This window comes from Papaver somniferum, chromosome 4 (assembly GCF_003573695.1).
Source record: "Papaver somniferum cultivar HN1 chromosome 4, ASM357369v1, whole genome shotgun sequence".
Lineage (NCBI taxonomy): Eukaryota > Viridiplantae > Streptophyta > Magnoliopsida > Ranunculales > Papaveraceae > Papaver > Papaver somniferum.
In genome coordinates, this window is record NC_039361.1 from 64575552 (window position 1) to 64638393 (window position 62842).

At 38.0% G+C, this 62842-nt stretch overlaps 5 protein-coding genes across 8 annotated transcripts; 4 read left to right on the plus strand and 1 right to left on the minus strand.

The window, feature by feature from the left end:
- The first annotated feature begins 4635 nt into the window (after nt 1-4635).
- Nucleotides 4636-6349, plus strand: LOC113275731. Its single transcript, XM_026525282.1, has 5 exons — nt 4636-4799; nt 4903-4967; nt 5061-5223; nt 5808-5872; nt 6099-6349. Exons 1-5 carry the CDS (start codon nt 4706-4708, stop codon nt 6297-6299), a joined length of 588 nt encoding a protein of 195 aa, XP_026381067.1. The 5' UTR covers nt 4636-4705; the 3' UTR covers nt 6300-6349.
- A 7-nt stretch (nt 6350-6356) lies between these two features.
- LOC113272627 lies at nt 6357-9009 on the plus strand. The gene is made up of 3 exons (XM_026522439.1): nt 6357-8350; nt 8436-8509; nt 8647-9009. Exons 1-3 carry the CDS (start codon nt 8251-8253, stop codon nt 9007-9009), a joined length of 537 nt encoding a protein of 178 aa, XP_026378224.1. The 5' UTR covers nt 6357-8250.
- Nucleotides 9010-38189: 29180 nt separating this feature from the next.
- On the minus strand, nt 38190-40100 carry LOC113275732 (UDP-glycosyltransferase 89B2-like). The gene has a single exon (XM_026525283.1). It carries the CDS (start codon nt 39875-39877, stop codon nt 38423-38425), a length of 1455 nt encoding a protein of 484 aa, XP_026381068.1. The 5' UTR covers nt 39878-40100; the 3' UTR covers nt 38190-38422.
- A 3506-nt stretch (nt 40101-43606) lies between these two features.
- Nucleotides 43607-47664, plus strand: LOC113275733. 3 transcript variants are annotated; one of them, XR_003323745.1, is made up of 9 exons: nt 43607-43833; nt 43912-43952; nt 44089-44127; nt 44997-45294; nt 45381-45961; nt 46091-46165; nt 46245-46466; nt 46635-46830; nt 47373-47664. XR_003323745.1 is itself a non-coding variant. In XM_026525284.1 (8 exons), the coding sequence occupies exons 4-8, from the start codon at nt 45003-45005 to the stop codon at nt 46746-46748; spliced, it is 1284 nt and encodes a 427-aa protein (XP_026381069.1). In that variant the 5' UTR covers nt 43607-43833; nt 43912-43952; nt 44089-44127; nt 44997-45002; the 3' UTR covers nt 46749-47254. The 3 variants fall into 3 exon arrangements, 2 of the variants coding, with proteins under 2 accessions (XP_026381069.1, XP_026381070.1); XM_026525284.1 differs by lacking the exon at nt 47373-47664 and having other exon boundaries at nt 46635-47254; XM_026525285.1 differs by lacking the exon at nt 47373-47664 and having other exon boundaries at nt 43608-43833; nt 45381-45871; nt 46635-47254.
- Nucleotides 47665-55376: 7712 nt separating this feature from the next.
- Nucleotides 55377-60066, plus strand: LOC113275734. Of its 2 annotated transcripts, none has more exons than XM_026525286.1 (5): nt 55377-55523; nt 55623-55662; nt 55924-57602; nt 57716-59633; nt 59858-60066. In XM_026525286.1, the coding sequence occupies exon 3, from the start codon at nt 55924-55926 to the stop codon at nt 56869-56871; it is 948 nt and encodes a 315-aa protein (XP_026381071.1). In that variant the 5' UTR covers nt 55377-55523; nt 55623-55662; the 3' UTR covers nt 56872-57602; nt 57716-59633; nt 59858-60066. The 2 variants fall into 2 exon arrangements, with proteins under 2 accessions (XP_026381071.1, XP_026381072.1); XM_026525287.1 differs by having other exon boundaries at nt 57716-59497.
- Nucleotides 60067-62842: the final 2776 nt, after the last annotated feature.

The following is a 62842-nucleotide window of genomic DNA, read 5'->3' on the forward strand; positions in this document are numbered from 1 at the left end:
AACCTCTCTGGCCTCCCAACTTATAAGATAACTTTGGGATTGCACGTGTGCCGGAAGTCAGGATCAATGGTACGAGTAGAAAGAAGATGTGTGTCGGCACGAGGGAAGATTAAAGATATGAGTAGGAAAAAATTCACACAGTAAAAGTAATGCATGATTGAAAAGACAACTCTAAAGGGAATTTTATGAAAATATCTGATAGATTTTGGAACCGGTTGGTAAGTAATGGCTCTTACATGGTTCCGGGCAGCAATAGTCCTTAGCAGTCTTAGTTTAGCTGGTAAAGCGAGTCGTTTGGTCATTGTGTATTCCAAGAGACAGTATTTCAAACAATTCAAGACATCCTGAGTTCCTCTTAAAATAAGAACCTGGTTTCCAATCTTAGATGCATCTCTGATCTTAAAGCTAAAAGGTCTATGCAGCAGAACCTTATTTCTTTCTTCTTTCAACAGATCACAGCTACATTTTTTTGGGAGAGGAACACCATCAATCTGCCCAAACAAGTGGGGGAAAACAGAAGAAATAGTGAAAGAAAAAAGTTAGAGATTTACCAAATATACATATCTAGCTAGTTGGTAAAAAGAGGGAGACAAATGTATCTTGCCAAGGATATAAAGTGTAGGAATGATCAAAAAAACAAGTTTGACTGATGCATGACTAGGTCAAAACCAAAAAGTAAACCCCGACAAAAGGCATTCTACATGTTTATTATGATCATGATTAAATCAGATCAAAGTTCTTGGAAATCTTCATTTATATACTTGTGAAAATGAGTTCGTATTTTCATTACCATTCCATTAGTAGGAGAAACAACTTTAAAACGTTTTTCTTTTTGTTTGTTTATGGTTATGCTTGTGGGAGGCATGTGATGATGCTCTTAAAAGGCAACCCGAAACTTTGATTATAGTTTCTTTTGAAATTTGAAGTGTTAGAAGATCACCAAACTTCCATACACACACCAACATAACGTTCTCTTTGATCAATGAATTAAACAAAGAGCAAGATTTCAGTTTAGTACACACTAATACTACATACTTTATGTAGTATATTCAAAGTTGTAAGGAACTCATCCAGAAACTTAGAATCCCCAAACTAAAAGTACCTAAAAAACTAAAGCTTCAACTGGCCGTACAACATGTGAGTACAAACACCAATAAGCTTATACTTAGTTTGCACCAAAAACCAATAAGAAGAACATGACAATTTTTGGTCCAGTCCAACAGAAGTGTGCATGTATGTTCTTCTGTAGTACCTTAAATTTGCAACCCTAGCTAGTTAGTAGGTTAGAAATATGGTCCACATTTAGTCAAACCTAGCCCACCCCGACAAATTTTAGCTATTATTCTTAGTGATGACAGGCAATCTTAAAAGTTAAAGCAGGTCTCAACTTCCATGTTGTCTGCAATCACAATATCAATTGGTTGCTTGATCTTCCCTGTCTTTTGTAAAAGCTTTGCAAACTTCGAAACGGCTTTTGTATTTTCTGCTTTAAAATTTCCCATTCACAACGACTGATCTGAACACATATAGCATGCACAACGCGCACGGCCTATCTTTTAAGCTTGGTTAATGTTAGATGTTTCTCTAATAGAGACTGTAGATAATATGAATCTCATCAGCATTCTAATTTTTACATATAACCAAAAGTAATATACCCTGCACCTCAGATTTAACTTAAGAGACTACTTGCCAAGGATGTTAAGAGGACAAAACCACTCGATAGAAATGCCAAAACCACTTTTAAGCTAATGTCACTTAAATATCAAATTTTAATTACCTAATTAGTTAAAGCTTATCAAGAGGACAAAAAGAATATTAATTTTTTCAAAACCAGATAGTCAGAGTAACTGTATTTAACTATCTTTTGATGTAAAATGTCAGAAATCTCACTCTAGATTCGAGGAAATCAAAGATCATCAATTGACCTTTTTCTTTTTTCCTTTGACAGAAGTTAGTGGTCAAGGAGGTAACTTTAACAGCACATTTCACTCCCCAAGCAGGAAAATAGTCCATGCCTTCGGTACGCTGTAGTTGAAAATGCATGGTAAAACAAGGTATGAATGCACCTTGCCTACATGTATACACACCCACCGAATGCGTTCCCCAACATGGTGGAATCATATATGTAGCCCAATGTCCGATTACCCAATGCATACAACAAGACAATCACTCACAATGGATCGAAAGGTTAAAGATGAATTACTAATTTTTTTGTGGTGTAAGTTAATGATCTTAACCTTTTCACCATTAAGAGGTTAACCGACTTAGTTATGGTTAAGTGTTCACACGCTGTTCTCAAGAGACACCCACTAGAACGAAGTTGGAGGACTCCCCCTCGTGTTCATAAATGAAAACCCTTATTAAACTCAGACTTCTATGAATGAATAAGCCTCCTCTTCTGTTTGTTGTCAATGATGGTGATGACGGAGTTAGTGATTCTATGCAGCAATAATCACTTTCCCATGTTCTTCAAGCTCTTAATTTTATCCTTAAAATGTTTCTTAACTATGTTTAGATATCAAAGCATAACTCAAATTTTATATTGCTTAGCACGCCAAAATCAAAGCCACTATATAGCTCAACTCTCAATGAGGTTCAGGTCTGTCTAGAGTAGTTCCCGTGAGTACTAACAAGACTTATCATCAAATGACGCCTACCAGTCTAAATCTCGACCCCATCCTCATCAGTGCTATGGCAGTAAAACTGCCTGCTACTCCCTCTGTACCACATATATAGGCGGGGGACACAATTCTCTCGGATTAAGAAAAGAATATTGGATTCATAATTTTTCATGTTTTTTCATGTTTTATCCCTTATCCTATTAATAACACAATTATCAATGCACCATAAATAAAGGTATATGTAGGAATATTTATCTAGGAAACATTAGTCCGCCTATCTAAAGGGACAAACAAAAAGCAAAATTCCGCCTATATAATAGGTACGGAGGGAGTATTTCATAAGGTATACACTGCACTAGGAATATGGGCCGACTCACTGATGCCATTTGAAATCAAAGGCGTTGCAGCAAATTTTGTAAGGGAGCATGTGGTGTGTTCCATTGTGATTTCCGACATATATGTAAGGCAAAAGGGACTAATTTTTAGCCCCTTGAAACCTAACCAGTTCGTCTGGCCTCAACATAGAGTGGAAACTGCAGTCAAGTTCCAGTTTAGCTATAAAATCAAATCATTTCTCCTGACTAGCATGGATCTGCATTACGAAAAATTCTCCCGGAAAAGAAGGGTGCCTGGGCACCAAAAGCTGATTGAATATGCATGTAACCACTGCTATGACAAAATGATATCTAATCATCTAATTGGAGCAATGATTATAGAGAGTAACTCAATTCCAGAATAACAAAATAGGACTCATCATTATCAAAGCCCCCCAATCATGATCATGAGTCAGAACAGCAGCATAAGGTAATGGTTCATCATAAGGGAGCCGTTAGCTTCAACAACTGAAAACTGTTCTCTCTTATTTTTATTTTCCTCTGACTCTGAGATATATGCCTCTGAGTCTGAGTTCTAAGTTAACTTCCATTCTTAAGATGCATCTTTCTTAAAAAAGATTAAATTTTTCTTTAGATTCCATTAGCAAAAATGTATCTCTTAACCAAGGGAATCCAAAGGATGATACAAGTTAAAACTTGTTTAATATTTTTCTTTGTTAAGAATATGTGACTCGGACCGTTTTTTTCATACTGCAGTGACACGAGGCTTGACTGTGTTTTCGCCAGATATTTTAACTACATTTCTGTATCACACGGATATACATTAAAAGGTTTAATTAGCTCAATGAAGCTCTTAACTAAAGTATGCCCAAACCAGATACGGTGTATTCTTTTTATTACTTTTTTCTAACTTGTACATTTGAAATTTGAACTGATTCCTAATCAGGGAGACATTGCAATTAACAAACAACTTTCTTTACTTCTACCAAACTACCAATTTTTAAGTGACAACTAGTTAAGTTATAAGATTGAACAGCTATTAACCTAAATTAACATTAAAGAGTGTGCTAATAGCAAGTTGAGATGAATCTCTTTTATAATTTCATACCCTCTGCTAATTCTCTCCCTCCCTCTCTCTCTCTAAAGATCAAATTAAAATACGAACAACAGAATCTTAGTTATGTTTTTCCTTAGACTACATGCTTATAACATGAATATGGGGACTAGAGTAACCCAACAAGGCAACTATATATTATACAACTCAAACCCAAGTTGTATGGGTGATGACAAATGGTATGAACAACACCCCTAATATGTACTTCTCCTAGTTGAATGCATGGCAACAGACAAATATAAAACATTCATATCTTCCATTCGAGGCTATCATACGCCTCTCTCGCAATTGCGTGCACACACAAAGTCCTAACATGCACACTTTCAACCTCCAAAAAAAACCACATTCAACTTCACAAGCTTTATGCACTGTTTTTTTTTTCTTTTCTTTTGATTTGTGTTTCCTAAGTCCTACTTACATACCCAAGAATTAAAATGTTAAACAATTTGAATATAATATATGTTGGAACCCTAGGTTTGACTTGGGTTTGGAATCCAAACTGCTACTCCTCTCTATAAATCCCTCACTGAGTTTTTCATTTCTCTTCTCTTTTGTTGTTCAACAACAAGCTACTATTACTAAATAAGAACAAAGCCTGAAAGAAAAGAAAGAAACCAAAGAAAAGAAGTAACAAGATGATGCTAAATTTAAGGTTGAATAGTAGTTTTATACTTGGGATTCTCTTCATTTTGCTTGCGATCAGAGGGTCTATTGCTCATACCCAACAAGGTATATATAAATTGATCCCACCTATTTTTATCTCTATTTCTATTTTTTCTTTTTCTTTGAAGTAGTACTAATCCATTGTTTTGTTTTGTTTTGTTTTGTGAAGCTCTTGAGAAAAAGCAGATGGGAATTGAAAACGGATTTTCGACTAATGGAAGGAATGTGGACCAGGTTGGGTTACTAAACATATCAAAAGAGTCTTATAAGGCTTCTTAGTTTGTAAACTATAGAAAATTGTTGTCCTAAACAGAATCACTTGAGCAGGAATTTTTCGACGTTCCAACTGCTGCTGTGACATCTAAAAGCAGTAAAAAGCTTGGAGGAAGAAAAATGTTGCTGGATGCTGATAACGAGAAAGAGATGAAGACGAAACACGAAAATGCGCAGCTAAAGGACGGAGAAGTAAAGTCTGCTGCAAAGATTTCAGGTGCAAAACATTCTTCTATTGGAAAATGTGATGATGAACAAAAAGGGAATAAAGAGGATGAAATGATGAATGTATTAGAATGTAATAAATTGATGACTACTGATGATAGAAGTCTAACGCCAGTGAAAGTTAATGTGGCTGGAATTATATCCCTCAGTGCTGATTATCATGTCCCTAAACCTCATCCACCTAAGAATAACTGATCAGAATGTTGTGTAGCAGTTTAGTTCTAGATATAGCTCTTTATTCTTCTTTCTCTTTTTTTCTTTTTTTTTTTCCTCTATATAGATTTCCTAGTCCAAAGAAGTGCGAAATATCATACATGTATGTATGCAATATATTGAATTCTGATATATTTAAAGAAAAATCCATACTTATAAAGGCTCAAAGTTCTTATGGTTTCCAAGTTGGCTGCACTTGTTGCTTTTCTTTTTCTTCTGTTGTTATCTAGAATTTCTAAAGTTTAGCGACATTTAACAAAAATGAATATTGTGTAGTACAACTTATATCAAGTTATGGTTGAGAGTAATAGCTGCAGGACAGAATGGATCTTATAGCTTATGGTGTTTGGTTTGGCCTTGCAGGAATAAATGGCAAAAATGCTCCTGCCAGATTACTAGGAAATCCTCAAGAGGGTATAGCTGATCAGGTCTGTCGATATGTCTCCCTCTTTTTCTCTCATAAAAGAGCACAAATTTATACTAACGTAACGTTTACTGTTTTGTTACATGATTATACCAGTGTAAGTACTGGACCAATAAATGTTTTACAATGCAAGTTTGCGTACAAGTTATAGAACTATGAAATTTCACTTCTAATGCACAGACATTGATTTTGCTAAAATCTGATCATGCCTTTCTGTGTTGACACCCCAGAATAATAGAAGCAAATTGAAGCCAGAGAAACTAACCTCTACAAGCTGGATGAAAAAGCTTATCAAGGCTGATGCAGATGAGGAACTCGCAACTTTGATGCAGAAGGATTATCCAGTGAATCCTGGAAGGGACAGGCCTCGTCGAAAACCTCCGATCAACAATGGACATAACCCCCTGCGTACAGATCACACCAGACCATAGTTGTGTTTTAGCTTATGTTTAGTTAGCTTTATTATAAACTCACAAGTTTTGCTGCATTAGAGAGTACACAAACAGAAAGTAGCCTGTTAGATGACTAGATGTAATGTCATAGTAGGAACTATTGTTTTTTAGCAAATTCAGAGAAAGACGAGCATGATTCTTGATCAAAGCTGCTAATTTCTAGACTAAAAAAGAAGTAGAAAAACTGCTAATAACTATTATTATTATGGCAGAGCACTTTTATTACCTTTACTCAATGAAAGACTATTTTGGATTGACTACAGGTGATTATCGGATTTTTGTGGCTGATCTATTATTGCTCTCTTATAAGTTCACCAGAATTCAGGTTGTGACTCATCGAGTACTTGCGGTAACAAAAAGACCTACATGTGTATGTGAACTTTTACTATGCTGAATTAGATTGATATATCAATTCATATTCACTGGACTACATGTTTGTTGGTATCATGCAATTCATGCAAAACGGTGTTGTTCAAATGCAATTAAGTTCCACTGAAATGTAGCTGTGTTTGCTAAAAATCTGTCCGTGACATGGAACAGATATGCTTCCTTGCCCATCCTAAGAAATGCCTTCCACTCTTCTGGCTGAAAGGCTGAAACTGTACATGTTTGTGCTGGAATATGTTTCCGCGCAATCAAAAACTGATCCGCTACTCAAAACCAAAAAAAAAAAAAAATGAAAGGAAGGAAGGAAGAGAAAATGATGAGAGTCAAATGAGTAAGAAATAAGGATACTACTGAAGCATGCCATACCAAAAAACAAATGCCGTCAAATATTGAACAACAAAATTTTCATCTGCTGATGAAACCAACAAAGAGGCTAATTTATGATTCATCCATTTTCAGAAACAACTCCTCAATTATTAACATCCGGGAGCGTACAGTATCTGAAGAATTCCAATTAAAGCAGGGTCTCATCGCCAATGAGTCTCTGAAATGAGACGAAGTTGACACCATTGGACAAGGTTAAATAGGTGAATCAAGAATATCAAAGAAAGAATAAAGTCAGCCCAGCTTCCCCAAAGCCTAGTTTGGTCTATATTTACTTCTTGTTTTTCAACTTTAAGAAAATCTGATAAACAAAAAAATGCAGTTTTAATTTTGGAAACAAAGATGGCAGTGGCATTCCTATCTTGCTATAGCGAAAACAAACCGATTACTTCTTTTTCTTAAGCATTACCTGTATACCAAAATTTTCATGAAGACCAAATTAAATCAATAAATAAGATTAGACAGCTGTTAACCTCCATCAACTATAGGAAAGAGTGTTCTAAAATCCAAATTCAAGTAGGGTAAAATCTCTTTCATGTCCATCGGCTGTCGCTGATCTCTCTAGTTGACTACACAATATCTATCACATTTGCATATCATGATTATATTATATTACAAAAAGAAACAAAATGTTTACTACATATACATGGGGACTAGAGTAACCCAACAATATAATGTAAACCAAAACCCCTAGGATTTGTTAGTGACTACAAAAGATAAAACAGTAACCCCTGATTCAATTTGGTCCTTCTTCGAAGTTGCATGCATGGCAGCAGACAAGCGCAAAACACCCGCCATATATCTTCTATTGTTCGAGGCCATATCTCTCTCTACATGCACTACTTTTAACCTCCAAACAAAAAAACCGCATTCACCTTTTCATGCTTTTCTTAATACTACTGTTTCTTTCTTTCTTCTTCTTTTTTCTTATGATTTGTATTTCCCAAATCCTACTTACATACCCAAGAAACATAAATGTTAAAAAATATCTGAATATAACAGATGTTGGGTTTGGGATTTGAACTTTGAAATACTATTCTCTATAAAACCCTTACTGTACAGAACACAATTTTCTTCTCTTTTGTTGTTCATCAACAAGTTAGATTTCGTTAGTACTAATCTAACAAAACCAAAGAAAACAAAGAAATTAAAAAGATCGATGGTGCTGCTTATTATAAGGTTCAAGAGTAGTTTTGTGCTTGGAATTCTCTTCATTCTGGTCGCATTTAGAGATTCTATTAATGCGCATACCCAACAAGGTATAAACTGATCTAACCTTTCTCTAATTCTATTCCGTTTTGTAACTATTTGAAGAAGTACCAATGTTGCTTCTCTCTTTTGAAGCTCTCGAGAAAAAGCCGGCGGGAACAGAGAATGGGTTTTGGATGAATAGAAGGAATGTTGTGTCAGTTGATCAGGTTAGATTGTTGTGTACACATATCGTAAAATATAAAACTCTCCATCATCGTACTTGCATCATTCTTCTAGTATAGAAATCATCATTTGCATTATTATCCTAAAGAAACTCTTCAGCTGAACCAATAAAGTTAAGCAGGAATTTTTCGATGGTGTTCCAACAGTGGCTGATATGACATCGGAAAACAACAAAAAGCTCGGAGGAAGAAAAATGTTGGTGACCGCTGATAACGATAGAAAGACCGCGATAAAACACGAAAATGCAGGACAATTTATTGGAGAGGCTACTACTAAGATTTCAGGTGCTGAACATTCTTCTGTTGGAAACACTGATAAGTCTCAAAAAGGGAATAATGAAGGGGTTGAGCTGAATGTAGAATCTAACAAATTCATGAGTAACACTGATAGAAGTAGTCTGCCAGTGAACGTTAGTCTAGGTGATTCTATAGCTGTGAGTGCTGATTATCTTGACCCAAGACCTCACCCACCTAAAAATAACTGATCAGAAGATGAAGAAATGTTGCGAGAGCAGTTTTTTTTAGACAAAGTTCTTTTTATTTTGGTTTTCTTTTACATTTTCCGTTTCTTCTCTTTCAGTGAAAAAAGAAGTGTCAAATATCACAAATGTATGTATGCAATAATTTATCTTTTGCTGCATTTAAATGAAAATTCATACTCAATGTTCATCATTTATATTTACTGTAAACTGTGTGATTCAAGTAATTTGATCTTAAAGAGTCATCTTCTAAACAGAAGCAAGCACTACTAAATCATCTCCAAAATATGCCTAGATGGAAGTGTAAGAAAGTGTAATAAAATAGTGTTTGTATGCACACGCCGATCCAATGCGAACTTAAATAACTGTGCAGAGTGCAGAGGATGGAAACTACACAAATTGCTTTTCCAAAGAGAATTTTTTTTGTATTTTTATAATTGTAAGTTTGTTACCGATTACAAGTTATCAACAAGACCACTAACCTCCAGACAAAACACAGATCGAAAGAATCACTCTCTCCCATAATCGATATCCCTTTCTCCGATAGATTTTGACATTATTATATGTCACAAAATAAATATATGTTTAGAAAAATATAAGAAAAATACGGAGGCAAAGGAACTGACCTTAGCTGCTGATGCACCAGTTCATGATCAATTCATTGTGATAATAATGACCATACTGAGTGGAAAATCCCCAAGTTAAAATTCCCATTTCAGTAGATCTTACATAAACCTAGTCTTCTTGTAAAGATCTCTGATTTTGGTTTATTCGGAACAGTGGTGAAACTGAAACACTACTCAGAGATCTATTGAAGATCAGGTTTATGCAAGTCATTTTAAACGAACACTAGATCACCATTTAAGCAAAATCACTTGAATTTGTTTTGGCAAGATAACAAAGACCGCCTTACAGGATAGACCGGCTGAGGTGAAAAACATTGTGTGTAAATAGGTTTCCTTGAAAAAATTTGAAAGATTTTTTGGTTTGAAAGCCTCCCTAGTTTTGAGGCCCACGGGGTTTATTTGAGGCATATATATTTTTTCACCCACCTAGGGAGAGGTGCAATTCCTTCGCCAAACCAAAAAAATCTGTTGAGTTACGTGGATGGGCAAAGTGCATTTTACAATGTGGAAAAGTAGTAGGTAGCTGACCACCAATCGCGTGGGTGAACTCAACCCGCTGGCAGTGTAACCAAAACTTGGCGGACGAAGATAACCCGCTGGCGGGTGACCATAAATTGCCAATGACTAGTTTTTCAAAAATAAAAATGGTCATATTTTTACCACTATAAATTGCCACCACTATCAAACAACCGACTCACACCAAAATTCAATTCTCTTGAATTTCTCTTTTAAATCTATTTCAAATGTGTAGTTTTATTGTTAAGTGAAATGTTTGAAAATGCGATAACGCTTTTTTCGATGCAAAACTTGAAGCTGATGTTTCTAAGGTATGCTAAAGCTTTAAAAAGATTGAAAATTGTAAAAGGAAAATGCAAGTTTTAGAAGTGGCTCCAAGAAAATGTTTTGCTAAAAGGCAGAGAAAAGCTCCATTTTTGAAAATTCACAACAAAAAATTCAAAAACAAAGGGGAAACAGTTCAGGAGCGCGTTGAATGGAAGATACGTCAAATGAAGATAAACAAGAGGCCAAGCTTGTACTTGATTTCTATTGAAGTTGTTTGAATACTTTACTATTGTAGTTTATACCTTGTAAAAGAAATAGCAGTAATATTAACCAATGAAAATATTTAGATCTTAAAATAGATTTCCGTTACATATTAGGCGATATTTATTACATTTAAACTTGCATATAGACAACGATAACATCAAACTACATAAAATCCAGCGACATTATCTCTATAGAGTCCATAGCATTCAAAATGCTTAAAGTCTCTTCCGTTTTCTTCAGTAAACTTGGTCTAAGCGGTGGTTTTCTGAAAAAAAATATAAACAACAAGTTAGTTAAGATATTATGATGCAGTTGATCAGTGAGGACAAAGGTATTAAGACAATCACCAGTTATTCGTTGGATAATCCAGAATTACTATGGTGAACCATCCAAAAAACTTCTGTATAATGTTTGACATCATTAGTGATGAATGAAAATCTTAGTTCTAGGCTCTTGTTGTTTCTTATATATTCGTTCTGCAACGCTACAAACCTTTGCAATACTCTTTCCCAGAAATAATCACTGCTCATTGGTCTCGTTATACGATGTATCCAACATCGAACAAGATATGTGTGATCGATTTTAAGTGGATTCAAGTTTGTGGTGTGTAGGTACATAAGAAGGCAATTGAAGATTTGAAGACCATAAGATATTTATTATTGGTTTTCATATCTCGTGATTTGTGCAGACATCTTGATCGGCTGGGATCTGTCTTAGATGTGATTTATCTTTGATAGATTTGGTCATATAGTCGTTTAGATCGGCAATTATCGTTTGGTGGTATTCTTCAATATCTGAATTTGATAGTTGTGAATCCGAATCTAAGTTACTAATTTGGATTGATCTTACATGATAAAAGAGTTTACTTGCTTACACGGAAGAGCCTTTGCCAAATCTCAACGAATCTTTTCTAAAAGATTATTGGAATAGTTACCAAACATCTTTGTTCATTTACTGTTTGGAAGACGATCAAAAGAAGTTAGAGTGCTTAAGACTTTACATCGATAAAGCAACTCAAGATAGTGATTTTCTGTCTTGGGATTTACATGCGTGACCAGATGGTCGTATACGCAGGGATATTAAGGGAACTAAGTAACTAGGGGTAGATTACTTGGTCTCAACTATACGAGGTTGGCTTTTTTCTTTGTATAGCGGATTAATTCTGAGAGTATTCAAAACTGGACTAGGTTCTGCATTTGCGCTTTCCTTGTTAACAAAATCGTGTTGTGTAATTTACTTTTACTTTCCAAAACTATAATTGTTTTATTATAATTAAAACTAAATACACTAGTACGTTAAATCCTAATCATTTGATATTGATCCTCTAGTAAATCGGTTTTGGACCGTAACTACTATCAAGTGAATACCTTGTTGTTGTATTATCTCAAATTTGTCCATAGACGATCGCACTTGGTATCAGAGCAGGAAAACACGAAAATACCTAACAATCTGTGTTTTGTGTGATCCATTTTATAAGAAATGAACCCGAGTTCACATGAATCGATTTCAGTTAACGTATCACAAGATTTTGATGTACGTTATTCACAGTATACTCTACAGAAAGCCAATTTATTTTCAAACCCTGATAAACAGCTCAACAACGTTAGTTTATTTGTTGAACACAACTCAGAGAATATACACCATGATGAGTTAATAAGAATACAAACACATGTGATGCACAATTCAGATTCAAATGACAGTGACGAGATTAAATTTTTCATAAAGCTTGATAATAAATATAATCTAAAAGATAAGGTGTATTATACATTTGTCAAGAAGTTTATCAAAGATACCTTGATAAAACCCAGCTCATGAAAAAATTGTGCCTCAAGAAAATCTTGAAATTCATGAACCTTCTGACAGTATAATAATCACATATATCTCAACAAGTCATTTTTAAGATGAGCATACTCGTATGTCTCTTCTTGAGTCTGAATCTGAGAATTCTGACAATTATCATAATGTCGGAAATGTTTTTTTAGTCAAGACGTCTACGTGTAAGACAAAGGTGTGTGATCCTAGTATCCAGGATCTCTTGACTAATGGACGACATCTTGGTTCAAATAGCCTAACCAACTGCAAGATCAAAAGAGTTTTGTTTCAAAATGTAATCCATTGACTGATACTCAGTTAATTAAAACTTTTTGTAACAGTAGCAAAAAGGATTATTTATCTGAAAAACACAGAGACCAACATGAATGCAAACAAACTAATGATTCCAGACCATTTAGTTTTGTTATTGATCAATTGTCTGATTCAAGATCAAGGAAACAATCTCATCAAAAGATGTCATCATGTTCCAAGAAAAAACAGGGTCAACCTAAGAGTACTACTCGATTCAAAGGGTTTCAAACCACTCTTATAACTCTATTCCTTCTCGAATAGAATTATATATTAAATCAGATTCGCCAAGTTATAATCTACATAATTGTGAAATCTATTATTAGAATTGTCCTAGAAAAGGGAATGTCCGAAAACATCAATCATATCTTGTGAAATCCTTTAATTGCTTCGATAGATCTTATTCCGTTCACAATATTGAGCTATTACAAGCTCATATGAATAACTAACCTTTTTTATTGGAACTTCCTCATAATTGTGCTCAATCTCGAATAAGTGAAGAAGTTCTCAAAGAGCACAAAGAAACATCTAAAATTTGTATGAAATCCTTAAATGATCTATTTGTATCATGAATAGTCTGATTATTTTCTAAAATGGAATCATTTTCTTTATTTGGAGTAACTTTATGATATTCTCGGTCCATTTTTAGAAAGTTCATGATAAATATGTACAAGGTATCTTCAGACTTTCTGAATATCAATGGTTCGGAAAAATCCTCATTGATTTTATTTCCAAATTTAGACATGCCTTCACCGGTTTTAATATCAAATAAAATACTAACTTATGTTGGTATTTCGAAAAACTTCTTGAAAAAACGTTTCTTTCTATACAATAAGAATACTGTTCAAGATGGATGAAGATACTATCGATATCAACTCTCAATTATAGAAGCTTGAAACTTATCTTTCAACCGATATTAAGCGCTACTTTTCAAGAGAACATGAAAGATATCAATTATCTCTTGAACTCATGTTTATACTTATGCGAAATAATGAAATCGCTCGTGATCATCTAGAAGCTTTCGTAAAAAAATAAATTCAAAACTTCTGAAGATGATTGTAGATCTGAATCTTTTGAAGAGATGATCCAATCAACTGAAAGAAAAGAGGAAGCTCAAAAATTCGAACACTGAAGAATCTTCGGTGATCAAGCAAAGTACCTATTAGGATTAAATTAGTTTCTGTAATACTTAATCTTGGGAATAAACTAATCAATTGTTGGTTTATATAAACTTATATTCAACAAACAAGGTCGGATTTATCAACTTGATTGAACTACACACAACCTGTGATATTTCAATTAAAATATAATGCGGAAAAGAAATAACACATACGCCAGGAATTTTGTTAACGAGGAAACTGAAAATGCATAAAAACCCCGGGACCTAGTCCATATTTGAACATCATAGTGTATTAAGCCGCTAGAGACTCTAGCCCACTACAAGTTAACTTCGGGCTTTAATGTAGTTGAGCTCTAACCAAGTCTCACACCGATTAAGGTACAGTCGCGTTCCTTATGCCTCTAGAACCATGCCAGATTATGCGCACTTGATTCTCGTAGTTGATCCCACGCACAACTAAGAGTTGCTACGACCCAAAGTCGAAGACTTATAAACAAATACGTCTCCCATAGATATGTCTATCCTTTATTTTTTTATTCCGTCTTTTGATACAAAGATCAAGGTGAACAGGAATCAACTAATAATTCGGTCTTATACTCCCGAAGAGTAGCGTAAAAATATTTGTCACCTCACAATAACCTAATTGATTAACAAAAGAAATTATTGCGGAAATACAAGAGTCTGAGACGAAGAACTGTTGTGATTACTTTTTATATCTTACATATCGGAGATTAATCTCGAGTAAATCTTAGAAAAGATAAAACTCAACACGACATAACAAGTAAGATCAGAATACGCAACTACAAAGAAAATAGTTGGATCTGGCTTCACGAATACCAAATGAAGTCTTCAAGTTGTTAACCTAATAATGGTTTTGGAAAACCTAGGTTAAAGGTGAATCAACTCTAGTTTGCAACTAGGACACACAGAAGTGTCGGATTAGGTTTCCCAGATGCTAGAGTTCTCCCTTATATAGCCTTTCAAATCAGGGTTGCTTACAATCAAAGCTAAGATGGTGTTAGTAACAAAGCATTCAATATTCACCGTTAGATGAACTCCTGATTTAAGATTCAAGCTAAGTCTGCTTAGAAATTAAGCAATCAACCTCCACCGTTAGATAGTATTAGCTTGATACACACAAATGAAATATACCTATATTTAGATATGGATGAACCGTACCCAAACATGTATATTCGGTTGGCTTAATAATAGTTAACCGAAGTTAGCCATATTAATACTTATAACTTATCCATATTCATCTAACACTTCTAGATAAAATATGATAATCAATCAATCATGATATATAATCAAATGAATCTAAATGTGTTTCAAGAGAGTTGTTCAAATGTTCTTCATCTTATAGAAATATGTATATGAACCATTTGAAGCAAAATCGGTTTGGTTTTCAATCGTACAAAGTAATTATACAAGAACCAATTCATGAACATAATGCCACGGTTTGTAAAACTAGTTCACATACCTTAATACATTAAAGTTCCAGGGACTTTAAGTTCGCAAACGAATCCTGAGTTCATGATTGTGAAATTCACACTTTACCGATTTTAGAACATAACTGCTCTGTTCGCAAACTGAGCACGCGAACAAGACTTCCGGACTTTGGATTTGTCCAGCCGTTTGCAAACAGCGTACGCAAACAGGAGTTCCGTACTTGGCCTTGTCTATTCCGTTCGCGAACAGGGTACGCGAACACAAGCTCTGGACCTTTTCACAGGTAAACAAGTTCATAAACGGATTTTATGAACAATAGTTCCGGACCTGAACTAGACTTACACAGTTAGTATACAAAGTATACAACCTGTATTATATCCAGACATGGTAGTTCTAAAACTCTCATTAATCATTGAAACATCCTTGGAAGACAACAATGGTAATTTCACACATACCATTAGCTTCAAGTAATTTTCAAGTGATTAATCGATCAATACGAAACTTCCCAAGTCGACATCAAACGATTGTCTCACACAAATCATATAAGATTTTTCAAGGTAATTTTCACGTGATCATCTTTTGACTTAATATTTAGTTTCCAACAAGTAAATTGTCTCCAACTAAACTCGTCTAGAATACGATGAACTTAGCTAAAGCTAATAGCTTCCAACACATATTTCGATAAATAAATAAGCGAGATAAAATGGGCTCGAAATATCAAATGTGTATAATGTAAAAGTCTATATATCTATACGACCTAGTCTCATTAGAAGATAGAATATAATAGACTTCTGAGTGATAGATAAGTTTTAGTCTCCACATACATTTTATTGATAAAGTTCCTCCAAGCTCTTTAGTAGATCTTCTTCTTCAATTGGTGAGCGCCATGAAGTATAAAGCTCAACTACACACTTCTATCCTAATACGAAACACAACTATAAGTAGACTAGAAATAAAGTATATAGTTTTTATCAAGTAAACTTGACAAGCAAGCTTGAGATAGCAACGCTTGCAATTTCGACCAAGCAGTGCTCTAATAATCTCCCCCTTTGTCAATTTTAGTGACAAAACTATCAATACATATGGATTACAAAATAAATAAACTTTGTAGCTTTTGATCCGCCATGCTTGATTTCCTTGGCTCTTAAACTTCCTTGAATTCTTCGTTACTTCAAGTTCTCCATCGATTCTGAATGTGTTCAACTCAGCATCATTGTTGTTGAATATTCGTAGCCATAACAATATGAAAGCGAAAGTTCTCAAACATTGTTATACAGTGTCATAGTATTATTATATAAAATCAAAGTCCAATTGCATCACAACTTTGAAATTATACTATGGTGATATGTATCACTCCCCCTTACTCAATACTTCCATCTTAGTGAAAACCACTCCCCCTTACATAATGCTCCGTAAACCATATGCATGTAGTGTGACCTACCAAATAATTCTCCCCCTTTCTGTTAATATAAATTGGCAAAGGTACGAAAACTACTGGATCATAATGAAATTCTCAAAAAGATAATTCATGACTAAAAGAGAGCATATCAACCTTGTTTCGATGGTTTCACATAGTCGAAACTTAGTGTATTCATCAAGGAGTTTATAAAGATACAACTTAACTCCTACAAAATTCCACATCCGCTCTCCCCACAAAGATATGACAATTAAGCACAAGTTCATTTAATAACTCTCCCCTATTTGATGTCATTCCCAAGAGAAAAACATGAGCGACCTTACTTTTACAAGAAATAAGGATTTCTTCAGACATTAACAAATCACATGGATTTGTATCCAGAAAACTCGAATAAATTAGCCACAAGGAGAACTTATTGATTAATTCAATCGGAAACACTCAGCATAAGAAAACTTACGGAGCAGTACAGTACTTTCACATAAAAGTGGATCAGGGAAAGATCAGTACTGCGGAATTTTCTCAAAAAGTCCATTTTATTTTTTATCAATATTTGCATAAAGATATAATAGACTTAACTTTTGAGCATATCTGAAATAAGCACAGTTCACGAACGTAAACACATATATATCTCATAAGAATTTGCAATATATTCAATAAGACTAAATACTGCAAGATCATCTTCCAAATAATTTAGAATTTAAATAAATAAATCTAAAAACATTGCAAGATGAAAATCATTGAAATAGCTATGTGTAATCACAATAATTACTATTCCAAATCCTAGTTATCCTTCTTAAACATAACAATAAATTCTCATAAGAAGTTTCCTAGACATTAAGATTCTTAAAACATTCTTTATCGTCCCCGAACTCCTTGTCATCAACAGATATTGGAACATAAGGTTCATGAAGAAAGGAGTCATTTCCAACAAACCTTCTTGACTGTTACCAAATCAGGGCCTTCTGAATTTCAAGAGATCTTAGAAAAATAGCATTTATTTACTGAATCTCAATCCTTGTTTATTTTAACTCTTCAAGAACAATAGAAAACTTTTGAAGATTTGAGGTGTTAGCTCTTGGTTTTTTCATACTCTTCCTTTTTCTCTTAAAAGTTGTAGAGGAATAGGATTTGCTTTTTTCCTTCATGATTGATGGCTTAACAATCGTATTAACATCTTTTCCATCAGAAGAGATGATGCTCCATAAATTTAGAACATGGGATTGTGAAAGGAACACAAAAACAACAGCTCTACAAGCAACCTTTTGATGAAAAAAGTTTCAGGGAAGGAAAAAGAATGTAGAGTTACAGAACCTATATACAAAATAAGTAGGGTTCACGTACGATCAACACAAATAGCCCTAAGAAGGGTAAAAATGGGGATTTTAACCCCTTTTTTATTAGTCAAATAGGGTGAAATCTTTTCAATACCATTACTTAAGGATATGAAAAGAGCAAACAAAATTTCAGTTATCAAAATAAAAAAAAATAAAAAATAAAAATAAAACTAGAATAGTTTATAACCCTAGACCCCGATTGTGTACAACTCTTGTCTATTTTCGAAATTCGGGCACATGAGACAAGATGCACCTTCAATACAATTAGACTGTGTTCGCGCCAAGGCATGCCAACCATGCCAGCCGCACTACCGTGCCAATGGCAAGCCATGCCAGCCACGTCTTCGCGCCAAGGCATGCCAACCATGCCAGCTGCACCACATGTGCCAATGGCATGCCGCGCCAGCCACCTTGCCGCGCCTAAGCCATACCATGCCGGCCTTCCCTTCACGGCTGCCAAAACGAAGGCGTGCGAAAATCAACGGCCACCCTTCCATCTTAGATGCAAATCTCAGCCGTCCAAGGTCACCAACCAACGCATGGTAACCTTTGGCCCAACGCCAAAACCCTAGTTTGGCCGCGCCTAAAACATGCCAAGGAATGCCGACCATGCCACATGTGCCAATGGCATGCCGCGCCAGCCACCTTGCCATGCCATGACGGCCTTCCCTTCACGGCTTCCAAAACGAAGGCGTACGACAATCAACGGCCACCCTTTCATCTTAGATGCAAATCTCAGCAGTCCAAGGTCACCAACCAACGCATGGTAACCTTTGGCCCAACGCCAAAACCCTAGTTTGGCTGCGCCTAAAACATGCCAAGGCATGCCGACCATGCCACATGTGCCAATGGCATGTCGCGCAAGCCACCTTGCCGCGCCTAAGCCATGTCATGCCGGCCTTCCCTTCACGGCTGCCAAAACGAAGGCGTGCAACAATCAACGGACACCCTTCTATCTTATATGAAAATCTCAGCCGTCCAAGGTCACCAACCGATGCATGGTAACCTTTGGCCCAACGCCAAAACCCTAGTTTGGCCGCGCCTAAAACATGCCAAGGCATGCCGACCATGCCACATGTGCCAATGTCATGTCGCACCAGCCACCTTGTCGCGCCTAAGCCATGCCATGCCGGCCTTCCCTTCACGGCTGCCAAATCGAAGGCGTGCGACAATCAACATCAACCCTTCCATCTTAGATGAAAATCTCAGCCGTCCAAGGTCACCAACCAACGCATGGTAACCTTTGGCCCAACGCCAAAACCCTAGTTTGGTCGCGCCTAAAACATGACAAGGCATGCCGACCATGCCACATGTGCCAATGACATGCCGCGCCAGCCACCTTGCCGCGCCTAAGCCATGCCATGCCGGCCTTCCCTTCATGGCTGCCAAAACGAAGGCGTGCGACAATCAACGACCACCCTTCCATCTTAGATGCAAATCTCAGCCGTCCAAGGTCACCAACCAACGCATGGTAACCTTTAGCCCAACACCAAAACCTTAGTTTGGTCCCGTCTAAAACATGCCAAGGCATGCCGACCATGCCACATGTGCCAATGGCATGCCGCGCCAGCCACCTTGCCGCGCCTAAGCCATGCCATGCTGGCCTTCCCTTTACGGCAGCCAAAACGAAGGCGTGCAACAATCAACGGCCACCCTTCCATCTTAGATGCAAAATCTCGACCGTCAAAGGTCACCACCGGGCCGGAAAGTCTCCCAAGCTCAATTTTCCAGACAAAAAGAACATGCTACATGTTTTCCATGAAAACACTCGAGACATCAACACATGTCATAAACTGGGGGATGCTCATTGGGTATTGATTTGGCGATTTACAGCGTGTGGCGTACATTACGCCCGTTACAAGACAGTGTCATAAGGATGAGGCGGTTAGTAAATACATGGAGTAATGGTAAACCGCTTTCTTTTATGGAACATCAATTCCAGGCGTTACCAGTTACCACCTCCTCCCATTTACTCATCCGTTTTCCATTTCTTACGAGACCAGAGTACGTTTCACTTCGACTTGTATAAATAGGTCTTACCTATTTCCACCAAACGACAAGTTCTGGTCAGGAGCATACAACACTCAGAAAAACATTTGCTAGCTTTCCCATCTGTTAGCTTCCCACTTTATGATACAAGTCATAAAACAACTACTCTTCCAGAATCAACTATTCTGGTCTCAACACTCTCTTCGCTTCCCTCCCCAAAACCAACCCTTCTCCTTCACTTTGTGACCAAAGTAAGTTTGGAACGGTCATTTCTTGGTTTAGGCCGGATTTTTACAGATTGATCTCTCGAATATAAAGTACTCCATTGCAGTACATTGTTTAGGGTTTAAATTTATTTCTCACCCACACACCCGAAATTACCAAAACCAGCAGAAACCATTTTCACCCTCAAACAATTGGCGACCACAGTGGGAGGTCAATCTCTCGGTTCCAATACCAATTTCAGAATACGTCTCTCTAACTCAGGAAGATGGTCGGTTTCAGGGCTGAATCCGTGTCCTCAAGTTCCATTCGGGCGAACGACAATATTCCTTCTCCCAACACAACATCCAACAACGCAATCGACGAAGGAATTCCGAGGATAATCGACTTGGCACAGATTCAGGAGATCCACACCAAGAACATGGATCTGATGAAAAAAGCGATTAACATCATACTGGACTTCCTCATCAATTTAACGGCGGAGTTGAACGATCCACTTGCCCCGGAACCTCCAGCACTGGGGACTAACATCCCAGACGATCACTCCCAAGTAAACAGCTTTACTACCAATAAGAAACCAGTAGGCCAGGAAGCGGCCTCACTGGTGGAAAGTTTATGTGAACTCTTACATCTTTCAAGATATCAACGGATGGAGACGTTCACCGCCATCAATCGAATAGCGTGAAATGCGTCCGTGGTTCCTTCACGCTTGGAAACATCAAGAACGCCAGAGATGTCCATCAACAATTTCACGTTTACCGACGACGACATGATGGCAGATGAAGGACATAACCGGGTCCTACACGTCATGGCCCGTATCAAGGACGTGGAATTCAAAAGGGATCTCATCGACACGGGAGCATCCTCCAACGTTGTTACCCTTAGGACACTCAGAACGGCCAGGGTACGACCTAACAAAGTCGTGCGACAGTCCACTACAATGACCGATTTCGAAGGCAACCAAACCAGCACGTATGGGTACATCAACCTGAATCTATCAGTAGGACCCGTCCAGTTAAAAGTGAAGTTCGAGGTAATCGAAAAGGAACCATATTACCACATGATACTAGGAAGACCATGGCTCCACGACAACATAATTATTCCTTCGACGTATCACCAATGCTTGAAAACCATGCAGAACGGAGAAGTCGTCCGCGTAGCTGCGTCGTTGTCTCCATGTGCGCCGATCTGCGACATGGAGATTTTTGAGCCAATGAAGGGCCTGCAGGCCACAACCAACAAGACTCACCACAACCCACTACCAAAGTGGACGACCATTGAAGGAACCGATGGTCTTGTACCGCTTCACGGAGAAACCCGATCTCACATCACCCCTTCGGAAGAGAGACACGTCGGCCCCCACCTGCCAAGCCGGAATTTGGCTCGCACCCATACCAAGCGAGAACGGGCTTTTATCATGGGACATGATGAAAAAGAGAAAACCATATATCAGCGCCGCTGTTAGCAATTAACAGGAGAGACTACCACACAGTCTCTCCGCCCAATGGAACGCAAACGCAGTAACGCGCCGCATGAGGAAGTACCCGATGCACCACGACATCTACAGGACGGGACCAACTCTACCACAGACGAACTTGAGGTTGTTAATATCGGGAGTGAAGAATCCCCGCGACCCATCTCGATCAGCTTGACTCTGTGCGCAGACGAACGCGTAAAGCTGGTAAACCTTCTCAAGGAATATCAAGACGTATTCGCATGGACATACGACGAAATGCTGGCTTGGATGAGAAGCTGCTCACTCATCATTTACACGTGATACCCTGATCCAAACCGGTCAAGCAAACCCCGAGAAAATTTCGGCATGATGAGGAAGAACGAATTAAGGTAGAAATTCAAAAGCTACTAGCGTCTGGTTTCATCAAGCCAATTCACCACCCTACTTGGCTGGCCAACGTAGTCCCAGCAAAAAAGAAAAACGACCAGATCAGGTATTGTGTCGATTTTAGAGATTTGAACAAATTTTGTCCTAAAGATGACTTTACCCAACATCAACATGTTGGTAGACGCCACCAGTGGACACGGTATGTTCTCTTTCATGGATGGATACATCGACTACAACCAAATAAAGATGTACGAACACGATGAAAGTAAGACGGCTTATCGAACTCCTCTTGGAAACTTTTACTACACTGTGATGCCTTTCGGTTTGAAAAACGCTGGTGCCACATACCAACGCACCATGACCACCATTTTTCACGACATGATGCACAAGCAAGTCGAAGATTATGTAGATGACAAAGTGGTCAAGTCAAAAACTCGGGCAGCCCATGCGGAGATTCTACGGCAAGTGTTCGAAAGATGTCGCGAGTACAAACTGAAGATGAACCCGTTGATGTGTGCTTTTGGTGTCTCTTCGAGAAAGTTCTTAAGTTTCCAGGTGAATGCCGAGGGAATTAAATTTGACCCAGTCAAAACACAAGTTATCCTCACGATGCCACCACCACGAATCGTGAAAGAACTCCAGAGTTTCATGGGTAAAATAAACTATATTTGCCGCTTCATACCAGGATTGGCTCAACTCGTTGCTTCGTTTACTCCCTTGCTGAGGAAAGGAACAAGCTTCGTCTGGACCACACTACAACAGGAGGCGTTCCGGAAGATTCAACAAACGTTATCTTCCCCATCCATCATGAAATCTCCCATACAAGGAAGACCGCTACACCTCTACACTGATTTTAGTGACACTGCTGTCGGAGCTCTCCTCGCCCAAGAAGATGACGAAGGGATTGAGCATCCCATTTACTACTTCAACCAAACTTTAAAATATGCCGAACTCAGATATCCCAAAGCGGAAAAAGCGTGCTTAGATTTGATTCACTCCATACAGAAATTCAGGCATTACTTACTTTCTAATAAAGTAGTGCTGATATCTAAGTCCGATCCTGTGAAGTTCCTCCTCTCAAAACCGGCCCTGATAGGAAGGCCGGCCAAATGGCTCCTCCAAATGTCAGAGTTCGACATAACATGCGCTTCCCCGAGAGCCATCAAAGGGCAAGCAGTTGCGGATTTACTAGCAGCGTTTCCGGGAGAGATCAACATGACACTACACGAGGACCTCCCTGGAGACTTTCCGGAAATCTCTTTTATCCAAGAAGAAACGTGGATACTATTTTTCGATGGCTCCGGTACCCCTAACAACGGCACTGGAGGAGCAGGTGTGGTTCTAGTATCCTCAGCCGGTGAAGTATCCTCGCACTCCTTCAAGCTAGATTTCCCCTGCATCAACAATTCAGCAGAATATGAAGCTTTTCTCATCGGGTTGTCCTTGGCTAAACAAGCTGGAGCCACACGTCTGGAAATAAGAGGGATTCTAAATTACTTGTCAACCAGGTGAACGGAGTATACACACTTAATGAAGTAACCTTGGCCCCATACAGAGCCGAGGCACAAAAACTACTAAACTACTTCGCCGACGCGACCATAACACATATTGGGCGCAGCGGAAACCGACACGCTGATTGCCTAGATACGCTAGCATCGAAACTGCAATTTGAAGGTTTTGAGGAAACCCTGACAGTGAAGAGACGAACCGTGGATTCAACATGGCTTTCACAACCCGAAGATGATGAAACCGGCGACTGGAGAACACCAATTATCCAAGAGCTTAACAGCTCGCTTTCTCAGGAAAAGGTCAGTCTCAAAACCTTACAAAATCTCTCCATTCTCCGAGGGGTGTTGTACCATCGAAACCCAGACGGTTCCTTGTCAAGATGCCTCGGAGAGGGAGAAGCACAACAACAACTCAACCGCGTCCATGTTGAAGTCTGCGGGCAAACATTAGTGGTAACACTCTATCGCCGTTTGCAACGCCTTGGCTACTACTAGCCAGAAATGGAGGCTCAATCTCGGTTACTTCAAAGAACATGTTCTAATTTTCAAGCGCCGCCTCATCAATTAGAAGTTTTCAATATTGGTCACGCTGGGGACTGGCAGGAGCCATACACCCGTTACCTTCATGACGGTATGCTTCCCACCAATAAGAATGAGGCAGTCAAGATAAAACAAAGGTCCGAGAGATTCGTATTCCACGAAGGAATCTTATATCGTAAAAGCTTTGGAAGAAGTTTGCTACGATGTTTGAACGAAGCATAAATCCCAATCATGTTGAAAGAGATGCACGAAGGCGAACATCAAGGAAAACGGAAATTATTCCTTCAGATACACGAGAAATACTACTGGCCAACTATGGAGGATGATGCAGCTTTTTTCGCCCAGAGGTGCAAAAATTCCAAATTCACGGAAACCTTATCCATGGACCATCAACTCCCCTGCATTCAATAAGCAGTCCGTGGCCCTTTTACAGCTGGGGACTCGACATCATTGGAAAGATCAACCCGCCGTCCTAAAAGCATCACGAGTACATAATAACAGCAACTGAATATTTCACCAAATGGGTCGAAGACATACCTTTACGAGGGATTAATGGAGCCATAATCGCGGCATTCATTAAGGGGTACATTATCTGCCGATTTGGCGTGCCTAAACACATCATCACTGACAACGGCACTCCTTTCGCAAACAAGCAAGTACGAGAATTGCTCGAAAAATATGGAATTAGAGAAGTCTTCTCCACCGTGTATCACCCCCAAGGGAACGGACAGGATGAGAACACCAACAAAACTCTGATCTGAATCCTCAGTCGGACAGTGCACGATAATCCTCAGACATGGCACGAGCAACTTCCAATGGAACTCTGGGCGTATCGGACATCACCAAGAAGTTCCACTGGTGCCTCTCCCTACTTTACGGCGCAGACGCCATCCTACCAGCAGAAATTAAAATCCCATCAACTAGGATTGCCGAAGAAAGTGGAGTTCGATGGGATGAAGCTGAAGCATTAAGCAGCAGAGTATCAGAATTGGAAATTATAGATTCCAAAAGATCCAAGGCAGAAGAGCACGCACGAGCATACATAAATAGGGTTTCCAGAGCATATAACAAAACAGTGAAGCCTCGGGTTTTTCAAGTGAGATATTTGGTACTAAAGACTTCCAAATACATCCAACAAGATGCGTCCGCACCAAAATTCTCCGCAAAGTGGGAAGGGCCTTATATAGTCACGAAGGCGTAGAACAGTGGGTACTACAAGGTCATTAAAGAAGACGGAGGGAAATTGGAAGCAATCATCAACGGAAAGTGGCTTAAGGCATACTACGCCTGACCACCACCTCGCGCCCCGCCATATCACAAACACGGATAGCCAGGCATCTTTTCACTTCTCTTCCACATCTCAATTGTCAAGTTCTTTTCCTTTGTTTGATTGAAGCGAATCAATAAAATTCTCTTATTCTTTAAAAAAAAAACTAAGCAAAAAAAAGGGGGGGGGCAAAAACATGCTCAATACTCAGAAAGAAACCAAACATCTCGCAACTACATAACACAGAAAAGCCCATCCAACATATTGTAATCTCTCGAAAGCATCATCTTTAACCGGCTTTGATACCTTTCAGTCCCACTCTTCAAGTTCCGGATTGACTCTTCCACCTTCCGTGACTCCATGGCCAGAGCTTTCTCCTCTTCCAGAATAGCTTTCGTAGCAGGAACCACGCCAGCAAGAATACCGGCTCTGTCGACCTTTACAATATTAAGACGATGCCGCAACCAGCTAATGTTGAACTTCAGGGATTCACAGGTAGACACCATGTTCTACCACTTTTGAATAGTTGGTTCAGCAACAACACGTATAGACATACTTTCCATTTCGGCGACCATTGGCAAGAGACAATTCACTGTGGAAACTAAAGCAGACGAACAATATTGCACCACACTCCTGGTGGCGATGTGGCCATATATCCTCCATATCTTTGTGTAAAGAGTCACGAATTCTTTCCGCACCAGAAACCCACCGACGTTTCGGTAATTAGAGGAGAGACACCTCATGCGGATTCCGAACGACAAACCTGCATTGGGATACTCATGACAAAAAATTCCTAAGTCGGCGTTCTCCAGATCTGCAGCGGTTGGTGGGATCGGAGTCGAAGGAAAAGGGGTAACCAAATCATCCTCATCAATGATGGTGACGCATGCTCCGACAGGATATCTCTACACAAAAGAAAAAACTTTTGTCATTCATCAGCAAACAATGAAACATCTGTCGGTCGACGAAAACATACCGGTATAATCTTCTTGACTCGAGTGACCCGGATGGGGGAATTGTTGCAAGAGTCAGGCCTCACGCGTTTGACTAGAGGATCTAGATGGCTCGAGGATGATTCACTTCTGATTGACATGATGAAGAGATACAAACTCAACAATAGGAAATCTCTGTTGTAAAACGGGGAATACGATGCCGCTTCTCCGGCATAAATATCATGGAAACCCTAAAGGAAGAAAGAGAAACAGAGGCTAAGTAAACATAACATGATTGCATCACGGCCGGGAAATCAGCCTCGAACGAAACCCCTCACCAAAACCCTAATGAAAGCCAAACAAAGGAGACACGAGGGTGTGATACTTTGGCATTTGAATAAGGAAAGGATTTCTTATTCGAACTACGTGTGGAAAGAGGCAACCAGGCACACAATGGAAAGCTTCACGGTATCAACACACCACGCAAACGCCCAAGCCACGCCATGCCGACGCCGTGCCAACATCCGCACCAAGTCTGCGCTAATAGCTCCCTTCCAAACCACACCAACACCAACAACTCGCCAAGCCAGCGTCTCAGTGTTCTCTAACCCAGCCAAGACGACGCATGGCCAGACTAAGACAACGATCTTCATCTCACCACCTCACGGTCTACACCACAAGTAGAATCTATACAAGGCCGCAGAACACGAGAATCACCAAACTATCCTTACCTCTCGAAAAAAGGTTAGTCGGTCCTTCTTGACCATCTTTTCACGACTTGTCGCTTCGATTTTTGTCCTCGCCTGTCACCATCTTATGCTTACCTCACAACAATGCTCCCGTTCCGAGCTAAGCAGGGGACTTAATGTTTATGGTGGTTTTTAGCTTAGGGTTAAAATCGTAAAACCGCACATCTGACATGACGTCACTATGACCATTAGCGCATTTATTAGACCAATCATCATGCCTACGTAAGAATTACCAGGGTACCATTTTTTTTATGTGTCATGTTCCACGGCAGAACCCTTAACATTGACCGACATCATCTATGCCAAACCCTAATTCTCATGCTACCGTGCCAATAGCAAACCACGCCAGCCACGTCTCCGCGCCAAGGAATGCCAACCATGCCAGCCGCATCACTGTGCCAATGGCAAACCTTGCCAGCCACGTCTCCGTGCCAAGGCATGCCAACCATGCCAGCCACACCACCGTGCCAAGGCATGCCAACCATGCCAGCTACACCACCGTGCCAATGGCAAACCTTTCCATCCACGTCTTCGCGCCAAGGCATGCCAACCATGCCAGCCGCACCATCGTGCCAATGGAAATCCATGTCATCCACGTCTCCGCGCCTAAGCCATGCCATGCCGGCATTCCCTTCACGGCTGCCAAAACGAAGGCGTGCAAGAATCAACAACCACCCTTCCATCTTAGATGCAAATCTCAGCCGTCCAAGGTTACCAACCAACGCATGGTAACCTTTGTCCCAACGCCAAAACCCTTGTTTGGCCGCGCCTAAAACATGCCAAGGCATACCGACCATGCCACATGTGCCAATGGCATGCCGCTCCAGCCACCTTGTCGCGCCTAATCCATGCCATGCCGGTCTTCCATTCACGACTGCCAAAATGAAGGCGTGCGACAATCAACGGCCACCCTTCCATCTTAGATGCAAATCTCAGTCGTCCAAGGTCACCAACCAACGCATGGAAACCTTTGGCCCAACGCCAAAACCCTAGTTTGGTCGCGCCTAAAACATGCCAAGGTATGCCGACCATGCCACATGTGCCAATGGCATGCCGCGCCAGCCACCTTGCCGCGCCTAAGCCATGCCATGCCGGCGTTCCCTTCACGGCTGCCAAAATGAAGGCGTGCGACAATCAACGACCACCCTTCCATCTTAGATGCAAATCTCAGTCGTCCAAGGTCACCAACCAACACATGGTAACTTTTGGCCCAACGCCAAAACCCTAGTTTGGCCGCGCCTAAAACATGCAAAGGCATGTCGACCATGCCACATGTGCCAATGGCATGCCGCGCCAGCCACCTTGCCGCGCCTAAGCCATGCCATGCCGTCCTTCCCTTCACGGCTGCCAAAAGGAAGGCGTGCGACAATCAACGGCCACCCTTCCATCTTAGATGCAAATCTCAGGCGTCTAAGGTCACCAATCAACGCATGGTAACCTTTGGCCTAACGCCAAAACCCTAGTTTGGCCGCGCCTAAAACATGCCAAGGCATGCCGACCATGCCACATGTGCCAATGGCATGCCGCGCCTAAGCCATACCATGTCGGCCTTCCCTTCACGGCTTCCAAAACGAAGGCGTGCGACAATCAACGGCCACCCTTCCATCTTAGATGCAAAATCTCGACCGTCGAAGGTCACCACCGAGCCGGAAAGTCTCCCAAGATCAACTTGCCAGACAACAAAAACATGCTACGTGTTTTCCATGAAAACACTCGAGACACCAACACATTTCACAAACTTGGGGATGCTCATTGGGTATTGGTTTGGCGGTTTACAGCGTGCGGCGTACACTACGCCCATTACAAGACAGTGTCATAAGGATGAGGCGGTTAGTAAATACATGGAGTAATGGTAAACCACTTTCTTTTATGGAACATCAATTCCAGGCATTACCAGTTACCACCTCCTCCCATTTACTTATCTGTTTTCCTTTTCTTACGAGACCAGAGTACGTTTCACTTCGTCTTGTATAAATACGTCTTACCTATTTCCACCGAACAACAAGTTATAGTCAGGAGCATACAACACTCAGAAAAACATTTGCTAGCTTTCCCATCTGTTAGCTTCCCACTTTATGATACAAGTCATAAAACAACTACTCTTCCAGAATCAACTATTCTGGTCTCAACACTCTCTTCGCTTCCCTCCCCAAAACCAACCCTTCTCCTTCACTTTGTGACCGAAGCAAGTCTGGAACGGCCATTTCTTGGTTTAGGCGGATTTTTACAGATTGATCTCTCGAATCTAAAGTACTCCCTTGCAGTACATTGTTTAGAGTTTAAATTTGTTTCTCACCCACACACCCGAAATTACCAAAATCAGCAGAAACCATTTTCACCCTCAAACACTAGGTTAAAGGAGAATCGACTCTAGTTTGGAACTAGGACACACAGAAGTGTCGGGATTAGGTTTCCCATATGCTAGAGTTCTCCCTTATATAGCCTTTCAAATAAGGATTGCTTACAATCAAATCTCAGATAGCTTAGAAACAAAGCATTTAATATTCGCCGTTAGATGAACTCTTTATTTAAGATTCAAGCTAAGTCTTCTTAGAAATTAAGCAATCAACCTCCATTGTTAGATGATATTAGATTGATACACGCAAATGAAATATACCTATATTTAGATATGGATGAACCGTACCAAAACATGTATATTAGTTGGCTCAATAATAGTTAACAGAAGTTAGCCATATTAACACTTATAATATAGCCTTATACATCTAACACTTCTAGATCAAGTATGATGATCAATCAATCATGATAGATAATCAAATGAATCTAAATGTGTTTCAAGAGAGTTGTTCAAATGTTCATCATATTATAGAAATATGTATATGTTAGAGCACTGCTTGGTCGAACTCGCAAGCGTTGCTATCTCAAGCTTGTTTGTCAATGTTAGTGATGAAAACTATAAGTGTTGATTTCTAGTCTACTTATAGTGATGTCTCGGACTAGGATAGATTGTGTAGTTGAGCATTAGACTTCACGATGTTCATCTTTTGAAGACGAAGAACTACTAAGGAGAGCTTGTGCAACTTCATCAACAAAAGGTATGTGGAGACTAAAACTCATCTATCACTTAGAAAGTCTATTTCTGCTCTATCTACTATATTGAGACAAAAGTCGTATTACTATATAGTTGTCGATTATACACATTTGAGATTTAGAGATGACTTTAACTCGCTTACATATTTCTCAAAATATGTGTTGGTAATCTTTCGCTTCAACCAAGTTCATCTTATATTCTTGACGGAATTCAAAAGATGATCATGTGAAAATCGCCGAGTAACATCTTACATGGTTTGTGTGATACAATCATTTGATGTAGACTGGGAATGTTTCGCTATGATTTGATGCTAATAGTATGTGAAAACGGCTATTTCCATCCTATAAGAGAGTTTTAATGATTGAAATAGAGTTTAGAATACTGAACCATCATTGGATTATAAACATAGTGTGCATTCTTGCATGTATGTGATCCATGACCGGAACTAAAGTATGCATACCCGTATGCGTACTTGAAGTTGTGAAATTATATGTACCAAGTACACATACCGGTATGCATACTTGCGTAAGGTATAAGTCCGGGAATTTCTATTGGGTTTTGGAAGTGTACTTAGGTATGCGTACTCGTTCGCATACTGGCGAACCCAAACTCAGACCGGCTACTTAAGTATGCATACCCGTATGCATACTTGAGTGGTTAAAGTTCTAAAATCGGTTGGCTCATGAACTGATACATTTATATATTAAGAAATACATTCTTTGCAAACCATGGCTATAATGTTCATGAGTTGATTCGAGTGAATCAAACTGATTTTGCTTCAGTTGTGTTCTTGTATACTTCTATGAGAATATAGCGATTGAACAACTCTTTAACTAGTTTCATTTCAGTCATTTGAACTAGTTATGGTTAATATAAATAAGGTTGATATGAGAGTCTTCATATAGCTAACCTCGGTTAACTACGGTTGATCCAACATGGTGTACACGTTTAGGTACGGTTACTTAAACCTAAATGAAGGTACATTTCATTTGTGTATCACAAGCTAAGTTCGATATAACGGTTGAAAGATATTATCTTGAATCTAATTAGGTTTTCATCTAACGGTGAATATTGAATGCTTTGTTACCAAGGTAGCATTGATTGCAAACCCTGATTTGAAAACTATATAAAAGAGAACTCTAGCAATTGGGAAACCTAATACTCACACCTCATGTGTGATACTAGTTGCATAAGCTAGAGTCGATTCTCCTTTAACCTTAGGTTTTTCACGAAACCCTGTAGGTTAACGACTTGAAGACTTCATTGGGATTGTGAAGCCAGACCCAACTATTTTCTCTGTAGTTGCATGTTCTGATCTTGCCCTGTTCTATCGTATTGAGTACTATCTTCTTTAATATTTGCTCTAGATTGATTCTCCGATGGGCAAGATAAAATTAGTCATAAACATCTTCGTCTCATCGTTTGTGATTCCACAATATATTGTTTCGCTACCATACGATTAAGATTATTGTGAGGTGATTGATAATACTAGGTTGTTCTTCGAGAATGTAAGTCTGGTTTATCTATTGGTTCTTGTTCACCTTGATTTATCAAAAGACGGAATAAAAACTCTTGGGTATTTCTGTGGGAGACAATTTATTCAATCTATAGACTTTTCTGTGTGAGACAGAATTGTTTATCAAGTCTTCGACTTTGGGTCGTTACTACTCTTGGATGTGGGTGAGATCGGATAAGGGAATCAAGTGTGTAGTATCCTGCTGGGATCAGAGACGTAAGGAGTGCAACTGTGCCTTGAATCAGTGTGAGATTGATTAGGGTTCAACTACAGTCCATTCCGAAGTTCATTGGTAGTAGGCTAGTGTCTTTCGCGGCTTAATACAGTGTGGTGTTCAAATCTAGACTAGGTCCCGGGGTTTTTCTGCATTTGCAGTTTTCCTCGATAACAAAATTCTGGTGTCTGTGTTATTTCTTTTCCGCATTATATTTTGTTATATAATTGAAATATCACAGGTTGTCTGTTGAATCGATCAATTGGTAAATCCAACCATTGGTTGTTGATTGAAATTGATTGATCCTTGAATATTGGTCTTTGGTACCGTCCAAGTTACTTCTCTTATATTCAATCGGGCTCGCAAATTCCTATTTGCTGATTGCAGATTGAATTGAGAGATAGATATATAAAACTCTTTGATATACTTTTCTCTAGATTGAGTCTGACTATCTAGTTGATTCTCTTGAAAGTATATTGGAGTTTGTCTATTCAGATTTCCAAACAAAATATTGGGTGTGGTTGTTAGACCCCCGTTTTTTCAGTATATGAACCATTTGAAGCAAAATCGGTTTGGTTTTTAATTGTACAAAGTACTTATACAAGAACCAATTCATGAACATAATGCCACGGTCTGTAAAACTAGTTCACATACCTTAATACATTAAAGTTCCAGGGACTTTAAATTCGCAAACGAATCCTGAGTATGAAAGTTATACTTTACCGATTTTAGAACGTAACCGCTCTGTTCGCAAACTGAGTACGCGAACAAGAGTTCCGGACTTTGGCTTTGTCCATCTGTTCGTAAAAAGCGTACGCGAACAAGAGTTCCAGACTTGGCCTTGTCTAGTTCGTTCGCAAACAGTGTACGAGAATACAAGCTCCGGACCTTTTCAAGCTAAACCTGTTCGCAAACAGAGTTCACGAACAATATTTCCGGACCTGGACTAGACTTACACCATTGCATACAAAGTATACAACATGTATTATATCCAGACATGGTAGTTCTAAAACTCTCATTTAATCGTTGAAACATCCTTGGAAGACAACAATGGTAATTTCACACATACCACTGGCTTCAAGTAATTTTCAAGTGATTAATCGATCAATACGAAACTTCCCAAGTCGACATCAAATGATTGTCTCACACAAATATATAAGATGTTTCAAGGTAATTTTCACATGATCATCTTTTGACTTACTCCCTCCGTTCCATTTTAGATGATGTTTTAGGGTTATTTTTGTGTTCCACAATACTTGAAGGTTTTCATATTTTTCCACAAAACTTCCAATAATACCCTAATATTTTGTCTTGGAACTATAAGTTTATTTTTAAATGCACTAATAGTAATTAATGTTTGATGACTTTTCTCAAGGGTATAGATAGAAAATATTCATATCTCTCTCCATTTCTTAATCTGCGTGAAAACTCCAAAAACATCATCTAAAGTGGAACGGAGGGAGTAATATTTAGTTTCCAACAAATAAATTGCCTCCAACTAAACTCGTCAAGAATACGATGAACTTAGCTAAAGCTAAAAGCTTCCAACACATATTTCGATAAATAGATAAGCGAGATAAACTCGGCTAGAAATATTAAATGTGTATAATGTAAAAGTCTATATTGCTACACGACTTAGTCTCATTAGAAGATAGAATATAATAGACTTCTGAGTGATAGATAAGTTTTAGTCTCCACATACCTTTTGTTGATGAAGTTCCTCCAAGCTCTTCAGTAGATCTTCTTCTTCTTCAATTGGTGAACGTCGTGAAGTCTAAAGATCAACTATACACTTTTATCCTAATCAGAGACATAGCTATAAGTAGACGAGAAATCAAGTATATAGTTTTGATCAACTAAACTTGGCAAACAAGCTTGAGATAGCAACGCTTACGAGTTCGACCGATCAGTACTCTAAAGTTTTGATTTCGGTTATGAGATGTTATTTCGGTTTTCACTAACCCTAATTTCCGGTCTCATATTATGGTGAGGATTTAGGTAGGATTTATCAAAGGATCATGATGAGATACTGATAAACTTATGTGTGGAAGTGACATTAATGCTATTATCAATTTATGTTTACATAAGTTGTATATTTAGTATAACGTATGAGTTTCAGTTTAGGATTTTACTATTGGCACGTAATAGCTAAAACTGGTTTCCACCTTTCTCTGGTAAAGGTTGTTTTTGTTGTTGTTCTTTTGTTTTTGCAGGGGAATAACAACTAACAGGGGGTGAATTCTTATTGAATTGGTGCTTAATGATATACCTTTGTGGGGAGAGTGGTTGTGGAAACCAAAAGAATAATTATGCTTCATATCTTTCATGATATGAAAACAACGTTAATTCTGATCTTAGTTTGTCATGTCGAAGCATAAGGTACGATTTTTGAGTTAGTTAATCGTTTATCCTGTTAAGAAAATCTTAATTTTATTGCATCTACTTTTCCTTTTCTTAACGAAATAAGGTACAATTGTTATATTTTCGTTATGTTGTATGGATTGATTACTGTGTTTCAATTGTTTCTGGGTTAAGAAAAACTATGTCAATTCTATTTTTGACTTATTGAATTGGTATCTATTTTGAGTTGATTGGTATAAACCGTTTTTTCTTAACAAAATAGAACATGATAAGATAAATTAAGTTAATACTGATCTCTTTTGAGTCTTATCGAATAAAGCGATTATACATACATAATCAGTTCGGTTTGTAACTAAGTTATCTTGGTTGATCACTAAGGGAAAATTGCTCTTGGAAATTGTTTTCTTGATAACATACTAAAACAAGGTTACTTAGGTAGTTTCAGTTTTAGTATTGGTTATCTAAAATGGTATGTGAAACCTTCGTGCTAAACTCTTATAGGTTGTACAAGTCTTATGGATTTGTAAGATCCTTTCGGTTTGCTCTTATGTTTATTCGTTTCTTTGTCATTTTGTGAAAAAAGGGGGAGAAATACATGGAGTAAATAAGTGATTTATGATCACTAGGAAGGGATATATGTGCTCAAACGTTATATCTAACGAAAAGAGTAAAGCATAAACTAAGGGGGAGAAACATATCATCTTGTTGCGTTATATTTCATACTACAGAAAGGGGAATACCAAAAATGTTTGGATTGAATATATACCTAGCTTTCCTTTAGGGGGAGTAAAGCTTTAGCAACAACGGCATTTATTTTTTGAATATGTGCAGGATATTGTGTTGTTGAAACTCGGAATCAAGCGTATGAAGAATGAGTTATTTTGTAATTCGTTTATCTCTATATGTATTAGAGTTTTATCACTAAATTTGACAAATGAGGGGATTGTTAGAGCATTGCTCGGTTGAACCCACCAAGCATTGGTATGTCAAGGTTGATCGTCATATTTTAGTATCAAAACTCAATTATAGTTGTTTGATTAAATGTACAAGAGTCAACTTTGTTTAGGTTAAACTAGAAAGTCTAGGAATGTTGAGAAATAAAAGTATTACCTTGAAGACCTGAAGATCGTGAATACGTATCGACTACAATGAAGACATCATCCTTCCACTTGAAGTATAATGATATTGACTTGACTTGTTTCCATTCTTATCATTGATTTCAAGTCGTTTAAGATTGAAAACATAAGATGCGAGGTTATATTTAATACTCTAGTATTAGACTAGGTCATTTTATTATGATCAAAGTGTTAAGGAAAAATATTTGATTACAAAGTATAATGTTTATCTTTTGAACTTCGTAAATGTGACATCGACATAATCTATGTAACTCATTTACTTGATTGTGTATTGGATATATGTGTGATTTCATCCTAGGAAACTATGCTTGATTACATATGTTCAAAGGAAGTACATATACGAAACTTGTTTCGTAATCGAAAGGAAATCAATAGGCATTTTGGTCCGGTTTTCATTGAAGATCTATTGGATGCCCAATTCGAACCTAGGTAATAACTTTGATAGAACCGATCTTGACTTATGTTGAAAATTATGGTAGAACCTATCTTTACCTAGTTTGGGATATATGGTAGAACTGATCTTAACTTATGTTGAGAGTCTTGGTAGAACTATCCTTTCCAATTTTGGGATACTTGGTAGAACCGATCTTAAGTATTGTTGAGAGTCTTGGTAGAACCGATCCTTACCTATATCGGGATACTTGGTAGAACCGATCCTAGATTCTTTTGGGAGTCATGGTAGAAGCGATTCCTACCTATATTTGGAGACTTGGTAGAACCGATCTTAACCTATGTTAGAAGTCATGGTAAGACCGGTCCCAAGAGCAAAACCGATTCTTCATATTCACATATTACTTTACGGTTTTGTATGAGTTTGGAATTAGGGTTTGATAAATAAGTTCTGGATGTCGAAACAATTTGGACATGAATACAATTCTTATCTTTTATTTTCCAGAGATATTCCTAGATACTCAAGGTGATCCCAATCCGAAATATTGAAAATATTTGAATTAAGATTTTCGATTATATGTGCAGGCACATAATAAGGCAATTGAAGATTTGAAGACAAGAAGATTTTTCTTATTGGTTCTCGTATCCCGTGATTTGTACACACATCTTGATCTGCTGGGATCCGACTTAAATTTGGTTTATCTTTGATAGATTTTATCATGTAGTATTTTAGATCGACAACTATCATTTGGTGGTATTTTTCAACATCAGAATCTGATAGTTGTGAATCTGAATCTAAGTTACTGATTTGGATTGATCTTACCCGATAAAGGAGTTTACCTGTTTAAATGGAAGAGCCTTTTTCAAAACTCAACGAATCTTTTCTAAAAGATTATTGGAGTAGTTACCAAATAGCTTTGTTCATTTACTGTTTGGAAGACGATCAAATGGAGTTAGAGTGCTTAAGACTTTACATCGGTAAAACAACTCAAGATAGTGATTTTATGTCTTGGGATTCACGTGAGTGACCAGATGGTCGTAGATGCAAGGATACTAAGGGAACTAAGTAATTAGGGGTAGATTATTTGGTCTCAACTATACGAAGTTGGCTTTGTATTTTGTATAAAGGCTTAATTCTGAGAGTATTCAAAACTGGACTAGGTCTTGGGTTTTATGTGCATTTGCGGTGTCCTCCTTAACAAAATCTTGTTGTGTGATTTACTTTTACTTTTCCGCTATTATAATTGTTTTATGATAATTAAAAGTAAATACACTAGTACGTTAAATCCTAATCATTTGATATTGATCCTCTAGTAAATCGGTTTTGGATCGTAACTATTATCAAGTGAATAGCTTGTTGTTGTATTTTCTCGAATTTATCCATAGACCATCACACTTGGTATCAGACTTATAGGTTGAGACTAAAAAGCGTGGTGTATTTGGGTACACTCGTAATTTTACCAACAATGGATATTTACTAGAGTTTTGATTTGGCGGCTTACAACACGTGCGGTGTAGAAATACACCCACGGTGAGAAAATAAGTAAGTCGTCTGGAAGTTGAAGGAGTAAATGGAATAGTGGTCTTACAACCACCAAGTCTTAACGAAGCGGAATTGGTTTCACCATGATTTCCACTTCTCTAGTCTTTCACTTCCCTACAACTGTCACTACTTACACCAGATCAATGTGTTAACTACCTCTACTACAAATAAGTTCTTTCGACCTATTGACACGATATGACAGTCATATCCCAGAAACACCAGACAAAAGCTTTCTCTCGGTTCTAACACAGAGATACCATCCTCATAGCAGTAAAACACATTCCATCACTGGCATACAATTCCATTGATCTCACACATTCTCAGCTTCTTTCCCTACATATCAATCCTTTTCCTCCTATATATTGTGATGGAATCGAGACTGGAACGCCCATTTCTTGGTTTAATGCAGAATCGTACAGATTGGTCTCTCGAACTCCAAGCACTTCCATATATTGCATTTGTTCGAGAGTTTAGACGATTTGCTCTTACTAACATCTGCCTACTCCACCATTTTACCTTTTATCCAGTAAATTGTTTTTACCCCAATACACCACCCTACAGTTGGACTGCCAAACCAAAAAAAAAAAGAATGAACAAACACTCAAATTTTAGAGTTTGCCAATCTCATCTCAAGTTGAGCCGAGAATTTCAACTTAACACGATTGAGTTAAACTAGGACGATCGTCCTTGGTTAAGCCGATGCTCGTCCCAACTTGGGTCGATCGTCCAAAAATTCACCGACTAAAACTTATTTTATAATCTAAAAATTTAATCATGCTTAATTACTTTAATATATTATATATATCAAGACCCTTGATTTAAATAAATATTTATTTACAAAATGGGCCCACTGGTTAAAAAGTTTTATTTATACAAAAATTGGGTTTTCCTAATTATTTTGCCCATTTGTCACTGAGAAAACTGATTCGCCATCCACGGATAGGCAAATGAGCAAACTTATGTGCTCCCACTGGACCTCCCCTAATAAACAATAAAATTGAAATTGCCAGTACACAAAAGAAAAGGAAAAAAAAGGGTACATGTTTTCATTTAGAGCAGGGCTCAAGAGCAGCTAAGTCTTTGACAAAGGCATCCAGGTCCATAAACGAACTTCCACCCTCTTTAACTGCAGCAAGTGAAGCTTTACACAGCTCCACTGCTCGAACCCTCACTTCCAACCCATTCTCGCTCACTGAATCAGACAAAATCCGACTCAACTCATCCGGATCCGGAACCGTATCCACCCCTTCACAAACTCTAATAGCAACCTTAAGTTGATCAACCAAAAGCGTTGCGTTCACAAACTGTTCAGCTCTCATTGGCCATGTTAACATGACAACACGAGAAGTGAGTCCTTCTATTACCGAGTTCCATCCACAATGAGTCATAAATGATCCAACCGATCTGTGTTTCAGTATCGGCAACTGTGGGGCCCACCCTCTAATCAACATTCCCTTACCAGCGGTACGATCTTCAAATCCTGCCGGAACAACACTGTACTCACCGTCCACATGCCCTGTAGTGGGCTCTTTAACACACCATAAAAACCGAACCGCACTGGATTCTAGCCCCCTTGCTAATCCTTCCATCTGCTTGTTGGAGAGAACAACTTGACTACCAAAACAAACGTAGACCACCGAACTATCCGGACACGTGTCAAGCCACGAGAGAATACCATCAGTCGATGCTGAGCCTGAGCCGCCTCTCTCCTTAGCGGGTCCAGTTACATCATCATCCGATGGAAGAATGGGACCCACAGCCCAAACTCGGTTATAATATCCCAACCCGTTCGGTTTCTTCCTCAAGTAATCCAAATACACCGATTCCAACTCATTGAACGAGTTGATCACAATTCCCCAGCTATCAAAATTCGCAAGCATACTCTTTCTGATGAAATCCGATTCCGGTTCTCCATGTTTAAGACTTCTGTAGAGAGAAGGGAGTTGCCACCAGGGGTAAAACGGGGAACTAGGAATATCAGGAAATGATTCAATTTGATGATAAGGATCACCATTCAGCTTGGGCACGTTTTGAAAGAGCTTATCCATGACTGCAATAGCCATAGCACCAGAAGGAGAGAAATCTATACGAGGGATACCAAGCTCGCATGCGAGTTCATGGGTCCATCCCAGAAAGAAATCAGAGATAATCGCAACAGGTGGTGAAGGGTGAGATTTGAACCATTCAAGAATAGGATTGTATAGTCCACTCATAGCATTCAACATGGTATAGAAGTGATTGGGTGATAAATCCTTGACGTTTTCTACACCTTGAGGTAAACGAGGATGATTCGGAAAGGGTAAGACTAATGTTTTGATGGAAGGGTTTTTGGAGAGTAATGGGTTCAGAATTGGTAGGTTCTTGGGTGTGACGAGTATGGTGATTTTTAAACTACGCAGAGACAGCTGATGAGAAAAATCTAAAAGTGGTATCATGTGGCCTTGTGCAGGGTAAGGAAAGATCAAGATATGTGCGCCGGAGGATGGTGTTGAACTCGGCATAGCTAGCTAAGTTTTTAGGAGAAAGATGATGATAAACTAGTATTCGAAGTGTGTGTATTTGAGGCTTGAGTTTTGAGCACCGTGAATTCACCAAGTTTGGGTTGCTATTTAATGAGTGGGTCGTGGATGTCACAGCATCACATGGACAACTAATGGCGAGAGAGAGTTTATGATAGACGTGGTATCATCCCCTAGGCAGGAAAGAGACATATCACGGTTATGTGTGCCGGTGGATGTTAAGGGTTTGTTGTGTGGAATTTATAAGAAGATGATTAAGGCCAAGGGAGGTCAGTTAGACTTGCGAAACCGCCGAAACAAAGATTCACTAGAGACATTAGATTAGAATACTTTGAATGTTGATCTTTTGATCGGTTGTTAGGATGAGTTGGTGGCGCTGTTTCAGGCTGTGCACGTTTTGTTCTTTTTACATGATGGTGGCATGGGTGATTAGTTTGGTAGACGCACGTTCCAGGTCTATTTGTTACGTCACTGGATAGATCACCTCATCTCATAGACGTTCAATTTGCCAATTTCTAGCGAACTTTTTAACAATTGATTATGAGGATTAAATGTTGTCGAATCGAGTGCCATATATAGCTTGTACTCGTAGTTCGTTATGTATAGGATAGGAGTAGTAGCCCAAGCGGCGAGCAGGAGCACCATGTCTTTCTTTTTTTTGTTGTTGTAAAGTTTAAACTGACACCTGGTGTACGGCTGAGGTATACAATTTTGACTGCTCATGAATTATGAGGCTAGCCTTAGAAAACGATCTGTGCACACGGGCCTCAGATGGTACAGCATGTACGGTGGGAGAGTTGGCTCTTGGCAGAGGCAGAAATTGGGAATAAAATTCACTGTAGTCGTAACAGTTTCTGGCCTCCATGGGTTTGAAGATGAATAAAGCTGCCCCCAAAAAACAAAAGAGTGAAAAAATTAAAGCTGCTAATTGACCATTTCTTTTAGAATCTTTTTGGTCCCTGCAAAGAAAGTGCACTCTCATGAGTCACGAGGAAGGGTCCAGTTGAGAACGTGTTGTGCTTAATGCAGAAAGAAAACGAAATAATATACCTGCCGAGTTTGCGGTCTATTTTGATTATTCGAGTCATATTCCTGGACCAACTACTTTTCTTAACCTGATGTGATTGGGGTAATACCCAAATTAATTGGGATATACCTAATGAGATAAAAACTAGATCGACAAAAGCTAGATCATGTTAAAGTAAAAGAAGCCACCCCTTAACCTTATATTTTCTAAATGATAAAACTGCCCTACAATGATTAACACTAATTTAATTGAAATGATTAGATTAGTTAAATTAGTTAGTTGATTTATATGAGTGGGATTTGGAAATAACTGAGAGTAAGAAAGAGAATGAAGAAGTACAGGAGGTTTTGGAAGGAAAAAGTTAGGGTTTTTGATAAATTTGTGATATGAGTGATTCAAATCCTGATTTTGAAGTGGGGGAGTCTTCTAATTTTCCTCCTATAGATGAGTACTTGTATGATGATCTGCCAAATCATGATCAACTGGATTATATGCATGATCCTCACTTTTATTTTCCTCAAACTCAAGATGGGTATGCAAGTGATGAATGTCTTGAGCCAAACGTAGAATCTAATGACCAAGAAGAAGAGAATGGAGCTGCAAGTAATCAGGTAGACAACTTACGTGGTGAAGATTGTGATTTTTCCATGCACATGATCGTGTTTTTTTTCTTCCACTTTTGGTGCAATCGTCGATCATGCCGACTTTAAATGTTGGCATGGTATATATTACCAAATGCCCCGACTTTTCATGAGCAGTATTAAGTCGGCATGGTCGAAAATTTTAACCCTGCCGACTACAAGATTTTTTGCAGCACCGGAAACGAATTTGAAACATGTTTGAGCCGGCATTGTAGTGGATACGGACCCTGCCAACTATAGTTTGGTCGGCACTGTTTTATATTTCTACCATGTCGGCTTCTCTTTAGCCGGCGTTGTTTTTTGTATCTACCCTGCCGACTTTTGTAGTACATATCAACTAACTTGTGTTGTTTTGTAGATTGCATCGATACGATGACGGATTAGCCTCAAGCTCACAATGTTAGCGGTCCTGATACTTCCGCACATTATGCTAATGATTTGGAATGGAAGGAAAAAGACGACGCGATAAATTGGATTGTTGAGAAAGCAAAAGAGAAGATGTGCGTTGTAGTGAAAAACTCCCAACAAAGAGATACGCGGTTTGAAATGGTATGCGAGTGTAGTGGGTCGCCGAACGCAACTCACAAGAGAAAGGGTTATGTGTATGATAAGAAGACGATTAGGGTGTACAAGACGGAGTCAAAGAAGTGTGGATGCCCATTCAAGATTATTTTTTGGAGGAACAAAGAAACTGATAACATGTGGAGAATGAATAGAGTTGATGTTGGTTGGCATAACCATAAAGATCCGGAAAGTCTTGTTGGGCACTGCCAAGTTGCCAAGTTGAAACCGCACGAGTTCGAACAAGTAAGAACAAGTTGGGGAATTAAACCAAGCAAACTCCTTAGTAAGTTCAAGAGGGATGACAAGAATAACCTCTCTTCATTGTCTACAATTTATGCGGCCAAGGCAACTATCAAAAGAATTGAATGGGATGGAAGAAAGGTAATGGAAGAATCACAATGGTTGGCACACAAATACAACTACACGGTGAGACACCATGAGTCATCGGAGGGGAAGGTGGATCGTATTTTTGTTAGGCATCCCGATATGATTCAATTGGCGCGTTGCTTTTACCAAGTTTTGTTCATAGATTGTACTTATAAGACGAATAGGTACAACATGCCTTTGTTGAACATTGTTGGACAACCTCGGATAAGCAATCGTTCACGGTGGCATGGTGTTTAATGGATCGTGAGAAGGATGATAGATATATTTGGGCATTGGAAAATTTGAAGCTTCTCTACCACGAAGACGAGACTCCCGGAGTTATAATGACCGACAATGAGCAAGCAATAATGAACGCCGTGAGGATAGTTTTTCCCAATGCACAAAATTTTCTATAATGCCGACTAAAATCGAATGCAATGATTGTTAAAAACTTAAAAACTTTTGAAACTTAATTAGAGCATACAAACCTTAAATACTTAATTAGAGCATACAAACCTTAATTAAAGCATACAAACGATTAAAACTTAACCCTAACACATTTGGAACATAGATAACATCTTTTTCCGGTGCACAATTTCTTAGGAGAGGTAATTAGCTTCATCTTACCGTTGCAACATGGAGTTGTGCATGATAAAAAGTTGACTTCAGCAACTTCATCTTCATACGGAGCTACGCGCTCATTAATGCAATAGAAAAACCTATAACACACTAGTGGAAAATGGGATTTTTAAGTCTGATTGGGATTTATAGAAAAGACTACCCTAGCCTTTCTTTTTATATTGGGCTTTCAAAAACAGACCGTTCTATAATGAAAAATACTGAAAAGTAAATCTAGTTAACCAAACAGACTTAATGCCAGGGATTAGTTTAAGGAATATAATATTCTTCCACATGGATGTCAGATAAGTCTGCCGAAGGTAATTGTTTCTATAGTCTGAGTTTTAGGCGGGAGTTGTCCGGGTTTTTCCCTCCAGAAACAAGGGTCGGATGTAGTCCTCGAAAAATGTCGACGGTGATGATGAAATCTCCTCGTTTCTAACGAAATATCTTAGCCCTTTTATTACAGTATATTTAACCGTTTCTCGTTTTTTTTTTATCAGTTTCATTCAGACAACCTTTATTTTCTCCAGTTTAGAGCTCCAGAGAAAAAACTCTGATGATGATCTGATTAGAGCAAACCAGCAAGCTCCACAACCCTAAAAGCCATATTTCTCTTCATATCTAAAAGCCCTTTTTTTTCTTTCTCGAAAACCCTATTTCTGTTTATAACTTCATAACTCATTTCCTGAAACCCTATTTTAGCTTTGAATCTTTATCAGGTAAAGTTTTGTTTCTTCAATTTTGTTGTTTTCTTCTTCAATTTTTTGATGTTGGGCTTTAATCTTTCTTTTTTTTAGGTAGAAGACCTTCCGGTCGGTGCAGTTGGGTTTATCTTCAGGTATACCATATACATCATTTGATTCGACCTGAATGAATTTCTACAAGTTAATCTCGTGTTAAATTTTCCTGTTTCTTTTTCAATTTCTTTATCAAGGTTTTAATTATTTTTGTTATTTTTTTTTTTCTGAATGCAGAAGACTTTCAGGTCAGTTGGATTTCTCAAAGAACTACAGGTATAACATCTGATCTGATTTGATTCGGCATGATATGAATTTCAGTTACTTTGCTCTTATGAATTTCTTGGATGATTTTTTTTATTCTTTTTTATTTTTATTTCAAGTGCTGGGATTTCTCTTTAGATGCTAACGGTTAACTGGGATTTCTTTTTATTTCAATCTCTGCAAGTATACATTTTTTTTTTTTTTTTTTTTTTTTTTTTTTTTTTTTTTTATGTTCAGTAGGTCAAGTGTTTGATAATTTGTGGTACTGAGTTTCAGTAATTTCAGTAATTTCCTGTTTTAATCAACTTTCACTAATTTTAGTAGGTTAGGTGTTTGATGAATTGTGTTGCTAAACCCAAAGTTGTTTTTCTCAAATTTGATTATTCTTAGGTTAAGTGTTAGATCAATTTGTATCCCTGACATGCTGCTTATATACTTTGTTTAGTTCGGTAGTATGTAGGTTAACAGTTTGATGAATTGTACCCAACGAGTAAGCTAAGGATCACAATTTCCATTGTACTTATTTTTATTTTTGTTAGTGTATATTAAGCTTGGTGATACCAATTCAGTCAATTACATACATTTTATATAATGATATGTTTCCTTACTTTCTCGTTAGTATCAACTCCGGAGTTGGCATTCATATGTTAATATCTAAACAGAAATAACGCATAAAATGCTTTTGGTTCAGTGTATGATCCAAACCCATTCATAGGGTAATATCTAAAAGATGGGATGTCCCTGTCATATATGTTTTTGACACCCTTATCTATTTGCATATGTAGCTATCTGATTTCCTTTAATCTTTTGCATTGCATATGATTTCTGATATGGGTGTATGTGGTTTAAGAGATACTTATTATGTATTTTTTTTTGATTAGATAACTATGGCTAGGGGTCCTAGAAGTAGCAACAGATCTCGTCGTTCTGCAACTCCTAGCACAAATTCAGCATCTACTTGGCGTCCTTTGGTTGATACACGAAGATCTCCATCAAATGATGGTTTAGGCAGTCATGGAAGTCCATATGCAAGTAATGGGCACATGTCTCTTCCATCGTCCGAGGGTGAGCATTCTCCCGGTCAGGGGAGTCCATTATCTGGCGGTGAGCCATGGCCTGAGGCTTTACAGCAGACAAACACCGATAGTGAAGCTGACAATAGTGAAGAAAGCGTAATTGGTAATGCAACAAGCTGTTTTATTTTACTTCCCTTAATATATCAAGCTTTGTAGAACCTCTAATGATTTTTGTATTATTTTGTGTAGGTGATCAACGTATTCCAATTGCATTCAATGACAACGGACAACCTATAGGTCCTACCCGTAGGACATTTTCCACCAAACTTGGAAAGATAACCAGAAATCTTGCTTCACCAGGTTATATAACATGGAAGGATGTCCTGCTGCCAGTGAAGGAATCGATATGGAAGAGTATTACTAATGACTATATGGTTCCTCAAGTTCTGAAGGACAAAGTACTGAAAAGGGCACATAAGGCATGGAAGAATTCAAAGACTCCCCTAAGGCTGATATGTGATAAATATACCACTGTTGCTGAAATGAAAAACAATAGACCTGGAAATGTGAGGAAAGAGGATTGGGAGAAATTTGTTGATATGGTGAATAAAGATGAAGATAGGGTCATTAGGGAAAAAATGAAGCGAGCTAGGAAAGAGTTGAAAGCGTTGCATAGCATTGGTAGGGTTGGTATTGCATCTCGCCGGGAGGAAATGGAAAAACAAAATCCTATTGTTCAGGTAACAAGAGTTGATTTGTACCTGGTTACACATGTGTACCAGGAAGTCCCTGAAGAGGACCTTGCAAATTTGGATCCCTTATCTTATGAAGTACGATCAAGAAATTTTATTTTAAGTTTTGTGGTTTCATCTATTCAGTTGAATTCACTAGTATTACTTGCAACTGCAGTTCCGATATTTTGTTATCCACTTATGTATATTTTTTTCTATATTGTGCAGAAAACGGTGAGGGAGTTGTATGCAATGGAAGAGAACAGAAATGAGACCCCATTAGATAAGGATGCAGTTGCAAAGGTGGGTGGAGCTGAATTTATATTGCTATTTTGTTTGTGTTGTTATTTTGTTTAACATAAATGTAAATAATTATTGGCAGACATTTGGTGTTGATGGAAGGGGTACTGTTCGAGGCATGGGAGGTGGGGTTTCAAAGACTGAGTTACGAGCATCCGCAGTTAGCAGAGAACAACTACGACAGGAAAAGCTAAAGACTGTAGCCGTGGAAACTCGTGTCTGTGGTCTTGAGGAGACGGTTGAGGAACTAAGACAGTTGGCTCTAAATGCAAACCCTAGTACCAGCAATCCTAGTAATGCTCAGGTAATGTTCTATCATCTTTAGTTAGCAGTGAATGGATAATTGATAACAACTGGAACAATTAGAAAATTGAATGAGTATCAGTCTGAATGAAACAACAATGAAAGCATAACTTAGAAGTTAAAACAAGTTTGTTTTGTTTCTTACATAAGAATGTTTTTTTGTTTATAGCAAATGAATGTGGGTGGTCGAAGAATCCAGAATATTGTGTTAAGGAATATGCGTTGGGGTGCAGTTGCATTTGGTCGTATTGATAGGATTGCTGATGAAAATGATGCTTTTTAATATCTAGTCCTCATTGATGTAATAGTGGGAGGTAGTGAGGAGCTTTGCGTTGGAGAAGGAACTCTTTCTACTGTTTCACATGGTGAGAAGATTTTGTGGCCCAAGCACTCTGTTAGTCCTTGGCCAGTAACACTTGATACAGACTTTTAAAGTTAGAAGTTTGTTTTCCTATTTTGGTGGTTGAAATGGATATTTTGGAGGTTTTTTGGGACTTTTTTGGGTATACAAATGGATGATGTGAAGTACATGGGGAACATGTAACTATCTTGAAGAAATATATGGATATGGTGTGTAAGTATTTTGGGGTAACTAAGGATATGGTGCAAGTATTTTGGGATCAAACTTGTGGTTTTGAGTCTCTTCTCTTCTTTTGTAAAGAAGAAACTCAAAACTGAATCTTAAGTGTCATAGAACATGCAAGTGTTATGGTTTTATATATATGTAGCTTTAGCAGGTTTCATAGCCCTGTTATTACTTAATGAAATATTAGTATGTTCACTTATACACTTGTTGGTGTCAGTAACCTGTTTAATTTTGCTTGTACTTTTAGTTGTGATTTGCAGATTATAAATTACTGAATGTGCGAGGTTGACGCTGTTAAATTATGAATGTATGATATTGCAGGGAGGCTTAGTTTATGGTGCAAGAGTTAAGAATGCAACTGCAGAGAATGGATGATGGCTCAAGTGGTTATGCAAGAGTTGCAGTTGAGCTGAATTGTGCAGCTGAGAAGATTAAAAGGGTTGTGAGTCTGATGCCATGAGCTTGTGGTTGTGTTCGTCTACCGAAAAGAATGATTGCAGTCAATGAAGTTTATTGATTAATGATTTTCTGGGTTGTAGTAACGAGGTTCAAACTCTCGGACTTGTGAAGATTAAATTTAAAGATTTAATAAAATTATATACAAAATTATTAACAATGGGTGCGAGAGGTAACCAAGACACTAGATTCCACTATTATGCAAAATTGAATGATAAATATTTCAAAACTCTATTCAATTCTTAAGTCCTCTTTTATCTTTAATTCACTATCAATCATACAGATTCTCAAACATTATTTGTAATCCTTAAGCATAGATTATCAAGAGATTAAACCAAGCATAACCTATCAAACTGAATAACAAATAATTAAGACAATCATTCAAATAATTTAAAACTCTGCAAAAGCAGCGATTAGGTGAATTATATAATTAAATGAAATAGTTACCGATTTATGTTGCGTGAATAGCTTCCTCCATTGCCTTGGTTACGAGGGATTTAGCTCATCATAGTAAAAATGCTATCAAAATAATTTATTATGGCTCAAAAATGGTTTACAAATGATGAGAATATGAGAAATACAATAAAACCAGAGAACTACGACCCACAGTGACAAAATATGACTGATGAAGCTGTGTCGCAAATGCTGTAGCAAATAAGTCTGCCTGATGTACGACCCACAGGTGTGAGTCGTTATCACTGTAAAAAAACGACTGCTGTTGCAGGTCCGTTCTTCGTGTTCTTCATGTTCATCAGCAGCAGCAGTAGCAGAAACCGAGTTTGGGAAAACTCGAATTTCTTCTTCTCTGGATCTCCTCAGCCCCCCAGACTCTCGACAACCTTTCTCTGACCTCCAAGGACTCTATTTAAACCCGAAGCATGCATCGAATCTCCTCCATAACTCCACAAATCCTTGGCAGTGAAAGAAAATATTTTCGGATACTTTCTTTCTTGTTTTAGCTTTTCACGCGTTTTATCTGGTCCAGCACGCTCCAATTCGACTTATTCACGCCTCAACACTCTTCCAACGCCAGCAGAACTCCCCCATGCACACAAGAACTTCAATTTTGCTCGTGTTACAGTCCACGTGCTCTGTTTTGGGTGTGTGAATCATACCGAAAATTCCAGCCAAATTTGATCGATCATGTCACCCATACTATGTTCCTTAACCTATATCACATCTCTATACCAAATTTCAGCCATTGAATCGACCTATAACCCCTTCATTTTAACGATCGAAATTCTGCCAGAACTGTTTAGAAATTTCCCGCCTTTTTCCAAAATTTGAATTATGAGAAGAAAAGTGTCCTCCCCCTAATCCTGTACGGGTGTACCTTTAGCAATTGGGGTGGAAATAGTAATTTTGGGGTGGAAATAGTAATTTTTCTGGGTTCCTCCGGTACATTTCTGGGACGCTTCCGGTGCATTTCTGAGGTGCCTCCGGTACATTATCCTGGGGTGTAAAACACTACTTTTCGAGCTCATTTCGCCGCAAAGGCTTATTTCTCTAAAAACATCTACAAAAACACAAAATAACACAATAAGTACTTAATCGAGTCTAACAATACAGAATATTGAGAACAAAATAGACACATAAATGCGTCTATCAAATACCCCCAAACTTATTATTTGCTAGTCCTCGAGCAAAAATAAAATCCTAACTCACTAGGTGTCCCTAGTGACCGAGTTAATCCCGGGAGGGTTTACCAGAGGTGTACCCACAAAACCTTTACTCCAGACCCTAGCTATCTACAACGAACCTTGGAAGGCACTAAAGAATCTCCTTGGTTGGCTTACAAACACTGACTACAGGAGGAAGTACCCTGATGTGAAATTCCAATTGTTGTACACGAGTTTACACTCAAGCATACTAAAATTCATATAAAGTGACAGAGCTCTACTTAGATAGTTGCACTATGGACATCATATTCGGAGTCAAACTAATCATATGGATAGAAAAAGGAGATGGAAATAGAAAAATGTAGATGGTTTTGATGTTAACCAAATGACCGATGTTTCACATATCTGTCTGAAGGCCACTGCCAGAATGAACCTATCCTAATGGACTGAGATACCGGTCTGACTAATATCAACACAACTGGCATATACAAGGGAACCAGTGGTCAATAACTTAAATCTAGATCAACAAACTGGAAAATACAAGGGAACCAACAGTTGACTACACAGAACAATAACCATTTTTTTTTTAACTTAACGACATGAATAGATCTTTTTGATCCAAGCGCATGCTTCTTGTCAGCAGATTACACGATAGTTCCCACGGGTCCTGCATTCCACGCTTGCTTAGGCGACGGAAACAGGGAGAACACACGCATATTGCTATCCAAGTGTTAATACTTATTCCGATTGGTCTAACTGGTCCGGTCTTTTTTTTTTTTTTTAGTAACTCAGTCACTCTAATTCATCCTAGCAGTGGTAACAACTTGAATCGTGTGCCCCACCTAATCACTTAGAGAAACATAGTTTAAAATAAAATAAAAAAAAGAAATGAAAAGGACTCAACGAGATATGGTGCAACTATCATGTTATTTCTAACACCTGAGCTATGTGCTTTTATGAATAGACTCTATAGATGTTTCCATCTAATCAGATTGGTTACTCAACTCCTACAACCAAGATGCTTCCATCCACTTAGATTAGTTAGTGTCATCCTGAATACGCATAAATTTCTAGGCTCTGGAGTTTATTAATTGCAACTAAAAAGTTTCTCCCATACCCCCAAACTTAAATCTAACATTGTCCTCAATGTTCTAAAGATGAAACTAAAAGCATGAACAAGGAGAAACTGTTACCATTTGAAGCGAAAGAGTTAAGGAAAGATATTACTGTGTTGCATGAGCATGGGATACCTCCCAAGAAGTGCTAAGTTTAAAGTCTTCATCCAGACTTAGGAAAGGATTAGACAACTCGAACCATAAAGTAACAGTCGAAATAACTGCGGGTCTTCAAAACTAAATAGAGCTGACCAAAGGAAACTGCAATGAACCAAGAAAGTGAACAAGACTAGCATGCCCTTACTTAGTTTCCTGATTAAGAAATTTATATCTAATTGTGGTTCAGGTTCAAGTTCTACGAAAGGGTCTAAATAGAAAATTTTCATTGGCTGCGTTTCTTCATAGGTGGGATCCGAATCATTAGGTCCTAGAGTCTGGAAAAACTCAAATATGATCTTAGAAGCGCACAATAATAACCTAAATAACTGAGGATCCTCTAAGTCAATAAGATTTGACTTACATAATTGACCACAATGAGAGTAGTGGTCATTCTTAAGCAAATGTGTCGATTCTAATTTCCTAAAGCATTTAGGTTTAGTCTCACAACTTAATATTCGACACATTTGGAATATAAACGTTCCCACAGTTGGAAGAAAACTATTTGGTGGGAAAACAAAGTCAATCTGGGGATCATAGCCTGGGCAAACCACATCAAACAGAGGATGGGTTTCTAACGACTGAACTTCTTCCTGGACATCATTAGGTTCGGGAAAACGTGTATGAAGATAATCTTGTAAAATGGTCGAGGCATAGATATCAAGTCCTAAGTGTGGGGAATTTCTGAGAGTTAAAGGTAAGGCACTAGGGAAGTGACAATCACCCTCAAACTTAGAGTTTTCAGTGTCTCTAGATAGACCTCTAATTATTTCTTGAATTTCCGTATCTTCAGAGTCCTTAAAATATTCAAGAGATTATTCTAAGTTATTATCAGGTAGTGCATCTTTACTCATCTCTACGGGTCTATCTTCTTCTTCCAAGACTATTGTTTCTAAGTCGCTAGACTCTAAAACAGTATTTTCGAAATGAACCCGTTCCTCTAAACCACTATCGGCTTCGTAATCAAAAGGAAAAACTACATCGTCTAAAACGGTGGTATCCCTAATAAAATCCTCGTCCTTTTGAATAGGTGAATAATCATAAAAATTATTTGGATTTGAACTAGAAATAATATAATCACTATATAGCTCAATTGGATTACTAGACTCCTGATCACTATGCCTACATATTTCAGATTTTTCATTACTGCTATCCTCATTATCATAGTACGAAGATGATTGAACCTTATCTAAATAAGTAGTGTCTTTTATTCTAACCTCGTCCTCTAAATTAGGCAAATATTCACTATTTACATCAAGGGTAAAATTGGAAACACTATTTTGGAATGTAAGATTATTTCGAGCAAGTCTTTCGTTCGTCTCATCCATCAGCTTGAGGGATTCCTTTATAGAAAGTTCACTCATTATTGTAGTTCTTTCGTCTAGAATTACACTATTCATCTCAGCTAACTTACGCATCGACTCAGCTAACTCCCTGAGGGACTCTTCTAAAGGAGGAATAGGAACAGAGGGATCATAAAAATGACTACTTTTCAATAGTTTGATTGTATCCTCTAGAGACGAAGACCTAGTACTATAATCTTCTTGCTCGTAAGACTGATGCATGTGTGGATAGTAATTGGGCTCACCAGGGTATGACCCATATCCTTCCAAATGATGGCGTTCCCAACCACTATTCCCAACATGGTCATAGAAAGGATGATGTCCATATTCAAATTCAGGTCGATATTCATTGTATTGGCTTCTATCATACCATCTCGACATTCTTAATTGAAAGGGAATTCTACACAACCACAAACAAGGCCGACTCGACTCCACCAAAGCAAACCTAAAGATTTCTAGCAAACAAAAAGCATGATGGCTCCACTTAGATTGTTTTTTAGACCAGCTTCTATTCCTTCGAAAAGGAATTCGTTACAATTTGAGCACACCCCTCTGGAATCAATCCGAGCTAATGTAAGTTGAATCTAGGCGAGGGAAGCTTAGTAGAGCTTTGATACCCAAGGCCTCACCGCATTAGAAGGCGGCGCAGTCACGCATTCAACTCACAGAAACCATCATGTACTTTGAAGTGTACTTAAAGAGGAACCAATATTTTTCGAACGAGTTTCCTATTAAGCTCGTTACCCTATCGGTCTCGTTCTATTCCAAATTTTAAAGCTTGGGTTCGCGTTAGGTTTCGTTTTCCTAAGGCGGGAAAGAAGGGAGCGGTGATGAAATCCGAACCCTTATCTAGTATTGTCCAGGCCTTGCCCTTTACTAGGAATTTAAAAACAGTCCAAATTCGTCCTCAATCAATGAATCACCTTAAGGAATACAGTAAAACCGCTGACAGGAGATTCGCGAGTGTTTCGATGGACTTACCTCCCGTACCAGACGGGGGATGAACCGTTGAAGTCGACTCGGGCCACGACTCCTATGTCATGTATGAACCCGAGGGGACGAGACGATATAGTAATCGTCGTCCTTCCCTGCACACAGTTTATATAATTTTTTTTTTAAATAATAATACCCTTCCGTAGGGTTAAAAAAAAAGAATAAAGTCCAATTGTCCAGAATAAAGTCCAAATAAAAAGTCCAAAAATTACAAAAATTATGAAAAATAAAGCCTATTTACAAATCCTAAAAAAAAAAATTATGTCTTTTTTTCTTCTCTTTTAGCTTTTAACTTTAAGCTTTTTGTTCCCAAGTCCTTAGTATTCCACTTCGAGCCTGTAAATCAAAGACACAAAAAAAAAAACGTAAAAAGGAACAAATAATAGTAAAAAATAAATAATAAAAACCTAAAAATTCTACCTAAACACAAATCCGCGTCGGCGGCGCCAAAATGATTAATGATTTTCTGGGTTGTAGTAATGAGGTTCAAACTCTCGGGCTTGTGAAGATTAAATTTAAAGATTTAATAAAATTATATACAAAATTATTAACAATGGGTGCGAGAGGTAACCAAGACACTAGATTCCACTATTATGCAAAATTGAATGATAAATATTTCAAAACTCTATTCAATTCTTAAGTCCTCTTTTATCTTCAATTCACTATCAATCATACAGATTCTCAAACATTATTTGTAAACCTTAAGCATAGATTATCAAGAGATTAAACCAAGCATAACCTATCAAACTGAATAACAAATAATTAAGACAATCATTCAAATAACTTAAAACTCTGCAAAAGCAGCGATTAGGTGAATTATATAATTAAATGAAATAGTTACCCATTTATGTTGCGTGAATAGCTTCCTCCATTGCCTTGGTTACGAGGGATTTAACTCATCATAATAAAAATGCTCTCAAAATAATTTATTATGGCTCAAAAATGGTTTACAAATGATGAGAGTATGAGAAATACAATAAAACCAGAGAACTACGACCCTCAGTGACAAAATAAGACTGCCGCAGCTTTGTCGCAAATGTTGTAGCAAATAAGTCTGCCTGTTGTACGACCCACATGTGTGAGTCGTTATCACTGTAGAAAAACGACTGTTGCTGCTGGTCCGTTCTTCGTGTTCTTCATGTTCATCATCATCAGCAGCAGAAACCGAGTTTGGGAAAACTCGAATTTCTTCTTCTCTGGCTCTCCTCAGCCCCCCAGACTCTCGACAACTTTTCTCTGACCTCCAAGGACTCTATTTAAACCCGTAGCATGCATCGAATCTCCTCCATAACTCCACAAATCCTTGGCAGTGAAAGAAAATATTTTCGGATATTTTCTTTCCTGTTTTAGCTTTTCACGCGTTTTATCTGGTCCAGCACGCTCCAATTCGACTTATTCACGCCTCAACACTCTTCCAACGCCAGCAGAACTCCCCCATGCACACAAGAACTTCAATTTTGCTCGTGTTACAGTCCACGTGCTCTGTTTTGGGTGTGTGAATCATACCGAATATTCAAGCCAAATTTGATCGATCATGTCACCCATAATATGTTTCTTAACCTATATCACATCTCTATACCAAATTTCAGCCATCGAATCGACCCATAACCCTTTCATTTTGACGATCGAAATTCTGCCAGAACTGTTTAGAAATTTCCCGCCTTTTTCCAAAATTTGAATTATGAGAAGAAAAGTGTCCTCCCCCTAATCCTGTACGGGTGTCCCTTTAGCAATTGGGGTGGAAATAATAATTTTGGGGTGGAAATAGTAATTTTTCTGGGTTCCTCCGATACATTTCTTGGACGCTTCCGGTGCATTTCTGAGGTGCCTCCGTTACATTATCCTGGGGTGTAAAACACTACTTTTCGAGCTCATTTCGCCGCAAAGGCTTATTTCTCTAAAAACATCTACAAAAACACAAAATAACACAATAAGTACTTAATCGAGTCTAACAATACAGAATATTGAGAACAAAATAGACACATAAATGCGTCTATCATTTATTGTCCAGTGGAGAGTTTGTGTTGCTGCAATGTAAAGATGGACTGATCCAGTGCTTGCAGTGTATATTTTAGCTGTTGAATTTGCAGATTACAGATCCAGTGCATAGTGATCTCAAACTATTTGATTATCAAATTGAACATGCCTTTTAGATTACAGAACAATACTAGTTACTTGTTTTAAACTTGTAAGTTGTATGTGTAACTTGTAAGTTGTATGTGTTCATTATTACTAACTTGTTTAAATTTTAGTTTTAATGTAAAATTTGCAATCAGTCTAGGTAGAGTTGATGTCAGGGTCTGGATTTTTGAAAACCATCACTTGTTAACCCTACAAGAAACTTGTATACGATAAATGCATCATCTCCAAGGAATCAAGGTTGAATGTTTTTCCACAATTGCATTTAATCTTCCATCAAATTTAATCTTCAATCAATTTCAGAAAAACCCCATCCCTGGGTTAATGATCCATTTTTTCTCTTCAGAATACGAGACATGTGAAAAAGATGTATAGACGTTTCAGCTCATTCAGATGTTACTGAGTGAGCTTCAAATCTAACTCGGTTTAGATTATTACTGTCTGAAAAGAAAATAATATCTTCCATTCTCTTATTATCCTTATCGTCTCACTCCATCTCTCTCTTTCTCCTGTTCTCTTCTTTCTCTCATTCATGTCTGATGAAAAACATTCTCAGACAAGTTTAATACAAAATCATCTTCTCACGCACGTTTTTTTAGGGTTACATATTATTAGTCATCTTTTAAATCAAGTATCGATCTGAAAAATCAGGTATGTTCTCCATTCTGAGATTTCTTTTGTTAGGGTTTTGACTAGATATCAATTTCAGTGGAAACCCTTCCTAAATTCTTCTTTTGATTTCAATTTCAGACTCCTAATCTCTGCTGAAGTTTCGGTTAAAGTGATTCAGGTAATAAACAATTTTTTAAAAGAAAATTGGGGGTTGTTTACCCCTTTGGTTAACTGATTGATGTTTCTTGTAATTTAAGGTTCTTAAAATTGGGGGTTTTATTTGGAGGATTTCGTATGTAGTGATTAATGTATTTGGAAACAGTAATTTTACTAAAATTTGTCAAGAGTAGTTGTATTTGGTGGGTTCTGATTATGTTATTTCATACTATACTGCTCAAGTACATTAGTATTATTTATTGCTTTTGTCATTTATTTGTAGATGTCACGTTGTGTGGATCCTCCAAGTAAAGAATGGTTGAAGGCACCTAAGGGTTCACCTCGGTTTATTGAAGGTGTTAAGTCGTTCATTCAATTTACAGTTGAGAGTCTTGGCAAAGATATAAGTGAATTTCATTGTCCTTGTATGAAATGTCAGAATTACAATTGTTGTCCAAAATCTCTTGATGAAATACATGGGGATATTCTTCAGCATGGGTTTGATGTGACATATCGGTCGTGGATCCATCATGGAGAGCAATCTGGAGCGAATGATTCCAGCATTAGAGCTCCTACGTTACCCACTGATAATATTGTGAATGAAGCTCCTGGTCCGATCGACTTGTTGTTTGACACACTAGGCCGCGCTGATCTTATTAACAATGAAGACTTCCTTGGTGATTCTGATCCGCAAGTTGGTACTGCTGCAACAGTTGAAGATGGTTCTGGTGCTAATGCTGAAGATGGTGTTGGTGTCGATTACAGTAAGATGATGATGGATGCCTTACAACCCCTGTATCCAGATTGTGGTGGTGAACATATAAAACTGTCGGCAGTAATCGAGCTACTTAGTATGAAAGCAAGGTATCAATGTTCTAATGTTTTCTTTACTGAATTATTGAAATTTATGAAAACTATTTTACCCGAAGGGAACACGTTACCAGATTCTTGTCGTAAAGCTAAGGACATGATTAAGCCATTTAACTTGCCGGTCGAGATTATCCATGCTTGCTCTAATGATTGCATACTTTATCGGAAGGAGTATGCTGATTGTGATGAGTGTCCTAAATGTCACGCAAGTAGATGGCAACTACCTCCTGAAGGGAGTAATCCAAATGCTAAAAAGGTGCCAGTGAAGAAACTAAGATATTTCCCAATTACTGAAAGGCTGCAGCGTTGGTATGGTACTCCGTGGATAGCTGAACAGATGTACTGGCATTCAAATGTTTAGAAAGTTCTACACACATGCGACATCCTGTGGATTCTTCTTCTTGGAAATCAATAGATAGGAAATGGCCTGCGTTTGCTTCCGAGAAACGTAATGTGCGTCTAGGACTAGTCACTGATGGTTTTAATCCATTCGGAATGATGACTTCGCACAATACTTGGCCTGTCATGATTAATGCTTATAACCTTCCACCATCAATATGCACAGGGAAAGATTTCACAATGTTAGTATTACTTATTCCTGGTCCAAGTGCTCCCAACCACAACATTGATGTCTATTTGCAGCCGTTGATCGAGGAGTTGATTGAGTTATGGTTAAGCGGAAAGCTAACATATGATGCTCATACAAAGACTTGTTTCACAATGAAAGCAATTTTAATGTGGTGCATACACGACTATCCGGCTTATGCACACATGTCTGGTTTGCGAACATCTGGAAAATTTGGTTGTCTGGCATGAGGTGAAGAAACTGAGGCCTTTTGGCTGAAATGGGGTAACAAGTTTGCTTACATGGGTCATAGAATATTTTTAAGAGATCGTTCTCACCCTTATAGACGTAACAAAGCTAGGTTCAATGGATCTGAGGATAATAGGGGTGCACCAAGTCGTTTGAGTGGCGTCCAATTGTTCAATAGGACAGCAACAACAAATAAGGAATTTGGGAAGCTGGTAAAGCGGTCAGTTGAATCTCCTTATTCGAAGAGATCAATCTTTTTCAGTCTGCCATATTGGAAGGTAACTGATGCATAATTTTCAATATGTTGTTATTTTTGAGCCTTCACTAACTTTTATTCAATATGTTTTTGTTATTTCTTAGCCTTTGCTAACTTAATTAATCTTAACTTTAGTTTCCGCATATTCTGCACAATGTGGATATGATGCATGTAGAAAAGAACTGGGCAGAGAACTTGTTTGGAACTTTAATGCGACACAAGGATAAGTCTAAGGATGGGGTTCCAGCGCGCAGAGATCTAGAACTGCTGAATTTAAAGCCTAACTTGTGGTTGCAGGATAATAATGGAAAACAAGAAGTCTCCCATGCTCCTTATTGGTTGCCTAGCAATGAAAGAGAACTAGTCTGTAAACTTTTAGCAAACTGAAGGTTCCTATTGGTTATAGCGGAAACTGGGAAAAAAAAGTGGATTTGAAAGAGTTACAATTTAAGTGTTTAAAATCTCACGACTATCACTGTCTTATGCAGGGTTTGATGCCAATTTTTCTAATGTACTGTTTGAAAGAGCGTAAGCCTTTGCGCGAGGCAATAAGACATTTGTCATTGTTTTTTAAGGTTCTTTGTTCTAAGGTTATTGATCGTGAAGAGCTTCGTCTAATGCATGAACGTGTAGTGGAGTCTTTATGTTTGTTTGAAATGTACTTCCCGCCGGCTTTTTTTGTTTCTATGACCCATCTTGTCGCACATTTGGCCGAAGAGGCACTAACATTAGGACCAGTTCAATTTAGCTGGATGTACCCTTTTGAGAGGTTTACTCCTTTAACTACTGATCCTTTTAATTTAATTCTTTTGAACTTATGTACATTATATATCTGGTGTTACCTTTTGAACAAAAACTATATTGGAGGGTCTATTACTGCACAGCATGATGTCGTTGAAGGAGCTCGCCATTGGATGGAGTTCATTCCCGAGGGTAAGCTAAAGTCTTACAAGTGTCATGGAAAGGTAGCATTGCGCGGTGAGGTATATGAAGGTCCACACCCGCCTACTTCACGTGGAAAACCATACCAGTTAACTGCCGTACAACATGAGCAAGTTCAACTTTGGGTTTTGAGACATTCAGATGAAAATATTGAATGGGAAGAGTAAGCAGAATCCTAAGTTTTGTCTCTGAATCATTTCTTTACACTATATGAGGCTCTTGACCATTATAATTATGTATAGTATGAACTAATAACCATGTCACTAATTATTAAATTTGTCGTTTCGCGGTAAATACAAGAGGTACATTGGAAGTCTAAACAGAAAATCTAGGAGAAAGGCTATGAATTACATTCCCTGGTTAAGAGATTAACTTCTAGGCACACCCATGACAGAGTTTCATAGGCTCGTACTTGGTCCTTCCTTTAAGACAGTTTCCTATCGGGCGTATTCAGTAAATGGTTATCTGTTCTGTACGGAAGAAGCAGAGAAGTCTATGACCACACAAAACAGTGGAGTGACAATGGATGCCTTCACCAGCTTTAGAGCAAGTGCTAGAGATTCTAACTTAGTGGTTGATGATACTTCTTATTTCGGCATTTTGCAAAAGATACTTGAACTCGATTATGAAGATTTCACAGAAGTAGTTTTTTTATGTAGTTGGGTTCGAGTGAAAGACAAAAAACATGGATCATATGTGGACGCAGAGACCAATTTGAGGTTCGTCAACTTCGAAAGGTTTACGAGCCAGTCTAAAGATGTCGACGAACCATTCATCCATGCTTCTCAAGCTAGCCAAGTTTTTTATTGCGGTGATGAGAATAGGAAGCATTGGCATCTTGTTTTAGAATCTCCCAAAAGATCAGGCTTAAATGTGAATGCTTATGAAGATCCTTATGTGTTTACTGCACCTGCGAATCAAGCTCCACTAATTTCAACATCTGTAGCTGACAACGAGTATTGGAATGGAGATCAGGTAATAAGTTTTGACTGAATACTTGAATTTTTCTTTTTTCTCTCTTTTTTTGTATGTACACGGAGAGATGAACACATGGTCCTCTTCATGTTATCATGAAACAAGCTAAAACCAAGGATTGCAGCCTATCATTCAGGTATATATCTTCTTTGCAAGTTAATGAGCACCATTCTCTGATTGTTGATTGCAGCAGCTCCTTGATTTTTTTTGTCATCACTAGTTGAAGTTAATGAGCACCATACTCTTTATTTTCTTTATCATCATCAGCTCTTAAAGAATTGCTTTTTGTGAGAACCAGTCATACTGTGCTGTCAGAACTTTGTTTTTAAACTTCTAATGCCCGAACTTATTTTGCCGCAGGTATACTATTTGGATCAGTTGGCAGAGCAGTTCATCTTTTTGTTGGTTTTAGTATATTTTCATTGTTTGTAGGTTGGTGTGAATTCAGTAGTTGTGCAGAGCTTTTTGGGGTTTTGACCTAAGTGTCAGCTCAATTCACATGTGAATTCAGTTAATATGGTACAACAAATTTCAAATTTGAATTGAAGGTGAATGTTTTGATTTGTGTATGAAATATGTTTTTAATTTGAATTTAATGAGTTTCTAATCTTCAGTCAGAAATGAGTCAGAGAATTCAGATTTTCTGAAATAGGTTCAGTCAGAAATACCAGTTAGATTGCGATTCAGACGAATCAGCTTTTTTGAAATTATTCAGACCCATATTACTGTACATTAGCTTTTATAGTTTTTAATATTAAATTAATGAAACGTCTGTATGTGTTAGTCCGTCTTACGAGTCCATTGAAGTAAGTCGTAATTTAAAAAATTAAAGGAATCTCAGGAACAGTCGTTTTGAAAAATAAGACTACAAATCTAGGGATCCCAAAAGCAGTCCTTTTAAGAGATATTAGGACTTTTTTGGCAGACTTTTTTTTGTTTGCATTTTTCACTAGTGGCAGATGCATTTTGAAGCATACGGATGATATACATCTCCTATTAGAGCTTTCATGATAAATAAGAATCCCTTACAACCATCAATAATGCATTTGCTTCCTTTAAAGGGACAATCATTTGCAAAATGACCACTTAGTGTACAAAGACTACAAATATTTGGGTGTGTTGCACTTGAAACTTCCATTCTTTGTGCAAGGTTGAAGATGAAGTTGAGAATGATTTTATAATAACAACACACCTAATGTCTTGATTTTGAAATTTCTAGCCGTTAAGCATTCAATGGGTTGTACTTTGCACCTAAAAAGTAATATTTTTATACTGCTAACAGTTAAGTCGGCAAGGTCAATATTTCAAACCATGACGACTACTTATCCCTGACAGCACAATAGCATATAGCCTGGGATGCTCGGAAAGGTCGAGCTTACAAACTATGCCGACTTAATAAAACTCTAATGTTGTCTAAAACTAAATAAAAAAATTAAGTTCTAAAGCAACTAAAACTGAAAATTAACATAAGTTTAACAAGTCTTAAACCACAAACTAACAGTTCAAAACATAATGTAATAGTTCAACCCACAATCTAAGTTTCTAAAGCAAATGAAACATAATAAAGTTTAAGAATTTCATGGATCCTTCTCATTGTTGTTATCTCCTCCACATCACTAGCTTTTTCACCATCACTAGCTTTTTCACCATCATCAGCTTTTGTTTTTCCCTTATCTGGACCTATGTAGTCACCGGGCTCATTGTAATAGGGGTTTGGATCAACCTCCTCTTCTTCCTCCTCTAATGATTTGCATTCTTCATAGTTGAGGGATTTCTAGGACTCTCCATAAACCTTAAAAATTCTTCAGGATGTTCCTTACCCATCAGAGGTAACTTTCTTACAGGGCAATTCATTTCAGTTTCATCTTTAGGATCTTCTAAACCAGGATAAATCTTGTCAATAAATTCCAATAGCTCTGCTGCATTGCAAACAATACAATGGGTATCTTCTATTTTTGCCTCTGGTAACCTAAACAATACACAAATAAGAGATATGAAAATTCTACACATTGAAACATGGTTCTGGTAATACATTCGGCAGGGTCGATAATCTGAACACTGCCGACTAATACATAGTCGGAGGGGTTGTAATCATATACCACGCCGACTAACACACAGTCGGTATGGTCCTATTCAAGAAAGATTCCGATTATTAACAAAATAAAATCAAGTTTCTGTGACCTAAAGTCGAAATGGTACAAGTCTAAGACAATGCCGACTAGATGTAAGTCGGCAAGGTTGGTTATTAAACCTTGCCGTCCATGGTTATTGTCTAACAATCGCCATGGATGTTATGAAAAGTCGGCAGGATATTCATCCTGAGACCATTGGTAGGATTAGAAACCTACAATATTAAACTGCAAGCGCACATGGAGTTGTTACGGTGACAGTAAATGTCTAAGGTTCTACTAGTACTAGTTTAGAAATGAAAGGGTTGTCGATAGACTAGATGATGGCAGAGATCAAAGCAATAACCAGACTGAAAATAAAGATGCAGTAAAAATGGATGTAAACACTGAATAAGGTGGCACTAGGGCAATCAATTCCACCACCATCTCACACTAGGTATTCAACTAATGGTATTTCTCTTGTCCTTATATATGATAAGGGGGAAGATTCAAGTCTGCTGTTTATCTAAGGTGACATTAATATGAATAATTCAATCACAACTAAGGTATTTACCCTAAAAATTAACTGTCTGATTAAGGCACAACTAATCAAAAGATCAATTTATGTGATTAAGCATGAGCTGCAGCACTTCAACACAGGATTGCTCTAACTACAATGGATACATGACATACAATGTGAAAGTAAAGTGTTGAAGCACTAAGATTGAAATTTATTCTAAAACATTCAAGTACAACAAGATTACTACCAAGAGCATGAATACAAAAAAGTAAGCTAGGGTTTCATTTATACCCTAACAGAGATTTTTAAAACATAATAAAAACTGAAATTAAAACCTAAACTATTGCTGCATATTGCACCGGCTACTCCGGGCTTTCTTTGTCATTGAACTCTCATCCTCTATTTATACATCAAATCCAAATCATCATAATCAATAAAATACAACCACAAAATCAAGCAAAGCTGCAACTTACTTTTCTTTCCCATCATGAAATTCAGACACCCATCACTCCGTATTACGTGCTGCACCGATAAGTTGAGACTGTTCTTTACTTGTGTGCTTAGATTCAATCCACCCTGCCTATTCATAGCTTACTGTTAATTAGGGTTATGTCTGAAATCTTGTCAAATCTGATTTGGGGAAAATGGCGATAGAAGTATGGGTTTGACAGTTTGAGGTAAAAGGAGATAGAAGTGGTTGGTGTGAAGAGTACTTAG

Bases quoted from the DNA above. Each gene is read 5' to 3' on its own strand.
- LOC113275732 (XM_026525283.1), bottom strand. From the start codon at position 39,877: ATGCCGAGTTCAACACCATCCTCCGGCGCACATATCTTGATCTTTCCT.
- LOC113275734 (XM_026525286.1), top strand. From the start codon at position 55,924: ATGTCACGTTGTGTGGATCCTCCAAGTAAAGAATGGTTGAAGGCACCT.
- LOC113275733 (XM_026525284.1), top strand. From the start codon at position 45,003: ATGGCTAGGGGTCCTAGAAGTAGCAACAGATCTCGTCGTTCTGCAACT. The intron at 45,295-45,380 runs GTAATGCAACAA...TATTTTGTGTAG, and splicing joins TAGTGAAGAAAGCGTAATTG to GTGATCAACGTATTCCAATT. The intron at 45,962-46,090 runs GTACGATCAAGA...TATATTGTGCAG, and splicing joins TGGATCCCTTATCTTATGAA to AAAACGGTGAGGGAGTTGTA.
- LOC113272627 (XM_026522439.1), top strand. From the start codon at position 8,251: ATGGTGCTGCTTATTATAAGGTTCAAGAGTAGTTTTGTGCTTGGAATT. The intron at 8,351-8,435 runs GTATAAACTGAT...TCTCTTTTGAAG, and splicing joins TAATGCGCATACCCAACAAG to CTCTCGAGAAAAAGCCGGCG. The intron at 8,510-8,646 runs GTTAGATTGTTG...AAAGTTAAGCAG, and splicing joins ATGTTGTGTCAGTTGATCAG to GAATTTTTCGATGGTGTTCC.
- LOC113275731 (XM_026525282.1), top strand. From the start codon at position 4,706: ATGATGCTAAATTTAAGGTTGAATAGTAGTTTTATACTTGGGATTCTC. The intron at 4,968-5,060 runs GTTGGGTTACTA...TCACTTGAGCAG, and splicing joins ATGGAAGGAATGTGGACCAG to GAATTTTTCGACGTTCCAAC. The intron at 5,873-6,098 runs GTCTGTCGATAT...TTGACACCCCAG, and splicing joins AAGAGGGTATAGCTGATCAG to AATAATAGAAGCAAATTGAA.